Raw genomic sequence first — 72,089 nt, 5'->3', positions numbered from 1 at the left:
AGCCCCCACCCGTCCCAGCCGCTGAGCAAACCAGCCGCTCCGGCTGGTGAGTGCTGGTCGGCACTGATCCTCCGTGCGGGAATCTCTCTGCTTTGCCCTCCACACCCCTGTTGCTGCGCTCTCCTCTGTGGCTCCGAAACTCCCCCACTCCGCCACCCGCAGTCTCTGCCCACGAAAGGGCTTCCTTGTGTGTGGAAACCTTTCCTCCTTCACAGCTCCCTCCCACTGGTGCAGGTCCCATCCCTATTATTTTGTCTCTGTTTTTTCTTTTTTTTTTTGCCCTACCCAGGTACGTGGGGAGTTTCTTGCCTTTTGGGAGGTCTGAGGTCTTCTGCCAGCGTTCAGTAAGTGTTCTGTAGGAGTTGTTCCACATGTAGATGTATTTCTGATGTATTTGTAGGGAGGAAGGTGATCTCTGCATCTTACTCTTCTGCAATCTTGAAGCTCCTCCGGGGGTCCTAATTTGAATGTTTTGCTGCAAGGATTTTCTGCTCATTGCTTCATGATAACCTATCGGAAGTACCTGTTCAAAACAAATGTGTGCCCTAAGTAGAGTCCTTCAATCTCATTTTCTGCCCTTGTATCTACTATAATTTTGCTCTAGCAATGTCAAACCACCTGTTCTCCTAGATCATGATATTTTCCCTCTTGCTTCTCTACACCCAAAATTTCCTTCTTTGGGGACCCTTTTCTCTACTTGTACCCCTAGTAAAACTCTGCTGTTTCAGGAGTTGGTCCAAGTGTGACTTCTGGGAATCTTTCCCTGATTTCCCACCTAAGGATCTGCTTCCTCCTGTCTGCCACTAAAGCTCTCATCACCTGACACCATCCTACAGTATGATGCCCTGTGCCACATCCATGTCTCCACTGCACTGTCATTTCCTCAAGGAGAAAGCTCAGGATCTTCTCATGTTGCTGCCACAGTAACCAGTTCCATATAGCACCTTGTTCAAAGTAGATGGTCAAGTTATGATTACAGAAGAGAGGAAACACATAAAAGCAAAGGGAAGGAAAAGAAGAAGAAAAATGTAAAAAGAGAAAGAGAGACCGGTGATAGAAGAAAAATGGGAAGGAGGGAGGAAGGAATCTTGCACAGAAAAATTTATTTAGCTGCTGCCATTGTGCTGTGCATGAGTCACGTGAATGAACATTTCCAAATACTCCAGAGAGCGGTGGGGCTGTTTCTGATGTACAGGAAGGTGAAGAGAGAGATCCTAAATATAGCACATTGTCTGAAAGAATGATCCTGAATAACTAGGGACATCTTGATTGGAAGTGGTTGTATGATGGATTTATAAATGTCAAAAATGGGGGGTGGTGGCAGGGCATTGGAAAATGAGGCGGTAGTAGGGGATAACTCTCCTCCTCCACAGTGCCGTCAGGGCCTCCCAAAGTTGTAGAGAGTGTGATCCTCTATCCCTATATCCCTTAACGCTCTCTTCATTCCACATCTAACCTAAAGTGGAATGAGAATCATCAAATTCAGCAGCAGCATGGAGAGTGCGAGAGAGGAGAGAAATATCTACAATTGGTGAATGATCCATTGTTTTGATAGACACAACTGCAAAAATCAAGGATTTTAAGAACATGAGTCCTAGTTGAATGTTCCATTTTTTTCAGATTTGGGATGTCAGATAGATGTAGCTGCAGGAAACCTGGGCTGTTAGTAGAACCACAAACACTTCAGAGGTAACCTATGAGCATGTAAGCACAGAATATTGTCAGGAGCCACGAGGGAAGGACCCATCCCAAAGCACAGAAAGACACCCTTATATGAGTGCCTCTCCCAGCTTCCTTATACCTAGAATTACCACAAAATTAAATTAATCTTTTTTTAAAATTTCTTATTACACTGAGAGAGTAAAAAAGGCAGAGAACCCAGTGGGAAGGAACAAGGTGCCCAAGAGTCATCTCAGGTGGAATGATTGGATGTCACATACTTTCCTGAATCCAGAAGCTGAAGTGAGGGCCCTGTATTCCAGATATAGAAAGAGACATATGACTAAAGAAGGGATGCAATGAGAAACCAGAGGCAGGGAATGTCAAGGTTGAGCACCACAAACTCAGCAATTCTGCTGACCGTTCATTATGTCAGTCTGAAGAACTGGGATGAGACCACAAATATAGCATAGTAAAAGCTGGAAAGAGTTCCAGACCCAAAGCCCTTCTTGGTACAGTTAGGGAATTTGAGGCCAAGAGAAGAAATGGGGAATGGTTTGCCCTGGCTATACTTGATTGGTGACCCCTAAATCTAGATTTCTTGTCTTTGACTTCTAGTTCATTACTCTTTGCTCTAATCATGATTGCTTCCTTAAAAGTACTCATGATCTTAGATTGAACCTTGGGCGATGAAAATAAAAGTTCTGAAAAAATTTTTTATTACTGTTTTCCTCTTTTAAAAATTAAGTAAATTCCTGTATACTTCATGGGATTACAGTTTTGTTTTGTTTTGTTTTGTTTTTCAAGCAACTTTTAGCTCACAGCCCATAGGAAGGAGACAAATGAAAGAGAAAAATCCTATATGATCATCTGAAACGGAAGAAAAGTTTCCACTAGTCTTTTTGATTTTTTCTTGTTTCTTTTCACTTTTCCTGGTTTGGAAGTTTCCCTGCCTTCCTAGCACAGAACCTGGTTATTTATGTAAGTTAATCCTTTAAAAAATTCATTTTCTTTTTCCTTAAGAAGGTTGAATAGGTAAGAGACAGGAGGAGGGAGCTGAAAAGCATTACCTGTTCCTAGATGACCTACAAAGAATATCAGATTATCTTCATTCAACAAACTGCACTGGAAGACATATATTTGCATGTGGTAGTACCAACTGAAAAACCTAATCAGAATTCAATTCTACAAACAAGAGGAGACAATTTGTTTTTGTCTGACTTGATTATTTGGGAAAGAAAAGACAAAGTGTGGGAGTGGAGTGGGGATAATATATCAGTGCAGATTAATAGATTAAGACCAATGTCCCACTTGGGTCACATGATTTCCCTCTTCTTTACCCCTCAGATATAGAAAAATGAAGCATAAATTGAAAGAGTTCTCATTAAAAGTCTAAATCAGGCTTTTATCTAACATACAAATCAGAAGCCTGGTCAAGTGGCCCAAGCAATCTGGTAAATATCACAGATCCAGTTGAAACATAGCAATAGTATTGTCTCAATAAGCCAATCTGGATTCAAATCCCTAGAAAAAGGGCAACTTTTGGCCACTCCATGGATTTGCTGTGGAGCAAATGAGGTTTGATCTCCATGTTATAATTACTGGCTCCACTTTGTGTTGATACAAAGACAGGCTGTTTGTAAATGTCTCCAGCAATGCTGAAGGTTGGTATTTGGCACTTAGTTCATAAAATCTAGGTTCCCAACTTCTTATATTAATCACACAGTTCTAACAACATGATCTATTTTGTAAAGATTATCATGATCCTGCAGCAGCCAGTGCTATTTAAAATGTTTCCCAGGTCAGAAGAGCCCAAGAGTCAGAGGCAGTACCTCCAACTATAACAAGTATTTGTTATATTTAAAGAGGAGTAGAAATATCTTCTCTGTTACTAGTCAATGGGAAGGAGACATTGGCAGTGAAAAAATAATTCTGGGTGAGATGGGAAAATCTTGGCCATAAAGAAAAGAACAGTCATTGGCTCAAACAAACTGATGATTTCTAGGTTACAGATGGGATGGTAAATGGGGTATATTTGAAACTTTAGGGGTTCTTCCAATAACAATAATGCTTTCTTGCCCTTACTTTGGTTTCTCAATGGAACACAAAAGAAAAGATATTTCTTTGGTTTCTGCCAAACTAAATCATATGAAAAAAAGATTGTGGAAGTACTTTCTAAATGCTAAATTTTTAATCAAATATTTACTGTTACTTCATATTTCATAAGAAAGTAAAATCAGTGTATCATATAGAGATTTGGATTTGATATTAAAGAAGTCTAGAGGTGTAAAATCTCACATCTTCCAGGCACCATAGCCTATGGAAGGCCACCTGAGATTACATAACTTCACTGGGAGATTCATCACAACAGAGGACTGTTGTTGAATGTCTAATGCCATCAATTGTGTAAATATTACTGCAGTATTTATAGTGTATTAATTGGTTTGTAGGACATAAATACATGGCTTGTTAATGTAAATAATGCACAATATGGGAATGTATCTTCTGTTCACATATGCCCATTATAATTACCTCTCCCTGAAAACTACATCTGACTCTGATCATTTAATGAGAGTATAGCACCTCATGAGCTACAGCAGAGTTTAATAAGTCCTGTGGACACAAGCAAAACCATGTATTGAAAGGTCACTATATTTCAGTACTGTGAAAGTTGTTGTGGGGGAGAAAAACAAGAAAAAGTTCAGAGACTCTTCTCTAAGGAGTTATAGTCTGTACCGCAGGCAACTTAAGATAAAGTGAAATAATACCAATACCAGTTCTAATAAGATTCAGAGTTGATATGATAAGAAGTTATCCTGGAGATAGGAGACATAACATATGAGATATTAACTGGTCCTTGAAATATGGAGAGGCAGTTCACAGTTCTACCTGTGAGCTAGAGGAGGAGTCAAAGGAGGATACTTTAAGCAGAGGGAATATTGTGAGAAAAGCAAGGAGGACAAGAGGAGGAGGAGCCCAAAGCATTTGGACGAGAGTGAGTTAAGAAGGATGCTGGAATGGATAATAAATCTAAAGGGACCAGTCCACAAAACCCTTTGCATGCCATATGATTTTGCATGTTACAGCTCCTAGGTCAGATTCTCCAGGAAACAGACTCTGAGATAGAAACTTGTGTGCAGACAATGTATGTAGTTCTCTGACAGAATGAACAAAGCTGGACAAGTGATAGCTGGATGATAATGATGTTCTTTGTTATCAACCATTCAAACTTTAAGTGTGCTCATTGGCACATGGGATTCTGTATTTGTTTTTCATAACCTCCTCAAATGAATCAGTGTTATACCACACTCACACAACAATACCAAAATAAAAATAAATAAGGTAAAATTTTTATCAGGAGAATTTATTTCTGTTCCTATACATGAAACAGGAAAAAAATATTTTGTCCTTGTTAAAAATATCTCAAATTCTACTTTTCTTTAAATGTTCTTGCAGGGACAAGAACAAAAATAATGCATTTGCAAAGAGCTCAAATTAAAAAAAAAATTTAAAAACATCCTTCACTGCACCAAGTCATAACGAGGCATACAGCAAATGCTGCACAGTTAATGTTGCTCATGGACCCCCGTGGAGTGGAAGGATTTTACCAGAACTGTATGAAGTGCCTTGAAATTAATTTTCCTATAATAGAAACTACTTAAAAGAATTATCTTGCTGTGCAGCAAATCAGTTCATGTGGCAGATTTATGCTTTCATCTGGAATTTTCTTAAAGGGGGCAAAGGCAACAAAGAGATGGTTTGGATGAACTTAAAACCAGAGTCTGTCCAAGCCCTGAGCTTTGTTCTTGGGTTAAAAAGACTTCAGAAAATGTTAAGACATGAATAAATGCAAGACTGTTTTGGATAAGCATCAGGCAATCTTCTGAAGAAATTGCAAGCTAAAGAAACTTCTAACCCCACCCTTATCTTAGAGATGAAGATACTGAGGCTGTGGGAAGGGATCAAAGTGTAGGTCAGTGGTGTGTAAGCACACACATACACACACATAGACACACATCTATTCATCTATACATAGACAACATCTCATGTTTTAGAAACATTTCCCAGTTTCTAACCATTCATTTAAAATCTGTATTAGTGAGGCTGGGTTAGGCTTTGCTGTGATAACAAATCAACACAAACTTAACACAGTAAAAGCTTATTTCTCACTTACTTCATAGGTAAATGTTGGTTTAGAGGTCCTCCTGGGTGGTTTCTCCCCAAATATAGACTCTGAGAAGCAGCATGAGATGCTACTGTCTCAGAGTCCCATGTTTCCAGTATACTAATGAGGGAGAGAGACTCTACTAAACTGTCCTGTTCATGTTTCTTTTTTTTTTTTTGACAAGTATTTTCAGAATTCCACTTTGCCTGGTGAATGGAGAAGGAATTAACTATCAACAGCAAGTTCTGGGAAAGCTTCTAGACTAGTGCTCTCAGGTCTCCTGAATGGCAGGCACCATTGTCTCCTTCTCTAGAGCCAAGATGAGTTCTAGGAAGATTAACTTTTACAACACATATTTGGGAGATACCTGCAATGAGCCATGCTCTATATTTCCTGTTGGATGAAAATAATAACACTGTTAGAGAATTTGGAAAGGGTCTTAAAATAGTCATGGGAACGAAATCCAAGAAATGATTGTATCCAACCATGGAATACAGGAATCCAGAAAAGAGAAAAGTTGAAAGAATACATAGGAATAAATAATACATTAGTATTGGCAGAGCAATATAAGAAGAGAAAGACAGAGATTTAGGAAGAAATACCTTTGAGGTAATGAATAAAAATTATAGAAAACCATGTCTTTCAACCTTTCAGACTATGGTTTATGAGAATATATGAATAATAATGCTGATAAGCAACAGCTTATAAGCAAACAGACTATGAATCTGGGAATCTCAGGGGAGAGTCAAGGATTAACAGAAATTGTTCCTTCTTTGTCCCAACACATTAATAAAGACAGAATTTACTCAAGATCCCTGACTGCACTTATAAAGGAAATGATGTGTTTTTGTGTCAGTTACGAGGCATGATCTTCAGGTGTTGACAAAGCAGCATGTGTGAGAAGCAACTGGACAAACAGCTTCTTTCTTTGTTTTTTGTTTTTGTTTTTGTTTTTGTTTTCCAATTGAGCTTATTTATTTATTTATTTTTGAGAATTCACAAATCAAAATCTTAGACAACTTTCCCTGGTCAAGTACAAAGTTGAGCTGAAATTTCATAAGAAGTGGAGAAATCTATTACAATTCTGCTTAACAGGACCAGGAGAACAAATAAGCAACAGCAAAGGAACCAGAAGAGAAACATTCCTCAGATTTAAGCTCAGTGAGTATCAACCAACCCAGTTTATCATCTGTCATCATCCCCTCAACCACTTTATGGTTGAGAGGGAGCGCTGCTAGGAGTTTTGCTTTCTAGCTTATTCCTTCTTTAATGAATCAGTTCAAGGAAAGTTTTAAAAAGCAATGAAGTAATCAAAATATACAATAACGTTTCTGCTTTCTTTGTTTTAATTACAACCTTCACAATGTGAGAATATTCAGTATCAGATTGTCCTATATTAAGACTGACCATTAATTCTAAATTTTGCCTGTAACACACCTTGCCTTTGCTGAAAAAGTAGCCCTCGTTCTTATTCAGCCTTCTTCCAGGCAGACCCTCTCTATCTCTGGTTTATATAAGCAGGATATTTTAGCTTATTCTGGAAACCAACCCTGGAAAATTCATCTCACTCCCCTGATCAAGGGTAAAATATATCTTGCTAGTTCTGGTAACCAATTTCTTCTTGACTCTGTAGAAATATATGCTCCAAGGGGCTGAGTAACAAGCCTTTAACTCCTGTGTGCCTAAATTTCTAGCTATAATTCCTTTGCAGAGCCTCTGTTCCTAAAAACATGTTCTAAACCCTCCCTATTCTATATATATGCATTCTATTTGCAATTTCTATTTTTAAGCAAAAACATTTTAATATGGGTCATTCATGACTGACATAAAAGGCTGATAACTTTAGAGCAATTACTATGATATGTTAAGAAGGTTAAAAGGAGGTAGAGATTATATTTTCATGAAATTTTCCCCCTAAATGTAGGTGATATGCATATTCTACAGTTAGCAACCTAATGCTGGGCCCTTATAAATTCCAGTGAAGAACAATTATAAAATCTATTACTTAGTTTCTGTTCAAACCTCTATTCTCTAAGCTTATTGTATTTCTAGGCCACTAAAACCTTCTGCCTGATTTGAGGAGTTAGGTTGTGAAAATATTTACTGAACCTGATTCCCTGATGGGAAATAAAATCCACTAGAATCAAATGTATTTGTGAAACACAAACACATTTTCACTATCTGTAGCATATAATCAAAGCAAAGTTTCTTGCTTTGACAAACATGTTATTCACTTTGGAAATAGAAGTGAAGCACAGTTTTTGCATTTATTAATTGTGTATCCCTGCTGTAAACATTAACTAACCATTTGCTGTTGAATCTTAAGTAAATCTCTACACTAAAAGGCACTGCTGATCTTCCAAACTCTTAGGCTCCACATTCTGAGTAGGGAGGACTTTGTCAAAGGAGGAATTTGTAAAGTCACCATATTCACAGAGGTCCTGGAGAATGAATTTAGCTGATTTGTGTAAAGACCTCCAAAGGTGAAAAATGGGGCAGGATAGTCAGTGATGCCAGAGGGACTTTCTAGGAAGTTTTGGGGAATCCTCCGTGAATTAAACAGGAGCATTTCTTACATGACCAAGAGAGGAGGAGGCTTTCTAAGAGAATTACTTGGCATCATATGTGATGCCAAGCAGTTGTTCATATGAGATACTTCTGCAATAGCCCATATTTACTCATTTAAAATTTCAAAATATTTTAACATTAGAAGAAAATCAGAAACCTTGAAACAAACAAACTAAAATAATTAAAAGTCCCATTAGAAGATATTGCAAGCCTTTGAAAGATCTGTATATTGACTCAATTCTGGAGAGAGGAAAGGAATGTTAGAAGTCCTAAAGTAGATGACCCCAATTATAAGAAACGTTTTCAGACATAGAAACCTTGCTCTGTTACATGGATTACTTTGGAAAATTGGTATATATATATATATATATATATATATATATATATATATATATATATATATACACACACACACACACACACACATACTGGGAATTTTCAATGACTATGCTCAGTTATTAGTCAATAGGAAAACTCTAAGATTTGGTGTGGAAGTATTCATATTTTTAGCCTCATATATTGGCCGCATGATATATTCTAATTGAAAAAACTATGTCAATAAACCAGTAATTAATAAAAAAGTAAATAAATAAATATTGCCCAATTATTTTCCTTTGAGTATCAATTTGGGACTTCTGGTGCCTTCACCTATCAGAACTTCTTAGGTCTCTAAGCCCAGTAGGTTCCTCCTTCTGTGTAATGCAGTGGCTCTTTCTTTTGGCTTTGCCACAAATTCACCTCGGACCTTACCATCCCATTCAGTGCTACAGCGATAGTCTTGCATCTCCTTTCCTTCCATCTCTTCCTTATCAAATTAATTACATCTGCAGCAAGCTAAGTCTTTTGAGTATAACACTTTAATCCTGGTTGCAAAACTATCAATTTCTTTTTGTGTCCTAGAAGATAAACTCTATCACGTTATTCAGACCTTCTACAATCCAACGAACCCATCTTCCCTTTACTTGTCTTGTGCCCTTTGCAGCTAGAAAGCCAATCTAGATTTGGTTTCCCAACAATCACTGCATTATGTTACTGCCTTTCCTTTCTTCAAACTTACCTCTCTTGCCTAAATGCATTTGCTCTCATTTCAACTAATCCTTAAGGCCCAGGCAAATAACTCACTTCTTCTAAGCAGCTCTCTCAGTTCACTCTTGATAACTGTAATCTCTTCCACCAATGGAACTATATGAACCATTGTCCTTACCAATGGAACACACCTTGCCTTGTGGAATCATATACAGATATCTTCTATTATTATTTAATTAACCTTATGTTTATAATTTATCCCTCCAATAAAATTATGAGTAACTTAAAACTAAGAATGACTACTTCTCCTTTTCCTACTTTCCCTCCTCCTTCTTTATTCACAACTACAAACAAAGAACTTTGTACATAATGGACACTCGGGAAATAACTGACAATTGATTAAGAAGTGTTATGGGATCAAGTTCCCATCGTGATTTCATCTAGGCAATTTTCATATGAATTCGAAGGAGAATCGCAGTTTTTGAGTGATCCTGATTTGATCATTTGTTTGTGGCTGTGGTTGTTTTAATTTATGTGTACATTTTAAACTATGCCTTTGAAACTGGTAGTTCTCCCCTACTTATAATGAGAATGTGATTTTGAATAAAGCAAATTATCTAGGGTCATTTGAGCTCCAAAGAGAAAGCATAATGTAAATGCCATATTTGTACTGTTATTATGTATGCATATTCCATTGCTTATCAAGTCAAGGATTAGATTATGATGGTTGTAAACTCGCTTCTTGCTACAACAGTTATTTTACAACACGCCACCACAATTTAACAGATCTCACTAGATGACAGTTTCTAACTCGTTACATTTTATTTGGCTTAATTTTATTCAATTAAACCTCTCCGTACTATTTTTCTTTTTTGGTGTCTAATCCCTTCAACTGCCAATAGTAAAAGTTTGCAGGATCATGGTCCTACAAAATCTCACATGAAATTTCTGCATGTATCATGGCAACTTTACACTAAATCCATGGAACATCTTTTTAGTCTCAATGGGGGGACCAGTAGTTACATTTAGTTACATTTTCAGCTTATTGGTGCAATGCCAGTGAAATAAGTACCCTGAGAGAGATACGATGTTGCTGCAACAGAGTTCCTTCCAACCTTAATTTTACAGGTTGAAGATGTATAACTAGTAGACGTGCAACACCTCACTACATTGACCTAATAGTAAACAAGTATAATACAGCACATAAATGTTTGATATTCAGTCCTAAATGAAAAAAATATGTATTCTATAATGAATACTTAATTAGCACTGCAAACTGAATAAAAGGAATGGAGCCCCTACTGCTTCTGAGACAAAGTAGAGTAAAATGAATTACTATCATGCAGGGAATGATATTAATAGTGTCCAGCTTTATAAATGAATCCAATTTTAAGCCACTTTAGTTGTTATCATACTGAGAATGAGTGCAACATGTCTAACATATTTCTTTTCTGGCAAATGACAAGACTTAAGCAGAAAACAATTTTAACTTGCTGATGTTTGCCTGCATTAAATATTTCTAATTTTTGAACACTCACAGTCAGACAACATTCAGAAGACAAACGTCAGTGCTCTTTTCAGCATCAGCATGTTGAGAGGAACCATCTTTTTTCTCTCTCTTACAAAAGGAACAGAGTAGTTGAAGGATTGTTTGGGTGACTTTATAGCATCAGTAATTGTTGGTTCACTCCCTTGAGTCTATCCTGCAGAGAACATTTTACTATATGTGGTAGCTTAGATTTATGTGCTGTATTTGTTATACAGAATGTTTGCAGGTGGATGAAGTCACAAGGAAGTGATTTAGTAATCTCCAAGAAAGACACTGGCAGATTCCACAACAGAGCACCATTTCCAAGTACTAGGAGGAGAGGCTGTCATGCTGATTATTTTGGGAATGAGAATCATAATTATACCATATAAATTGGACCTAGGATAAAGAATCAGTGAGCTTTTCCAACTTTTAAAAATTTCTGATTTCAACATTTAATCTATTCACCTACCATTGAGTAAATCTCTATTGTACACTCAGTCTGTGCTAGCCATTGGATTAAACAGAAAATTAGGAAGAAGTAGTATTCCAACCTTGGGATTTACAGTTTCTGCCAGGCAGAGAAGACCACTATAGCTGAAGAGTATTGTTCCATTCAGAGTGGTATAGAAATCATAAATATTGTGATTTAGAACATTGTATAAAGAAAGAAGGACCAGGGTCATGTAAGATGTATCTGTCCCACTGCCAAGAGAGGGTGATACCTTATCTTCAGAAAGTCTCATTGTGGCAAACCAGAAAGGAGAGGGGACTCAAGGGTTTTGTTCACTTAGAGCCCCTCCAAGAAGTCTTATATGGTTATTTCTGGGCAACAGCCATATTGTCAAAGGCTTTGTTTGTCAAAGGGACAGTGGAGAGGAGACAGTGTCAAACTTTCTGAGACCTTTGCAGGAACCTTAGGGTAGTGTTCAAGGTGCTCTTTCTGAAACCTGGCATGGCTGGAGAAGAGATGCCCTTCTGTCCTGAACTACCCTTCAAACACTCTGATATCCACATGATTATATTCTTCCTGGGTGAAAGCAAGACCCATACAGGCTGTAATTATATTATGTATGTATAAAATTATACATTATATATATATAATGTATATATAGAACTTGTGTTTCATCTGACCTTTACTATATTATACATACATGTATATATATATATATATATATATATATATATATATATATATATATATTATAGTAAAGGTCAGATGAAACACAAGTTCAGGCCAGATGCCCACTCAGCACTTAGGCTGCTCATTCACAAGTTATACCTTTGGGAACAAGCCAGCCTTGCCTTTGCCCTTAAGCCTTGACCATGAGGAAGAAGCAAATCTATTATTAGGTCAACAAAACAGGAAGACCTAAAACACATTCAACTAAACTCCAAGACAATAAGACAATTGGTAGATGGATGGATAGCTATATGGATGGATGGATGGATGGATGGGAAAAAGGACTAAATGGATTAACTTCTTCATGGATTGTCTCTTTCAGAACTTCACTCTCTCTTCTCCAGTTAATATGGAAATGGGAGTCCTGAAGTACCTCTTGCTTAAAAAGCTCTTTAGTTACCTAAAGGATAATTCTTCAACTTTATGCCTTTACTGAAGAGATCTTAGACCAAGTCCTAAGGAAGAAATTATGATAATGACAACAATTACCATGTATTGATGACAATGCAAGTACCATGCTCTAGACTAGGGTTTCATTTGTATATATTCACTTATTCTTCCCAATAATTACACGAGGTAAGTAATATTTTCATTTAATCCCCATTTTTACAGTAAGGAAACTAAAGCAAAGAAGTGTTCAGTAACTTGCCTGAGTCACACACCCAAGTGGTTGATCAGGGATTTGAACCGAAAGAAGGATGACTTTTGAGGATTTGCTCTTAATTGCTACATTCCTTTGCACATAAAAACTAGGCCATTTGGGATACTAACTAGAAGCTGAAAGCGATGCACACAGGAGGCCCTTCTATATCCTCAGTGCTACCTCTCTTTCATTGTTTCCCAAAGCATGCCCCCTAAAACTTATCTCCACCAACTGCTGACTGACTCGGCCCCTCACTGCAGATGAGCTCTGGAGGGGGCAAGCCAGCCTGGATAAGATTATAATCGCACAGATATGTCTTGTTTGGGGAAAAGGCACAGTGTCAGGAGAGGAGAATGGATGCTCTCCGTCCATGGGTGACACCCCTTCCACTCCATGATATACGAACACCAAAGACACCGTACATCATGGTGACATGCACTTAAACTTAAAGCTGGTCCAAGCACTTCTGTGTTCCCTGGGGGAGCTGCCATAAGCTGTGATCTATGGAGAGGGCCCAGGGCTGCTCTCTGCTTGGATCTGTCCTGTTTAGAGTAATCCTCCAAATACAACTATTGCCTTCACTGCAAAGAGGCATTTCTTGGAAAAAAAGTAAGTGATATGCATCAAAAGAGCATGAGATAGACAAAAAAAAAAAAAAAAAAAAAAGAAAGCTGGTGTTTGTAGAAGTCATTTTCTAAAATAAAGCAACATATTTTAATAGAAGAGTGTTAGACTGGGAATCAAAATACATGACTTCTAGCACTGGCTTTTCCTAAAACAACCTCTGTGACCCTGAGCAAGTCATTTCACACTCTGGATCTCTGCTCTTCCATATGTAAAGTAAGGTAATAAAATTTGACATGTTTTTAAGGTCCTTAAAGTTGTTTAGGGATAGAAATTCACTGTTCCTAAAATTTACAGTCCATAACTTCTCCACTTTGATGTCTTCCCTATCTAGTATAAGCCAGACAGAGAGGTGTTCAAGAAATTTTTGTTGAATTAGTGGACGAGGAAGTTTCATAGAAAATAAGAGCCATAGTATCCTGACCCTCAGTCTGAAATACACATTTGATGAATCTGTCTCAATTTTTCATTAGATTTGCTGGAGTTATTTTTATGAAAAGCTGACAAGCAAACAAAACCTCCTACATTGTGTTTAAACATAGTTATAAAAGTGAGGTTCTTGCCATTCCCCAGTAACGGCCTGGAGCCATTGTTATATTCATCAGGGATTGATCATTATTGCTCTGCCCAAGATATTCCTGCAAAAAGCAAAAACATCACTTTTCACTAGTCAGACCAATAAAAATGCTAGAGCTATGCCTTTAATATATATATATATATATATATATATATATATATATATATATATATATATATATATATATATATTTAAGTCCTGGATTTCACTGGAGCAGAATGCAATTAAAATAGCTGTTCATCTTACCAGTTCTATTTTATAAAGTAAAAATAAAGATGCAATTTAAAATATAATTTTAACTTCTATTATAAAAAAAGAGTGTTTCAATTCTCCAAGGCAAGCACACTTATTTCTTTATAAAATTTAAAATTTCACCCTATATGTAAAAGTGTCCCACATCATACTATATCTCATGACGAAGTGGTTTTTTGAAATGGCTCTTTTAGTAGTTTTGCATAGTTTTTCTTTACTACTAAACTACCCTTATTCTTCAAGACCCCAGCTCTGTCTGCAAGGGTTTTAAAGCAGCTAGTGATTTGAGGTCACATCTCTGACCTTTGTATCTCACTTGTAATAAGAAGGTCATTTTTACTATTGGAGCTTTGAAGGTCATAGTTGGGACGTTTTAGATCAGCTCTGCTCAATAGTAATATAAAGTCAGCCCTATATGTAATTTCACATTTTCTCATAGCCACATTTAAAAAGTAACAAAAGGTAAAATTAATTTTAATATATCTTATTCAGTTCGGTATATATAAAATATTTTAATGTCAATGTGTAATTAGTAAAAAAAAAAAATCAGTGAAAGATATTACATTTTTTTTAATGCAAAGTCTTCAAAATCAAGTGTTCTTTTACACTTATACTTACAGCAAGGTCATCTGGGACCTTCTTCATTCCATGTGATCCACAGCCTCTTGGGGACCATTGCTACTCTACTGGACAGTACAGTTTCAGATGATAGCTTCTAATGGAAGAAAGGCTGGAGTCTGATTTGTTTGCTTATTTGTTGTATTTTTTTTTTTTTTTAATTTGCTTTGTTTAACTTACTTGTTTTACATATTGGGCCTATTCTGAGGTTTCATCAGCACATCACTGGTTTCAGTCATTTTTCCTTTAGTGTGCATATCTCTGTAACTGTCCCTTTTATATTCTTTCCCATCCCCACTTTAACCAAGGATTGGAACAATAGCAGATACCAAATGTTTCCAGAATAGAAGAAAAGCAAATGAAAATGTATCTTCTACTATATTGAACAATAAACCTCTCTCTGTCACACATGTGCACACACACACGCACACACACACCTCAGATTTTCCCATGAATGGCAGAGAGGTTTAAAAGTATTACCAAATCCTTAGAGATCTTTCAGTTCATGAGGCATCAACAAATGTTTTTTGAATGTGCAGACAGGAAGCAATTGCAAGAAGGGAAGCTACGTAGATGCTTTTAGATAGTCCACTGAGAGACAGAATTTTTTGCGGGATCCTTGGTGAGAAAATAGTACCATTCAGTGCTTGCTTATGAATCTGAACACAGGAGCTGTATATTCATTGGGAATTGGGGAATTTCAGGCAGCTAAGAGGGATGATCAAATACTTTGTAATCATACATACTTTCAGCTTTGTGTGGTGCTACCAATTAAATGAGCAGCTGGATACTGCTAACATTCCTTTTATATAAACATGGTGGGACCCAGTACACCTATTGACAAATAAGGAAACTTGAGTTCAAGGAAGTTTAGCAACTTACTCAAGGGAGTAAATGGGACTAGAAGGTCCCTGGGGACATTGTTTCCAGCCTTCCGATTTTTTTATACTGCATCTTTGTAACCATATTTGAAATATTTGTGGATTGGGGAAAGACATAGAAATTTAATAGGATTTAATTAGTCAATAGATTGAAGAAAACCACAATTTGTTTCATCTGCCCTGTCTCTTAACTTGCCCATCGAAAGTGTCCCTTCCCTCGGCAGGCCTTTCCATGAACCTCTTCCCCATTAGAGAGGCTCTAATGAAATTTTTCCCAGACACTCATGCATGTAGACTTCCCACATGTCAGGGAACAATGGCCTTCCTTCTCCTCCACTTGTTGTACAGGAAGTGCTGAGAACAAGACTCTTTTCTCCACAGCGATGCTCACAGTGCTCCTCACACAGGAAAGTTCAATCCTGGTGTGGTTTGACTGACACTGATTAGGAGTCTAGGGAAATGAGACTTCCACTTTCCAGTGACCTTCCAGTGGACTCAGTATGAACTCCCCTGGTCACTGTCAGTCCCTTCACCACCCCAATGTGCTTGTATTCGGTTCCTAGAGGGGCGTTTCAGGGAGCTTCCTGCCTCTCTTATTCTCGATGCTACAGAAACATGTACATTATGCTTGGTTTCAGCTTCATATCCTCCCATGCCTCTCCAACTTCCCTGTCATTTTGCCTTTGCCATGAAAATCCTATTCTAGCCTAAAATACTGCCCTGTAATGGACATAGATACTAGATAGGTATATCAAAAGGGGGATACTTTAAACACACAGTACCTGGATTTTAACTCAGTATTTGGCTAGACTTCTTAGATTATTTTGTATAAATGTGAACTGGCTTGTAGCCAGCTAAATGACCACACACAAGGGCAGCTAATCAACATATCAGCATTAACCTGAAGGTAGATCTCTAGTGGCCTGACAATGAGTTCTGCCCTTGGCCTTGACCTGTTCAACATCCTCACCACTTTATAATTTGCAGATTGAATTGTTATTTGAAGTGTGTTTCAAAAAGGTCATAGCCCGGAGTGCCAATGTTGCTGGGAGTTATATAGTAGCAGTTAGGAGTAGAAATAGTACCAGAAGCACATTTTCTGAATCAGGGAATGGACATTTCAATGATTACTAACTGAATGAGACTGTCCCTCATGTCTGAGTATATATCATCTCAGACATAAGAAAGTAAACAGACTGCCCAACAGGCAGATGAACTTGAATATTCTTCAGGTGGACACTACCAAACCCTTTCATACATGTGCCCTGGAGCTGGCTTCCTCTTCAGCTTTCCATATCTCAGTCACTGGCATTATCTTTCATATAGCTCCCCAATCAGACACCTGAGTGTCACCCTCATTTCTCTCTCTCCCTTTTACCTATGTTCCCCTGACCACCTGTCCTGGTGATCAGACCTTCTCAATGTCTTACAAATCTATTATCTACCACAAAAAAGGGGAAATGACAGAATCAGGGTAAAAAATAAAGTTTGAGGAAGCTCCACATATGTTTCTAATAACATACCCACCCTGGTCAGCTGGGTTCAGATTCACAACATTATAGAATGTTGTCTCTACAAGGACCATTCTTGCTTGGGTGAGTCAGCCTTGATAAACACATTAGACTTCTGAAATAATACAAGAAAAACAGAGACTTGAAGATCAATTAAAAATTGAACATGCATTTCTGTTGCCTCAGAGATTTGTAAAAACGTCTGTAAACAGGAAATTATATAAGGGATTTTGAACCCTCAACCCAATTAAAGGTTAGTGTGAGCCCCTTGCATCTCAGAGGTGATGGAGTTTGGGAGTTCATATCACAATAAGAAACACCAAGTGGAGCTTTTTTTTTCTCTCTGGTTATTATTTGCTTGCTGAGTTCCAATGTAGCACTTGAGGTTGAGGAGAATGCAAAACAACACAGGTAGCCCGTGAGACAAACAACAGTTGAACTGTATAGACTGCAAATCTCAGATATTCAAAGAATGGAAAAAGAGAATGGCTGAAAGAGGTGATGTTAGAACACTTGAGCTCAGGGCTGAGGGATGCTAGCAGAGACTAGGAAGAGGCTCTGATGCTGTATTTGCAAACACTCACCCCAGGCTTAAGCCTTACCTTGGACCTGCTCTTCTGGCTGCTGAAAGACAGGTGATCTTGACACATAGCCAGTTTCCCTCCACAAACGTAGTTTTAGTTATACAATGAGATGAGAGTCCACAGTCCATGGAAGAATCTATCACCAGGAGGGAGCAGAAGTCCCTGTCTCTAGAGGTCAGCACAGTCAAGCAATGACAAGACACCATTTTACTTCTGAGAAAGGCCCCTTAATAATCAGAATTACAGCTGATTCTTTGGATGCCTTGTATAACCCAGCTCACAATACGGCCACCAGGGTTTTTCCAACACAAGGATTCATCAGCTTCACTGGGACAGAAGCAAAGTCCCCTACACCTTGCACCGCATGACCTCATGCAGCAGCTTCCATGGAAAAGCTGTCCAGCGGACCCCAAACCAGGAAGGCCCATGTCAAGTCTCAACATTCATCCTCTGGCAGTCTGTGACCTCTTCTCAAAATAATGCCTCAAAATACCTGAAATAAATGTATAGAATCACCAAGTAAATCTGTTATTTTTGAAATTTAGTTCTATCCGTGAACACCTTGGGAGCTTCAGAATTACTGGGAGCTCCATGGCAATGAAGTGTTGCAATGGCTGAGGTCTTTAGTGTATGAAGTAGAAAACTTACATATATGGTTAGACATACCTTAGGACTCACCTCTACCTGAGTTGACCATAGATGACCCTGTCAGTTGTGGGTAAAGGAAGGAATTTATTCAGCTACTCATATTCTCTGTGTTCTAATGCCACCAAGAGTTGGGGTAGGAAGACAATTGTATCTCTATTTAGCCAGTCTAGTCCTTTTATGGGTAGAATCTCAAGCTGTAAGAGGTCAAGCTAACCACTGGGGGACCACTGAGCTGACTACGAGGAGGGAAGAGGAGGAGGGACAACCAGATCTTACCTTTAATGCAGTGGCCTACCGCATCTAAGACAGAAATAAGAAAAAGAGGAGTTTTGGCAGCTTTGGGAAAGTAATATTCCATAGCTGATCCTGAGTATCAAGCAAATGTTTATTTAGAACAAGTCAAGAGCCAGTAGGTCCAGCTCACCACTCAACTTTCTTATCCCTATGTGGGTGAATGGACCCACATGCAGGAACCAGTAACCAATAACATCACCCATCTTGAGATTTGTACAGAGGACCATGCTAAATTGTTGATATTGTATATTACTCTCTGAAAATTGCATCCTTGGTTTCCAATTGCTTGGGACCTATGATCTTCCTATTGTTTGTAAAACCATAAATTCCTCTTCAAATGAAAAAAAAAAAACACACACACAAAAAACCTGATGACCCTTTTTATTTTGTTTGACTGTTTGTTTAATTTCCTGATGTAGTTTTAAAGTCACTCAGAGCAAATAGAAATCATAAAATCTTCCTTTACCTTAGCAGCAGTAACTTCATTTCCCTAAAATAAAAGTCAATCCCTTTACAGTAGAGCCCAGCATACACATATTCCTGAATTCGGGCTTTGTTGTGTGTTGGAATGCTCTAAGGGAGCAGTCATCTACAAAGCCATAAACAAACTCGCTCTGAACACTGAAGATAAGCTTTTTGTTATTCTCCTTTTTTTCTATGGGTTTGGCTATTGAATTGCAATGACCACTGTTTCTTTTTTAATGCACTTTATGCTGCTTCCCATTACTGCTCGTTTTTATCATCTCTTTTCACTGATGGAAGTTTCTAAAGTCACTGCTTCAGCCCTTCCCTCAATTATCTCTCCCACAGTGAAGTGTGGTGATTTCTCACAGTACCTGGTCAGAGACTTAGAATAAGGAGCTATTATAGCTTCAATTGGAAACTGTGGAAAAATCAGAAGTCATTCTCAGATAGTTAACGGCATTTGGTCTGAGATTAAACGGCATGAAATGGAGCAATTGGGTCATTGGATAGACATGGCAAATAGCAAAATATAATAAACAGACTCCAGTCTTCACATCCAAGGCCCTCCAAACAAAAGAAATGCTTTTTTGCATGGCTGCTGCAGACACTCAGATAAGATTTTTATTTCTAAATATCCTGATTCCAGGGCTTAGGGATGCCCCAAAACATCACTGCCCAGTGAACTTCTGTAAACTGGCATCTTCTTTAGGGGCAATATAATCTATTCATCGTAGATTCATTTACCCTTAACCCATCAAATTGTTGTTTGGTGGGAGTTGTTTAGGGCTCCTGAAGCCCTGAGCTATTTTAATGAGCCATTTCAAGCTTCTGTTTTTCTGTGCAAACAAAAGAATGTATTTGACTATAGGATATGCTCTTAACTGCCAACTAATCTGGGTCATGTTTTGGATGCAGACAGCACATAAATCAAGTCATAGGCATACTCTTTCCTTGTTTTTCTATATTACTCCATACCTGAAAAAAAGCAATAAGACACCACTTCCATACACTGTACCAAGTAGTAGAGGGCAACACAAGCTTTGCTTTCAGGACCCAGCCCCAATTATATCTATACTCTAGATTGACCCCCTCAGTGTGGGAGTTTGAGTGCCCAGGACTCTCTGGTACTCAACTTCTACATCCCTTCCTATCCCTGTGAGGTCAGAGATTTCCTTTGATGCAATGCCTCCCCCTTCTCTCTCTCTAACAATCAGTTATGAAGGATTCTTTTTGCTCCATCAGGAAATTTTTTAGGATGACCTCCAAGTCCTTGCTGATACCTCCTTCTGTAAACTTATCAAGCCCATAGAAAACCTAGGAGTTCTTTCACCACTACCAACAAAATAATTGGCACTTAATATAAATCTTGAGGCCAAGTTCTGGTGTGCTTGACCAGGAGCTGTGTCCTCTCAAGAAATACCAGCTGCACAGCTGCACCAGGACCAGGGACAGGTCTGTGGCTCTTGCCCAAGTCCAGCCTGGGAGACACCAGCCTCCACCCTGCAGGACCCCCACCTCCACCTCATTCTGCAGTGAAGGAGAAAATAAGCCATGCAGAGATGAGGAGAGAAAATGCTATGAAAATGAACTTCATTAACTATTTTTTCCCAAAATTATTTTTTAGCTATTTTTCTAAAATTTCTGAGGGCAGGGCTTCCCTGGTGGCACAGTGGTTGAGAATCTACCTGCCAATGCAGGGGACACGGGTTCGAGCCCTGGTCTGGGAAGATCCCACATGCTGCGGAGCAACTAGGCCCATGAGCCACAATTGCTGAGCCTGCGCGTCTGGAGCCTGTGTTCCGCAACAAGAGAGGCCATGATAATGAGGCCCACGCACCGTGATGAAGAGTGGCCCCCGCTCACCGCAATTAGAGAAAGCCCTCGCACAGAAACGAAGACCCAACACAGCCATAAATAAATAAATAAATAAATAAATAAATAAATAAATTTCTGAGGGCAAATCAACTATACCCATTTGGCTGCATTCTAATCTCTTTGTGGCTCCTGAGGTATGAAGTTACTGATACTTTGATACATAGCCAGTGCCATCTTGCTTGACAGAAAAGTTGCTTGCACAGCGTAGAACACTCTCCAAGCTGGTAAGGCTCTGAGGTCGTCACCATGACCCAAATCTAAAAGCGAAAACAGGGGGAAGAAAAAGTGCAGTTTCCCACTGATGAACACCTGTTGTCTCCTGTGGGCAGAACAAAGAGCTGCAGAGAGAATCCTGAGTATTTAAGGAGATGAAAGGTAATATGTGCAAGAGACAGCTATAGGTGAGATGTATCTTCTGGAGATTCTGCTGGACCTGCTAAGGCTGTGTTGGAATAAAACCAACCAGATGGGAGAAACCATGTTTGGTATCCCCATCTCTTCCATTTCTGGACTTGGAACTGCCCAGAGTCTTTCATCTGAGCTCCACTTCCTGGCTATGGCCTCTCTTCAGCCTCTGCTTTCACAGTTGGCCCATGTTGAGCAGGATAAGAGTGCCCACTATACTATGCCCACGGAATGAACTCTTGGTTATACCAACATAGGCATTTAAGTGAGTAAAACGTCAGGACAGAGCCCTTGCTCCATCACACTCCAGCTATGACACTGGGAAGTTACTGAACCACAAGAAGAAAATTCCCATTTCCTTATCTGTAAAATAGGATGATAGTAATACCTACCTCGTTCGGCTATTGTAAGGATTAAAGGAGATAATACTAATGCATACTAATGCTTAGTAGAGTTTCTTGCACATCTTAAGCCCTCAATAAAAGTTAGCTATCATTATTATTTTTATTAAATGATACTGGTGTAAAATGTGGCATCGTTCAAGGGAAGTTAAAAGGATTTCAGTTCTTGGACCCCCAAATACTGGATTTTAATAGTGGAATTCCGAAAACCTTAAAAAGCTTGGGTGGGACTGGAGATTGAGAGTTTTGATTTTGTTTTTTGAGTTTTTCTTTTTCTGGGGGGAGGGGTCACCAAATTATAACACGTTCTGTTGGTATTTAAGTTTACTAATGGATCCAGTATCTAAGATTGATTTATTTTTAATCTCTACTTGAAAGTAGTTTTAAGTTTTCATTGTGATTTGAGAATGTGGTTGTTCAGAAAGCATAGCCTCGCCCCAGCTTTGAGCAGCGTTAGACTATAAAAAAGGCATATTACAGAAGGCAGGCTCTACATCTAAGGATGGGGGCACTAATTCATTCTTATGCAAGGAAGCCTTTTTCCCATTATTAATTAATATTTTTAATCCTGAGAATATCGCTCAGATTTAGTCACACATGACTGCACCCATTTTGTTTCAAAATTTAAAGAAACGATTTTGACTGAGGTTAATCCTGGCTTTTTAATTTTTTTTCTGGAACAAAGAAAGTATAGTGTTCTTAACAGAGGCAACTATCAAACTATGCACCATATATCTTAAAAATTACCACAGATAAATTCCAGTGTCCTGGCTTTAGTCCCTACGTCTACAAGGATCCCCTACCATGTTTTCAGTAGTGCATTCATTCCTTCCTTTATTAATTCATTCATTCTCAGCACATATTTGGTCTGGTAACAGCTACTAAAAGAGGTAAACACTACACAGTAGAAAAGTAAAGTCTCACAAAAATACTTAACAATTTAAATAATTCCAAATTTTAATAGAAAGAAGGTCATTATAAAAGTAATATCCAGATGGATTAAAACTCTTTGACCGTGAAAGTGAACCCAAAACTATAAGGAAGAAGAATAACACATTGCAGGTAGAGAAGATGGCAGAAGAGTCAGACGCGGAGATCACCTTCTTTCCCACAGATACATTAGAAATACAACTACACTTGGAACTTCTCCTACAGAACACCCACTGAGCGCTGGCAGAAAACGTTAGACCTCCCAAAAGGCAAGTAACTCCCCACGTACGTGGGTAGGGCAAAAGAAAAAAGAAATAACAAAGACAAAAGAATAGGGATGGGACCTGCACCAGTGGGAGGGAGCCGTGAAGGAGGAAAGGTTTCCACGCACTAAGAAGCCCCTTCGCGGGTGGAGACTGCGGGTAGCAGAGGGGGCAAGCTTCGGAGCCACGGAGGAGAGCGGAGCCACGGAGGAGAGCACAGCCACAGGGGTGCGGAGGGCAAAGCAGAGAGACTCCCGCACAGAGGCTCGGCGCTGAGCAGCACTCACCAGCCTGAGAGCCTTGTCTGCTCACCCACCAGGGCAGGTGGGGCTGGGAGCTGAGTCTCAGGCTTCGGTCGGATCGCAGGGAGAGGACTGGGGTTGGAGGCTTGAACACAGCCTGAAGGGGTTAGTGCACCACAGCTAGCCGGGAAGGAGTCTGGGAAAAAGTCTGCAGCTGCCGAAGAGGCAAGAGACGTTTTCTTCCCTCTTTGTTTCCTGGTGCGCAAGGAGAGGGGATTCAGAGCGCCGCCTAAACAAGCTCCAGAGACGGGCGCAAGCCGCAGCGATCAGCGCAGATCCCACAGCAACAGGGGCGCAGAGGGAAAAACGGAGAGATTCCCGCACAGAGGCTCGGTGCCGAGCAGCACTCACCAGCCCGAGAGGCTTGTCTGCTCACCCGCCGGGGTGGGCAGGGGCTGGGAGCTGAGGCTCGGGCTTCAGTCGGATTGCAGGGAGAGGACTGGGGTTGCGCACCACAGCTAGCTGGGAGGGAGTCCGGGAAAAAGTCGGTAGCTGCCGAAGAGGAAAGAGACTTTTTCTTGCCTCTTTGTTTCGCGGCGCACAAGGAGAGGGGATTCAGAGCGCCCCCTAAACGAACTCCAGAGATGGGCGTAAGCCACGGTGATCAGTGCGGGCCCCAGAGGTGGGCATGATATGCTAAGGCTGCTGCTGCCGCCACCAAAAAGCCTGTGTGCGAGCACAGGTCACTCTCCACACCGCCCCTCCCGGGAGCCGGTGCAGCCGGCCACTGCCACGGTCCCATGATCCGGGGACAACTTTCCTGGGAGAACGCATGGCGCGCCTCAGGCTGATGCAACGTCACACTGGCCTCTGCCGCCGCAGGCTCGCCCCGCCCCCTCCGTACCCTCCCTCTCCCCGACCTGAGTGAGACAGAGCCCCCGAAGCAGCTGCTCCTTTAGCCCCGTCCTGTCTGGGCGGGGAACAGACTCCCTCAGGCGACCTACACGCAGAGGCGGGTCCAAATCCAAAGCTGAACCCCAGGAGCTGTGCGAACAGAGACGAGGAGGGGAAATCTCTCCCAGCAGCCTCAGAAGCAACGGATAAAAACTCCACAAACAACTTGATGTGCCTGCATCTGTTGAATAACTGAATAGACAACGAATCATCCCAAATTCAGGAGGTGGACTTTGGGAGCAGGTTATATTAATTTTTCCCCTTTTCCTTTTTTTGTGAGTGTATATGTATATGCTTCTGGGTGAGATTTTGTCTGTATAGCTTTGCTTTATAATAGCTTTATTTTACTTCACTATATTATATCCTCTTTCTTTCTTTCTTTCTATTTTTTAACCATTTACTCTGAGCTGTGTGGATGAAAGGCTCCTGGTGCTCCAGCCAGGCATCAGGGCTGTGCCTCTGAGGTGGGAGAGCCAACTTCAGGACACTGGTCCACAAGAGACCTCCCAGCTCCACGTAATACCAAATGGCGAAAATCTCTCAGAGATCTCCATCTCAACATCAAGACCCAGCTTCACTCAACGACCAGCAAGCTACAGTGCTGGACACCCTATGCCAAACAATTAGCAAGACAGGAACACAGCCCCATCCATTAGCAGAGAGGCTGCCTAAAATCATAATAAGGCCACAGACACCCCAAAATACACCACCAGATGTGGACGTGCCCAACAGAAAGACAAGATCCAGCCTCATCCACCAGAACTCAGGCACTAGTTCCCTCCACCAGGAAGCCTACACAACCCACTGAACCAACCATAGCCACTGGGGACAGATACCAAAAACAATGGGAACTACGAACCTGCAGCCTGTGAGAAGGAGACCCCAAACACAGTAAGATAAGCAAAATGAGATGACAGAAAAACACACAGCAGATGAAGGAGCAGGGTCAAAACACACCAGACCTAACAAATAAAGAGGAAATAGGCAGTCTACCTGAAAAAGGATTCAGAATAATGATAGTAAGGATGATCCAAAATCTTGGAAATAGAATAGACAAAATGCAAGAAACACTTAACAAGGACGTAGAAGAACTAAAGAGGAAACAAGCAATGATGAAAAACACAATAAATGAAATTAAAAATACTCTAGATGGGTTCAATAGCAGAATAACTGAGGCAGAAGAAAGGATAAGTGACCTGGAAGATAAAATGGTGGAAATAACTACTGCAGAGCAGGATAAAGAAAAAAGAATGAAAAGAACAGAGGACAGTCTCAGAGACCTCTGGGACAACATTAAATGCACCAACATTCGAATTATAGGGGTCCCAGAAGAAGAAGAGAAAAAGAAAGGGACTGAGAAAATATTTGAAGAGATTATAGTTGAAAACTTCCCTAATATGGGAAAGGAAATACTTAATCAAGTCCTGGAAGCACAGAGAGTCCCATACAGGATAAACCCAAGGAGAAACATGCCAAGACACATATTAATCAAACTGTCAAAAATTAAATATAAGGAAAACATATTAAAGGCAGCAAGGGAAAAACAACCAATAACACACAAGGGAATCCCCATAAGGTTAACATCTGATCTTTCAGCAGAAACTCTGCAAGCCAGAAGGGAGTGGCAGGATATACTTAAAGTGATGAAGGAGAAAAACCTACAACCAAGATTACTCACCCAGCAAGGATCTCATTCAGATGTGATGGAGAAATTAAAACCTTTACAGAGAAGCAAAAGCTGAGAGAGTTCAGCACCACCAAACCAGCTTTACAACAAATGCTAAAGGAACTTCTCTAGGCAAGAAACACAAGAGAAGGAAAACAGCTACAATAACAAACCCAAAACATTTAAGACAATGGGAATAGGAACATACATATCGATAATTACCTTGAATGTAAATGGATTAAATGCTCCCACCAAAAGACACAGGCTGGCTGAATGGATACAAAAACAAGACCCATATATATGCTGTCTACAAGAGACCCACTTCAGACCTAGAGACACATACAGACTGAAAGTGAGGGGATGGAAAAAGATATTCCATGCAAATGGAAATCAAAAGGAAGCCTGAGTAGCAATTCTCATATCAGACAAAATAGACTTTAAAATAAAGACTATTACAAGAGACAAAGAAGGACAGTATATAATGATCAAGGGATCGATCCAAGAGGAAGGTATAACAATTGTAAATATTTATGCACCCAACATAGGAGCACCTCAATTAATAAGGCAAATACTAACAGCCATAAAAGGGGAAATTGACAGCAACACAATCATAGTAGGGGACTTTAACACCCCACTTTCACCAATGGACAGATCTTCCAAAATGAAAATAAATAAGGAAACACAAGCTTTAAATGATACATTAAACAAGATGGACTTAATTGATATTTATAGGACATTCCACCCAAAAACAACAGAATAAACATTTTTCTCAAGTGGTCATGGAGCATTCTCCAGGATAGATCATATCTTGGATCACAAATCAAGCCTTGGTAAATTTAAGAAAATTGAAATCATATCAAGTATCTTTTCCGACCACAACGCTATGAGACTAGATATCAATTACAGGAAAAGATGTGTAAAAAATACAAACACATGGAGGCTACACAATACACGACTTAATAACGAAGTGATCACAGAAGAAATGAAAGGGGAAATCAAAAAATACCTAGAAGCAAATGACAATGGAGATACGACGACCCAAAATCTATGGGACACAGTAAAAGCAGTGCTAAGAGGGAAGTTTATAGCAATACAAGCCTACCTCAAGAAACAGGAAATATCTCGAATAAACAACCTAACCTTGCACCTGAAGAAATTAGAGAAAGAAGAGCAAAGAAACCCCAAAGCTAGCAGAAGGAAAGAAATCATAAAGATCAGATCAGAAATAAATGAAAAAGAAATGAAGGAAACAATAGCAAAAATCAATGAAACTAAAAGCTGGTTCTTTGAGAAGATAAACAAAATTGATAAACCATTAGCCAGACTCATCAAGAGAAAAAGGGAGAAGACTCAAATCAATAGAATTAGAAATGAAAAAAGAGAAATAACCACTGACACTGCAGAAATACAAAGGATCATGAGAGATTACTACAAGCAACTCTAGGCCAATAAATTGGACAACCTGGAAGAAATGGACAGATTCTTAGAAATGCACAACCTGCCAAAACTGAACCAGGAAGAAATAGAAAATATGAACAGACCAATCACAAGCACTGAAATTGAAACTGTGATTAAAAACCTTCCAACAAACAAAAGCCCAGGACCAGATGGCTTCACAGGTGAATTCTATCAAACATTTAGAGAAGAGCTAACACCTATCCTTCTCAAACTCTTCCAAAATATTGCAGAGGGAGGAACACTCCCCAACTCATTCTACGAGGCCATCATCACCCTGATATCAAAACCAGACAAAGATGTCACAAAGAAAGAAAACTACAAGCCAATATCACTGATGAACATAGATCCAAAAATCCTCAACAAAATACTAGCAAACAGAATCCAACAGCACATTAAAAGTATCATGCACCATGATCAAGTGGGGTTTATCCCAGGAATGCAAGGATTCTTCAATATACGCAAATCAATCAACGTGATACACCATATTAACAAATTTAAGGAGAAAAACCATATGATCATCTCAATAGTTGAAGAGAAAGCTTTTGACACAATTCAACACCCATTTATGATAAAAGCCCTGCAGAAAGTAGGCATAGAGGGAACTTTCCTCAACATAATAAAGGTCATATATGACAAACCCACAGCCAACATTGTCCTCAATGGAGAAAAACTGAAACCATTTCCACTAAGATCAGGAACAAGACAAGGTTGCCCACTCTCACCACTATTATTCAACATAGTTTTGGAAGTGTTAGCCACAGCAATCAGAGAAGAAAAAGAAAGAAAAGGAATCCAAATCCGAAAAGAAGAAGTAAAGCTGTCACTGTTTGCAGATGACATGATACTATACATAGAGAATCCTAAAGATGCTACCAGAAAACTCCTAGAGCTAATCAATGAATTTGGTAAAGTAGCAGTATACAAAATTAATGCACAGAAATCTCTTGCATTTCTATACACTAATGACGAAAAATCTGAAAGTGAAATTAAGAAAACACTCCCGTTTACCATTGCAACAAAAATAATAAAATATCTAGGAATAAACCTACCTAAGGAGACAAAAGACCTGTATGCAGAAAATTATAAGACACTGATGAAAGAAATTAAAGATGATACAAATAGATGGAGAGATATGCCATGTTCTTGGATTGGAGGAACCAACATTGTGAAAATGACTCTACTACCCAAAGCAATCTACAGATTCAATGCAATCCCTATCAAACTACCACTGGCATTTTTCACAGAACTAGAACAAAAAATTTCACAATTTGTATGGAGACACAAAAGACCCCGAATAGCCAAAGCAATCTTGAGAACAAAAAATGGAGCTGTGGGAATCAGGCTCCCTGACTTCAGACTATATTACAAAGCTACAGTAATCAAGACAGTTTGGTACTGGCACAAAAACAGAAGTATAGATCAATGTAACAGGATAGAAAGCCCAGAGCTAAACCCACGCACATATGGTCACCTTATCTTTGATAAAGGAGGCAAGCATATACAGTGGAGAAAAGACAGCCTCTTCAGTAAGTGGTGCTGGGAAAATTGGACAGATACATGTAAAAGTATGAAATTAGAACACTCCCTGACACCATGCACAAAAATAAACTCAAAATGGATTAAAGACCTAAGTGTAAGGCCAGACACTATCAAACTCTTAGAGGAAAACATAGGCAGAACACTCTATGACATACATCACAGCAAGATTCTTTTTGACCCAGCTCCCAGAGAAATGGAAATAAGAACACAAATAAACAAATGGGACCTAATGAAACTTAAAAGCTTTTGCACAGCAAAGGAAACCATAAACAAGACCAAAAGACAACCATCAGAATGGGAGAAAATATTTGCAAATGAAGCAACTGATATAGGATTAATCTCCAAGATTTACAAGCAGCTCATGCAGCTCAATAACAAAAAAACAAACAACCCAATGCAAAAATGGGCAGAAGACCTAAATAGACGTTTCTCCAAAGAAGATATACAGATTGTCAACAAACACATGAAAGAATGCTCAACATCATTGATCATTAGAGAAATGCAAATCAAAACTACAATGAGATATCATCTCACACCGGTCAGAATGGCCATCATCAAAAAAATCTAGAAACAATAAGTGCTGGAGAGGGTGTGGAGAAAAGGGAACACTCTTGCACTGTTGGTGGGAATGTAAATTGATACAGCCACTATGGAGAACAGTATGGAGGTTCCTTACAAAACTAAAAATAGAACTACCATACGACCCAGCAATCCCACTACTGGGCATATACTCTGAGAAAACCATAGTTCAAAAAGAATCATGTACCAAAATGTTCATTGCAGCTCTATTTACAATAGCCAGGACATGGAAGCAACCTTAGTGTCCATCATCGGATGAATGGATAAAGAAGATGTGGCACATATATACAATGGAATATTACTCAGCCATAAAAAGAAATGAAATGGAGGTATTTGTAATGAGGTGGATGGAGTTAGAGTCTGTCATACAGAGTGAATTAAATCAGAAAGAGAAAAACAAATACAGTATGCTAACACATATATATGGAATCTAAGGAAAGAAAAAAAAAAAAAAGGCCATGAAGAACCTAGTGGCAAGACGGGAATAAAGATACAGACCTATTAGAGAATGGACTTGAGGATATGGGGAGGGGGAGGGGTGAGATGTGACAGGGTGAGATAGTGTCATGGACATATATACACTACCAAATGTAAAATAGATAGCTAGTGGGAAGCAGCCGCATAGCACAGGGAGATCAGCTCGGTGCTTTGTGACCACCTAGAGGGGTGGGATGGGGAGGGTGGGAGGGGGGAAATGCAAGAGGGAAGAGATATGGGAACATATGTATATGTATAACTGGTTCACTTTGTTATAAAGCAGAAACTAACACATCATTGTAAAGCAATTTTACTTCAATAAAGATGTTTAAAAAAGAAAATAAATAAATAAATAAATAAATAAATAAATAAATTAATTAATTAAAAAAAGGAATAACACATTGGACTAAATAACAACTAAAATTTTTGTATATTCCAATATACCATAAATTACAGCAAAATACAAATATCAGTTTAGGAAAAACACAGATGACAAACAGGTTAATATGCTAAATATTCATGGAGCACCTATAAATCTATGAGAAAGAAAAAAAGAATCTCTATTCAAAGGACTGCCCTAATGTTGTTTTCAAAATATTTGCACCCACATGATAAGATGCTTCTGTCATTTGTAGCCATTGGCCAGGATGCTTGCAATGACAAAGTTTGTGTGGGGTGAGATGAGGGGGAGAAAACATGATCTGCCTAAGGGCTTCAGAGCCCATATCTGTTGATTTGTTTTCAAAATGGCTGGTTTCTCCATTTTAAGAAATATATTTCTGGATTCTTCAACATCCACCAAATCAGGAATTCCATCCACTGGGACTGTTCATCATTTTTTACATGCACATTGTAACATCATCCCTCCAGCACATGGAGGGAAATAGGTGCCTGCCTTCATGATGTCAAATACACTCCCTCATGGGAACATTTCCTTCTTCCTAAAAGTATACATTTCACTCCTTCTGCCTGCATGAAATGTGAATTAGAGATGTATTTGTTTTACTAGGCTGACTTTTAAATCATTAACCTTTGTAGGCTGACACAGGGCATCCATTAGTCACTGTAATCATACTGGGAATTCACCTGATCACCTGTTTGTTAAATACCAGGGAAGCAATTAATGCATTGCTGGTGGAATCAGGAAAGAGACTTTACTTTGAAGACTTCGACACTTCTGGTTGCCACCCAGGTATGCCAGGGTGAAGTCCATGGACATAGCCTTCCTGCAGGCCAACAGAACTTAGCATCAAAGAACTGAAGGGTGGGGGAGAAAAATGTTGGCTTATAAGAGGAGAATTAAAAATGAGATAAAGGAGAGGCAAAAGAAATTGCATCACTTTGGTCTGCCCTGTAAGACTTGCCCTTCCCAAATCTGATGACTTACCCCCATTAGAAAGTTCTAATAGCTCTCTGAGGAATGGTGACTTATGGCCAAGGAGAAAATAACTGTCAATGCCATCTGAGTTTTGGTAAACATAAAAATTCTCTTTGTATTTGTGTAGTCATCATTTTCCAATTTCCTCTGATCCAAGTTATTTATGAGCTTTTTAGTGTGGCCGGCACGGAGCTGAGAACAGCCCCTAGAACAATGTGATTATAGACCTTGATGCTTGCTGGTTAAAAATACATGGGACTCTTATCAATACACAGACACTGCCTCTGGTCACTCACAGGGCTATTATCTAGACATGTCCCTGCCTTACCTTGAGGATATTGTTCTCAGATTACAGACTTTACTGTTCTTTCTCTAACTGCATAGGAAATATAAGAAAAAGCCATAAGGAAATAAAAAGTAGGAGACCTGCCATTAGCCTCACACAGCTTACGACAGGCAAAGGAAGAATCACATTCATGAGGAGTAGGAGGTGGGGTCAAGAGGGGCAAGGTGGGGGAGGAGTCAGAAGCAGAAGAGGAGACAATGAAGGTGAATGGGTAGCTCTGGCTATACTTATGAAAATATAAGAGGATTTGGGGACAGGGGAGAGCGAACCAGTCTCAGTAAAGGTGACTACATGTGAAACACTGCCACTTCCCTCCTTACTTTTTGAAATATATTTGAATTGTTTTTTCTTTCCCATTTTACACTCACATTCAATTTGAAAAGTCAATTTCAAGGTGAATTAATGAAAAACTGATTTTCTTCAGGATTGTGGAGATTAAGGTTTTAGCATTTATAGGAAGTGGCAGTCCCAGGTCTGGGAGTTGTATACATGGAGCTGGGATTCTAGGACACTGGCTTTTACCCAGCACGGCCAGGAGCATGGCACAGCCCCACTTAGGCAATGCTTGCTTCTGTTGAAAAGGGTGATTTTTCAAGGGAGTAAATATTACTTGTGGAAGAAGGAAGCACCAGAAGTTCTTAATTAAGTGCTTACTGTATTCTAGATCTTGTTTCAGACACTGAAGATTAACAACAAGCAGACACAGACTTGCTCTCTTGTGTTGTGTCTGCTAGTGGGAGACCGTTGACAGTAAGTGCTACAAAGAAACCACAGCAGGGTGAGCAGATAAGAACTGGTGAGGGTGGTCAGAGATGCCTCCTCAGAGGAAGCGACATTTGTGCAAAGAGCTGAATAAAATGGGGGCACAAATTTCTGGTATTCAAGAGAGCCTAGCATACACGAATTTTCACCCCATCCAAATTCAGAACCAGTTAAGAGATGTGAAGTTATATGTGTCATTATCCTGGCAGGAAGAACATGACACCCTTAAAAGTGTACTGAAAGCTGGTTTAATGAAGACACTGTTAACAAATGTGTAGAATAGATTAAGGACAGCCAACAAGGCATTGACTATCACATGATAGGTAACAACAGAAGCCACACCACCCTCAGATCTGCACGGTCTAGGAAGGGGAGCAATTATTAAAACTGGGAAAGAAGGGGTACTGCTGTTTAAGGGGTCATGACCTTCAGTACAGGGATGGAACTATTGCCAACTAGTAGTACAGCAAGAAGCGAGCCAGGGAACAAACAGACATCCCATCCTCTTTTTTTTTATGCTCTGATCTTTTGCTGGTGCCTCCCACTGGTCTAACCCACTAGAAACCAGTAGGCAAGGGAGCCCTAGACAGAGAAAAGTGAAAGAGAGTAGATAAGGATAAATGGAAAATATCCAGTGCAAATAAGGAGTAAAGCATGTAGCATTCAAAACACTACCTCTGATACTTACAATGCAGATGTTATCCTGTGTTTAATAGGAGGGATGTGGATTCTCATGAAGAGGAGGAAAGAGAATCTATGATCACTGGGAAGAAGGGAGGTAGGGGCTGAAAGGCGGCATTGAGGAATACGAAAGAATGGAAAGAGAAACCAAAAGCAAACATAATTTTCTCTGCTCACAATGTTTTCTAGAGCTGGCTGACGCGAGGCCAGGGGAAAGTGGATAGAGACCGTGACACTATAAGCTGTGTTATTCCAGCTGCCTCTGAAGCCTTGGGTTTTATCTCCGATCGGCAGCTTGCTGTCATGTTCTGCAATTGTAATAATAGCAGCAGAGATAAGCACTTTTGAAAGAGATCGCTGTGGAGATGCATAGATCGGATGGTTTCATAGCACCTTTCCCAGTTACAATTTTCATGTTAACTGTTTTTTCTCATGCAAAATTTGTTTTATTTAAAATACATTGAGATATTAAAAATAAGAGAAAATTGTTCTTAGCTGGCCTTTGATTAAAGTAATGAGTACTTTTCATCTATTTCCACTGGCTAAGACAGTTAAATTTAAAAAAGAAACTTAGTTACCCTGAATTCGATGACTATCTCTAATTGAAGCATATGGACACCGTTCAAGTTAGACCCATAACAATGACCTCAAAGAGCACTTTTAATCCTTTCTGCTATTGACTCACAGAAAAACGTTATCAACTAAAAGGTAACATAACTGGACCTAACCTAGGAAGTTCATGTGTTTTAGTGTATGAAGAGAGATCCATATGAGTCAGGCAGGCCCCACACTCTCACTTTGCCATATGGGATAGTAACTCAATCCTAGACATTTATCAAATGCATACTGTGTATCAGAAGAAGAAAGTAGAGCTCGAGGAGTTTAACCTAAACTGACTCAATTAATAGAAACTTGGGACAAGAACTTGGAGACTATGCTTAGACTCTTTGTACTGAACCGCCTTCAGATTTCACAGTTCACTTCCATTCCTAACAGGTTACTGGAGTACAAACCTCAGCCAACAGGGCCAGCCAAGTGATGTAAATGTGCTTCTCAAAATATAAAAGGCAGGGGATAGAGTGAAGAGTGGGAACCTCACATTTTAGTACACACAGTCCATTAGAAACACAAAAACAAATCAAAATGACACTTTGTTGGCTGTGGGCCAGATTTGCCCTGGGATCTGACAGTGTGCACACCTTGGAATTCAGTCCTCTTAAGAAATAGTTCTCTTCCGATAGTTGGGCGTGGTCCTGACTGAAAGCTTCCTTTGTTTCCTCCCTCTCTTCTCCTATTCTCTCTCCCTTTTCATTGAAATGATTTTGTGTTTCTCATCACAGAAATTCTTGTTGATATTAGCATCTTTTCAGGATAATTCATTACCAAAATGTATATGACCATGTACAGACAGAAAAAGTAGAATTGATTACAAGTTTTGTTATGGGGTTCCCATGTTCCTAAAGCTTACAGTAAATTTGAGTCTGTAGAAGGGTTCAGCCCAGGGGAATATGTACTATTTAGTGCCCCTCCTGAAGCATAAAATTCAGCAAAAATACAATTGTGCTGTCAAGAGCCAAATACACAAGTTGCTCTGTGAAATAGGAAGTAGTAAAAACTTCAGGAAAAAAACCAAGCCAAGCCTTCTGGCCATCCTGAGATATAAACCCTCATGATTTTGCACCTCTGTGCTTAGCCTGTCTGCAGAGTGTTATGTCTGAGAAATACAGCTAAAGTATGTTCCAACTAGATTGAAGTTTTTGAAATAATCAAACCTGTATACAACCACTACAGCCTAACTTTCCTGAAAGTTGTGGCCACTTTATACATGAAATGGAGTGATTGACAAAGTACAGAAAGAATCAAATGTTCCTTAGACATTTCCTATCACAAGGATAAATTGAAGAAATGAGCAACTTAGGCATACAGATGGTATCTAAGGGACTAGTCTTCAAGTCATACATAAACACACACACATACATACACACTACTATTCCTCAATTCCTCTGGAAATATTTAATTTTTAATTTATACCAACTTTAAATTGAAGTAGGGAATTAAAAAAAAAAAAAAAAAACTAGCAATGTATGAAATTCCATCCTTGAACATTTTAGGCAAAGTTTTTCAATAAAAATTCCTGGAAAGTCTCAGAACAACATCCATATTTTCATATCTTGATGAATTCATGCACATACTGTAGCTCAGGAAAGAAGACTTGAACATAATAAAATAACTAAATTTATCATTAAATGAACAGTATGAAAAATAAGTTCTTTTTGTACTCCAAGATACCAAGAGCCTTGGGAACTAGGTTTTTCTTCATCTATTTGAGGAGAATGTGTCACAATTTCATGCTCCAGGCAGTGTGTTAGGCACTGTAGTGGTAACAATAAAAAAAGGTGCAGTGCAAGTCTTCAAGAATGAAGGTGGATGTGTATACTGGGTCTTGAAAGATGGGTATCACTTGGTTAACTGATAAGAGGATGAGGAGGGCTTTCCAGGTGAACAGAACCAAGGAAGCAGGTCACACATGTGGAAATCAATCAGTGAGATAGACTTGGAGAATTGCCTGGCTGGAGAATTCATGGCTGAGGTGAGCAAGAGGTACATTTATAAGAGGTCAGAGTCATATTGTAGAAGATCTTCATAGATTTGGTGCTTTTCCCATTGAAATCCTGCATTTATCTTATTAGAATCTTCTCTGAAGTCGACTTTGTGCTCACTTTGCCTTTACCTCAGTGATCTGAAGTGACATAATGATGATATTATTAATAATAATTGTCGATAATGATACATGTAGCACCTTTACTCTCTCAAAGTGTTTTCAGTGCATTGTCTCATCTTGTCATCTGAATAAATCTTGGGAAAGTAACTAGCTTATTTGGATGGTGGGAGGGGAGAGAAAAAAAAAGTCACCTTTGTTTACACAGACTTGGAACCAAGTACAGATGGCCAAACTTGGAAACTAATACTCCAGTTAGAGTATTAGATTAGAGAGGAAAGCAAAAATCACATGGTAAGGTAATACTCTAGACAGTCAGATTATTACCCCCATCTTAACAACAGCACTGTTCTAGCCCAGAAACAGGCATGACTGCATAGTTCGTTCTGAAAATCTCCACATAATCCCACCATCCACATAATTAGTTGATAGCTGTGTCTCACAGGGTTGACACAGCATGTGTGCATAGAGGGAAGAGAAGGTTACCAATCAGAAAACTCCCTTGGTCCCTATTCTACTTCTATCTGGCCTAAAATCTAATACAACATTTTTCAAAATAATCCAACTAAGATGGTGAAGGTGGAAATGGGAGGTAGGTTCCATAAAATGACAGTAACTAGCCCTGTCCAAACTCTGTTACAGGATTGAGGTAAGTATTACAATATAATTATATGTGTGAAATTACATTATAAATTTCAATGTAGAAAGAATAATAGCATGAACTGGGAATCCGTACTCCTAGCTCTCTTCAAGGAAATGAGAGGATTTTGGTTTCTAAATAATATAAGGTAATCAAAGTGGCATCACCACTCATAGAGGGAAAATAAAACTAGCTTTAAAGACACAAAGAGTCAAATTCTCCATATGATGGAGTTCTTTATTTCCCTTATCTTTCTTAATTTATTGAAAGGGGCAATAGAAAATTATGTTAATAGGTGACTATATTTAAATCAAATATAATATATTCTGAGGAAAAAAAGCAATGTTTACATCTTGAGTAAATTAAATAACCCATTGATTTTTCTTATGTAGAGACAAAACTGACATTGTAACACCTACACCCCTCTCTTGCATAAGAATCTCCAGGATACAGAGCCTAATTCCACCATCTTCCAAATTGCTCCATTAGTTTTTTGCAAAAATTTGAGACCAAGTTTTTAAGATACAGAGAGGTACCTAAAGACTAGCTCCCTCCTCCCCTGTGAGAAGGTATGAAATTTCTCAGGAGGAGATTGGGTTGATTCAGAAAAAATGTTCATGTGAAAAAGAAAGAGAAATTGAAAGAGGGAAAGAGAAAGAGACAGACAGACAGACAGGCAGATAAAATAAAGAAGATAAACCCATGTGGATTTCTGCAGTATGAGATAACTGCTTAACATAAGGCAGCCTGAGGAGGGTTTGATTTCCAGATTCCATCAGCAATCCCTCCCCAAGCTACCAAGGAGTTCCCTCTGAGACAGGAGAGGAAGGCCCTACCTCAATGAACCCACATACTTAAATATAAGTTATTATTTCTATTTTTATTAACAATACTAAAGGTGAGGTTGTAATTTGAGAGTAGCACTAAGAGATTTGGTTGAAAACTGAGTCACTCTTTTTCAGTGGTCATGACTCGATAGGCCTGTATTCATGCTCCATATTCAAGAGATCCAAATCTGGATACATCCAGAGACTATCAATTTATTAGGAACAGACTATCACAAACTATTTTCACTGAAGCACAAAATGGAAAAGAGAATTCTGAATTATATACTTTCAATAAAATTTGTAAGTCTAATAGAATCAGTAAATACGTTTATACATCTATTCATTCTCTTCTCAAAAGAAAGATAAAGGATTGATATACTGAAAGTCAGAGACTCTTGCTAAATAAAGTCAGAATAAAGAGATTCAAGTACACGAAATCACTACCAGATTAGACTTACCAAGGGTGATAGGAATAGTAGTGAGTACTGAGTGTGCTAGACACTGCTCTAAGGTCTTTCCGTGAACTAACTCACTTATCTTTCATAAACAGCCCACTTGGGGGCTCAATCGTTATCCCCATTTTACACATGAGTAAATGAGGTATAAAGAGATTAGCTCGCTTGTGGAATGAGATACATCTAATAGGTGGGTGAGCCTGGATTTAAACGTAGATAGTCTGGCTACCTAAACATTCTACATGAACACTCATCTTTCTACCAACTAAGAAACTGAGCCTCTATTGACAAATGAAACCTGGCACTCCACATCTTCTCATATTTCCCAGGTTGAGATATTTCTTACAGATCCAACACAATGATGTGTGTATCAGTGTCCACTGGTCATGTGCCCACTCACCATTGCTGTCTTGTCAAACAAGTAGCCTGTTTCTTGTGTCTGTCTTTGTCCATCACCTAGCACTAGTAGGCCTTCAGGAAATATTTGTAGTTTCTGGAGTAGATGAATCAGTAATGCCACTGATTGAATCAGATCTTTAGGTAGCTGAGTGTATGTGAAACAATTCCCTGAAGTAGTGACAGAAAAGGAGTTTGGACAATCCTTAATCACGCATATAATTTCCTGTGAAATATCATAAAGAAAGCTAACTTTCCATATTCTTTTCTCTTTATTTTTCCTAATTTTATTCTAAGTGTTCTGGAATGATCTTATTGTCAACTATTGTTCAGCACAAGAAAGCCTCAGAGCTCCTAAGATTGTTTTGTTTTGTTGTTTTTCTTTAGACTATAGTGTGCTTATTGACTTGTAGACTAGCTAGATTTCCATAGGTAATCTTTTGCAAGAGTTTCATTTGCATGTCATCCACATAGGGATCTATTTAGAATCATCATGAACCTATTTGCTAGAGCTCATGTTTTTTTCAGGCTTCGGAATTATATCCTAGGAAAACAGAGAACACATTCTCTCCTGCTGTACGAAATATGCAGGAGACAACTTTAGGTTACAATACTCTTTTGCATTAGCACAGATGCTGAAAAGCAAATTCTCAGCTGGGCGGTTTCATTCAGAAGGTGTGCTACACTAATAACTGTGTATAGGGTAGCAGTGCCGACTCACAATATAACAAGTTAAACTGCGTGTTGTATTAGCATTATTCTTAATGCTAATGTAATGTCTATCCACGAAGGCAACATTGTTAGACTGTTAGTACTGTAGATTGTAATGACAAAAGGAATTAGATGGGTTTTCTATGTTAAATCAATCATTAAGCAGTGCTATAATTATTTGTTGTTGGGAACACTCTTTTTTCTATTGTAAAATTGACACAGTCTATGAACGTAAATGCTGTGTTTTCATCCTAGGGCCCTTTAAGATTAGAGTCTGGGAGGAAGATGTGGCACTTCTAATCCTTCTGACATTTCAGAGGGACTATCCTGGCAGGAATAATATCACATCACCGTGTAATTAATCAGTGAATTTTCCTGTGGTCTGTGAAGCTCGTGTTTCTCTCTGCATTTGAGAGACAGAAAGGTGGCATGTAAGAACCTTCTGTGGCTTTAATTACAATGTGATGGTGGGTCCAATTATATTCTTGGGCAATTTGACCTTTTCAGGTTGCATATTCAGACCATTTCACTGATTCCAGGGTGGAAAATTTTAGGCATCGATGTATGTGGGTTTGAGATCATTGGTTACCTGTTTCCCTCATTTTGCTGTGAATAAGAAAGTGTTACAGAGTATAAGCTGGTAACGATGACACTAAATTAAAAAAGAAAAACCTTTATTAGCTGAAATGGCATCCCTTCATTTTACAGATGATAAGGCCAGCACAGCAGGAAACTTTGTTAAGGTATAATCTCTCTCTCTCTCCTCTTTCTTTCTCTCTTTCTCTCTCTCTGTTTCTTTGTGTCTGCCTCTCTCTCTATATATATATACATATATACATACATGTATCATTATACATACATCTATATCTTTTTCTATCTCTGTCTCTCTCTGAAATAAATGTAAAGAACTTATGAACCTATGTTTGGAAGTAAAAGAAAATGATCTGTGTTTGCTCTATGGACAATCTACCTAAATGACTCATTCAGCGATATCATAGGATTAATTAAGCACCTGAGACAGGTGCACAGAACTAGGTGTGGTTTCAGATTTCCATGAAATTATCATTAATACTAACATCAATAAAAATGGGAGAGGAATTTTTTTTGGCAGAGAAATAGAGTAGGTGCTGTCGAGATGCATGAGAGAAAGACACAAACGATCTTCTTCCCCTCTAGCTCCCCAAGAAAACTACATAGGAAGACACAGCTAGAGTAAAGAAGAAAGTGTGATAGCATCACAGGAGTTGTACAAATATGAATTCAGAGTAGAACAAAATAATATGTGTGCAGGGTATTCGAGATGATTTCATGGAAGGACAAGGACTGAGATCTCTGTCTGAACCTTATGCTATAGAAAATAGGAAGTAATGGAAGTTTTTTCAACAGAGGCGTACTATGTTAGAAGTGGAGATTCAGTGAGAGTAACGTGGAGTTGTTGAGTTTCAGTTTCCAGGGGTAGAAGGGAGATTACGGTGACTTCTGGGAGGCTACCTTCTTAGTAGTACAGGGCTATGTGATGTCCTTTTGGATCATGGAACTAGCTGAGTCTGAAATCATAAAACTTAGTACTGACTGAGAACTGATAGTGAGCACCCCAAAGAGATGCAAGAGGCACTCTGAGTATCTGTCATTAGAGGAATCTTCAAAACATCACATGAATGGTATATGTAAGCACTGTGTGTGCAAGTGTGTGGTTCAGATATTGAGAGAACGTTCATGTATTTTATTTTACTCTTGAAACGCTGTGACCTGGTTAATATTAACTCCATTTTTCAGAAGTGGATAAGGCAATCCAGTTGTTCAAGTTAAAGAAACAAAACCAAACCAGAGTTGCAGGGATGGCCCTGAAATCCAGGCCTTCTGATTTCATGAATCATATTCTTCCCACTCACAAATTCTTATTTCCACATCAGGAAAGGTATATTTTTAAGTCTTTATATGCAAATGTGAAACTTTTTCTTGTTATTTTCTGAATCTGTGCTAATGAGATCAATTGGGAAGCAAAAATAGGGGCTTAATTGCAGTGAGCAGGATGAAAATGGGCTGTGACGGCAAAGGAGCTTTTTTTTTGTGACGTGCTGCTTAATGACTCATCATCCATTGAGGCAAGGCCATGGAAAAATACAATAAGGTTGCGATTTTCAAGAATCATAATTCAATTTTTCAAGGAAACAATAGTGTGGAGACTATGAGAAATTCAGAAAATATTTATGACTTTTTATTTTGTTGACTTTTATTTATTTGGTTGTTTTTCACTATGCTGTCCCCTCCCTTAACCTTCTCATAGTAATGGATGTTCAGTGTATATATATTCATATGCCCACCAGAGGAGGACCAACTTGCCTTCCCAAGAGCTGGTCTCTGATACCCCTGCATTGTGTGATTTTCTGTTTGTTTTTAGCTTTCTTTTCTTTAATGCCCCTGCTTTCCCCAGCTCCATTGCCCACCTCATTGCTAACCCTAACAATCTTCTCACCTGCAGTCTCAATCCATGGAGAGTAAGAGTCAGGAGCCTCAGGGGACCCTGTTAGGTAATCTTCAAGATGGAGCCATTATCACTGTAAGGTAAACCTGGAAATTAGTAGACAAAGACCTAACCTATGAACACCCATATTATTCCTCAGGCCCAGTTAAACCTTACCCTACAGTGTCCTGGATTTGAGAATAGAATTCCTGATCCTAAGGGCCCAAGTCAGATGCCTTCTGTGGTCTTCATGCTTGGATTGACCTTCTGCTTCATTTTATGTCTAGGGATCTTATTTTGATAAAAGGTTGTGCTCTTTATTTTTTTCAAATCCTTTTCCTGGGAAGTGGAACATTTCTCATAAAACTCCTCATTGGCACAATGAATGAGACATTGCATATTCATGTGAATTTCAATCAAAGGATTGCAGAAGGAAGAGATATTGATCCAGAGACTCTTTCTGGTTTTGCCAAGAAGGCCACCAAATGAAAAACTGAAGGAATGAATATCTAAATATTCCACAATACATTTTCCATGATTTAAAATTTCATGAAATGAAGCACCAGTCCACAATTATACAAGAACAATTACAAACAAAACAATGCCCATTAACTGCAATGGAATTGCTGCATTTCACCTCTGGTGAGGGTACAAAGAGGAGTGAGAATGGGTAATGGTGGTAAAAGTCAATCAAGACATACCTCTTGTGGCCCAATGATTATAATGTTTCGTTTTGTGAGTAGTATGACAGAGTGTACCCTCTGGCATCTGAAACAGCAAAAGGAAAAAAAAAAAAAAAAAGGTTGTTGGTGGTTTATTATTGTATTTTCTTCTAAATTTCAATTTACTTTTCAATTCTAATTCACCATTTAAAGCATGTAAATTCATTCTGCAAATATAATCAAGGGATGTTCATATTGCATTAGTAGATTGCTTTAGTTTTGTACTTCTCACAACTTAATTATTTACAGCCCAATTCCCTTATTCAACATTAGCATACTAAGGCAAAATCTAATTTGCAGTAAGCAGCTTGAGGCCACAGAACCACAGAAAAGAGTAAATGTAGGCAAGTGAATATGTTGAATTTTTTTATCTCATCAATGCATACAGTAGTTGATGAATATATTCATCACTTGCATCTTTTAGTATTTTAGTTCAGTAAAATAATGTGGATATTTTGGTAGTTTTCCTTGTATTTTAAGAATCTTTATTGGTTTCTCTTTTGAATAGGAGCCACATCTGTCATTGGGCTAAAATTAAGTAAGACAAGGAAAGGTAAAAAGGAGTCAGGAAATCAGACAAGTGGGCAAACTTTTGTTCTACAGAAGTGACTGGTAAGTGTTTAATCATTTCCACTTCTAGGCCATTGGTTATCTAGCAGTATTGAACGTGTCCAACCCACCCATCACACCCTCCCTTCCCAAACTGCTGTATTGTCTGCCTCAGAATGTATTCCAAGAAAAGAATGAGGACTGTTGAATTAAGTAGGAATTAAATTAATACAAATGAGAAAATATTTCTGCAAAACACCTATTGTGGGCCAGGTCATTTGCCAGGATATTGTTGGTAATAACTGTAAGGGAATTGCCTTTTGGTCCCTCCCCTCAGTGCTCTTGGGGTTTAGATAAGCACTAGCATCCACACCTTAAACAGTCATACAACCACGTGTCAGTATAGAGCCAATAACTGCCTTGTGTTTTTACACAAAATTCTGGAATTGCTAGGGTGCTTTGAGGGAGAAGACGTCAGGAAGGCAATGTTGAGTGAAAGTCTGTTCTCAGCTATTAAGTAGAAAACATGGAACAGTAGAAAGCGAGGCATTTGGATCTGGAGGTAAGAGTATGGAGGAGACATCAGCTTGAAACTCTCACACGCTTTATGAAGCCATATGAGTTTGGCCATTAAAAAGATAACACCTACATACAGTGATTGTTTCCTCTTCAAATGAAATCTGAGCTCTGGTTTGAAGTTCCAGTGATGGGTGATTTAGTGGAAGCTGCCTTCAGCAATTTGCGAAGAACTATCTGAATACAGCATTGCTGTTCCCTAATGGTAATATTTGTCTTTAAGGAGAAGAAATGAGTCATGGTCAAATTTCACAAGTTCATGCATTAGATTGACTGAATCATCCACTATGTCTAGTTTTCTAGCCTCTCTAACTCAGTTTAATTGACAAAGACATCCAGATTTCGAGTGACCCTAAAACAGAACATTAATGGGCAGGCTGGGAGAGAGACTTGAAAGCAGCCTTTATATTCCTATTACAAGAAAGTTTACAGTCAGCAAGTACTATGTTTAGATAAGCCTATTACATGTTTTGAAAAGTGGCTGCGGTGGCTCCAGCAAACAGCTGAATGATTTTGTGAAGCACATCTATCAAGGCATCTATCGAAGCCTCTATTGAGGCTTCAAAAGTATATGCTTTTCCACAGTCTTCCCTGTGGAACACCGGAAATAGTAATAACTTTGGAGACGGACAGCCATGGCTTTAAATATCTACTCTCTTCCTTGTCATTTTTTATCTGTGTAACCTTGGACATATCTATTCAGTTATTTGAGTTTCAATATACTTATCTGGTATAAGGTTGCTATGTTTTTTAAATGCAGTAGTATACTTAACTCTTCAGCACAGCGTCTTGAATAGAGTAGCAACTCAAAGAATGTTATTTACTATTAGCATTACTATTGTTGTCGTTACTTTTATTAGACACTGTTGTCGTTACACTTTCTTCCTTGAAGTCAAAACCCCACTTTCCTGGAGAGTTCAACCCTCCTCAGTGTGACTCAGATAAATCCTGATAATTTAAGCAATTTGTGGTGATGCCAGTGACTTTATCAGAGACTAGTATAGCATTTGCCTCTGGCCAATAAAGGAGTAAGGGGAGGTCTTACCGGAGAGCTTCTTTGAAATGTTCTTTTACTCCTACAAAGGGATATGAGGAAGATATAGTCCCTCTTCTTTTGCATGCTGTATTCCTATACATGACACCAGGGAGTGAGATGATCACATGTGATAATGAAGTACATAGGACAAAGACAAGGGCAACATATAGAGAAAGAAACATGTAAAAACACAAACATGTAAAAGACAGAAGCAACATGATTCGTATGTCAACATGGAGTCACTGAATTAACAGGAGCTGAGTACTTACGGTTATTGAGAAACTTAATTTTCTTTATTTTAAATTTTAATTTAAAGCATATTTTCTGCTCCCTGAACCCTCAAGCATCCTAAATGGTACATTATTAAACAATTTTTTTTTTCCTTATCCTATCCCTTCCACCTATAAACACAGACACACACACATATGTGTATATATATATATATATATATATATATATATATATATATATATATACACACACACACATACATACATACATAACTACACAAATATACGAAAAACAAGGGTGACATACAGGAAGGACATTCCCATGTCTGAACCTATTGAATGGTCAGTCTATTGAACAGAAATTCAATTTTATTTTATTTGGGTGTGATGGACTTAGAACCTATTATGATAAATGATCATAGATTGTACAAAGATGAATAAGACAGTCTTTTGTCTCAACTGACTTATGATCAGGCACAGAGAATAAATGCATAAACAACTATCATTCAAGGTTTGGTGTAGCATGCATCTTAGAAGAGGTATAAGGTTGAAAAAGAAGAGAACACAAGAGGTAGGTCATGAATCTCTGGCAGTGGAAGGATCCATTTGTATTATAAATAATGTGCATCGATGTTCCATTTATTTGGCGTTATAATTAGTAGCTTTAGTCTAATAGAAATGTTGCCTCTTCTTGGGGACAGTTACCAACATCTAGTTCTTATTTCCCCTCTGATGTTCATTTTTCTTCCAGCTCATTTAATATTTATCAAGTCCAGAACAGATGTAAAAGTCAAAACATTTCTTCCTACATCTATTGTTTATGGTGTAGATTGAGTTTTGAGATTCAAAAACCTCTTTTTTCCACGCTGAGTTTAAAAAATCTTTTTTTTTTAAGTTAGAAGCTGAGAATTTACCTTTTTGTCCTCCGTTTTTCTCCAGTGACCTCCCATCCCTGAGGCAGAAAACCTAAGTAGTCCTGGTTACTGCCAGAAATGGAAGAGGTGTGAGAGTGGATTATGAGCAAAAAGGAAATTTTGTGAGATAAAAAAAAAAAAAAAAAAAAAAAAAAAATAGGATGATGCAAAATACCATGTCTCTACTCATGAAAAGGCACTAGAGAGTATGAACTAGCAACAGAGGGACGTGTCCTGGAGGAATGGTGTTGAGTAAATTCCTGAATGGAGACTGTTAGAAAAGAAGACAGAGTATATTCTCGGAAGAATGGGTAAAAACAAGACAAGGGTGAATTTCCTATGACAATCTCAGAAGAGTCAGTGATGTACAGGCTCATTTGGAACAACTTTTTCAAAAATAGTTGCTGAGTGAAATATAAACTTGCTGGGCCTTAATTTTATGCAACAATATATTCAGGTAAAAATACTGGGGAGTCAACATGGCAGGGACTGTGCTAGATTCTACTACACAAACAAAGTCAGGTGAGACCATCACAAAGCCCTAAGCAGAATGTCTTAATTGAATCAAGTTGAGAGGATGGGTGTGAGCGATAGGATTGGAATGATATAGAGAACAGCTAAGAGGGTAGGTCAAGGTGGAGATACATTGAACCAATAAGTGATCTGTGAACTAAAGTACTTACATGTATGCAGTCTTTCTCAGATACATCTCATCTGTTGTCTAAGACAATCTTTTCAAGGATTTTGAATGCAGTTGTTTTTTCCCTCAGCCTTCTTCACTTCGAGATAGAGACTGTATAAGAAGTTCCAGTTCTCTCTCCCAGGCTGCCACAGCTCTTTAAGCAGACATTTGAAGAACTGTCAGAATCAAGGGACAGAGAGCAAAAAAGGCAGACAGGGGAAGCAGAAGGCAGTGCAAAAATATGGGAAATACTGCGGTAGCTGACCATTGTGCCAATTTCATGCTTTCACACCTTTGAATGAGTGTTCAAAGTGTTTCATTTTGGGAGCCTCAGACAGTGGAGCACTGATTGCGATGGCTTCAGGCATTTCAGGGCACAGCTGGCCACTCGGCCACCCCTGTGTCCATAGCAGTTTTCTAAAAATAAGGGAAATAAAATATAGGTTATTTTCAGCTCTGATGGGTGAACAGCACTGTGAGCAACTGTAGGATCTGGGTTGGGTTTTTTTTTTCCTTTCCTTTCTTTCATTTTCTTTTTTCAAACGCCTCCCAAGCCACATCACCTTTGAGGAACAGGATTCTTCTTTCACATAGTATGGAAAAAACAGAGAGAGAGATGCCATTTAAGATAAATAACAAATTCTGAGCTTTTGTTATCCCAGTGGTCTAGCCAGTCCCAAATTATGTCTTAAAGAAATAAAGAAAAAAAAAAAAAGCTGGGGGAGGGGCAAACACTATAAAAATAGCTGTTGATATGGTACACTTACTAAAAACAAACAAAAAACATAATCACTTTTAAACGAGAGGTTTTATATGAAATTATTATTTATTAAATTTAACTAAATTTTTATTAAATCTATTTACATTTTTAGTCAACTACCTTTTAGAATAATGAATATAGTAAATAATGTCCCCCAAACCATCTCTTCTTCCATATTCTCCATTTGAGAGCTAGATATCAGAAGACCTGAATTCTAGATATAGTTCTGTTGCTTACTCATTTGTGTTGCACTTGAAAAGTCACTTAATTTCTATAGGTGCTCACTTTTTTCATCAGCAAAGTGAGAATTAAAATATATGTTTTTTAATAACATAAAGTCATAGAATTAGTTAATACTTGAAGAATTTTAGAGGTAATTATTTAATGTATTTCATTTTACAGATGAGAAAGTTACCGGGTCACACAGTTGGTTGGTGGAATATTTTTAATGAACACCCAGCTGTGCTAATGACTGACATGTGTATTTTACACATTATTACCATCATCATTTTTGTTTCATATAAATCTTCCATTCCTATAAATCTAGTCCACGCATCCCTACTCCAAACACCAATGTCACAACACTTCTAATATATTTCCCCATGACTGGCCACCATTTGGGAACTCACGTATACATCTCAATAACATCTACCTAGTTTCATGAGAAAACTAAGGGCATCTTCATCCCTGTAGCCTTCCCTGACCACCGTTGCAAACATAGTATCTTCTCCTTTGGGACTGCATAGCACCTAACAGCTCCATCACTTCAGCCATCCATTTACAAAATCAATGAATAATACAAGCAATCTAGGCCAGCCTGCCTCACAACTACTTCTTTTTGTCCTCAGCAGCTAGAACTGGGTATTCACGTAATTTTCTTATATGTAAAAGGGGAATAATAGTAACACATATTTCATAAGGCTTTTGTGAAGATTAAATTTTATACATACATATCAACTTAGACCAGCATTCGATGTATAGTGAGATCTATATTAATCTCGGTAATTATTATATTATTATTTGTTGTTGATGAGGATATGATAATGATGATGCTTTGGGGAGGCGAAACACCACTTCTAATAGGGACATGCTAGAAAGTAAAGAAATAATTAAGTTCTTCTTCATCCTTCTTTAAAGAGAATTCCATTTCTTAATTCCCTGGATACTTGAGATTGCCTGCATTTCTTAGAGCTAAATTGAAAATACAATAGGATGCATATTTCTAGAGCAATTGAGATTTCACGGCGTTGCCTTAGGGTTCCAGTTTCTTATTCCTTTGTTTTGAAGGTAATGAAACTTGAAGAACAGTGACATTTCTAGATCTTTTTAAAAGTATTTGATCCCCATAAATTTTAAAGACTTCTACATGCATAGATATGGCAGGGAGGGGTCGGGGGAGGATACAGGTTTTCTTTTTCATGTGTCCTTCATCAGACAATGGTAACAATAGATGTTAAATCAGCAGCCACAAGTCATGTATCTTGCTGCTTTGGGGGCACCCACTAATGGCAGTATAAAAGGCAGTATAAAAAGTACTCTCAACTGGGACTTGGTATTAGAGTTTTGTCATACTCTACTTCTGAGTATGTGACAGAAAAATCATTTCTTCTTTCTGAGCTGAAGTTTCTTCATCTGCAGTCTTCTGGAGTGCAATTTGACTTAGTTTCTTTTAAGTTTAAAATTCTGAAAAAATATTATCTTTGAGTAGAATTTAACAGACCGTTTTCTAACCCAATGTGGGCCAACTTTGTACTTAGTACCATAGGTGCTTCCAGTAATGGATCAATGTTTTTGTATCATCAACACCATGTTTAGGATTATAAGTTCCATGATATCAGATTTTACACAAAAACAAGGAGGAAGGATATATTATCCTTCTGGCTTAATTCTATATCACAAGAACATGACAAAGCAATCTTTTGTGCCTAGCCCAGTTAAACAACTAATTCATCAACACAATGTGACTGAGCATATGCAGGGAGCTGACAAATTGTTGATAGTGCATAAGGGTGACAAGAGAAGAAGCAAGTCTTTTCCTGTAGGGTGTCTTGTTTGACATACAAGCCTTTAAGATATGAACATATACACAGTACAGAACTCTCTTCTCTTTTGCTATACTGCAAGTAGATCTTGTAGCCATAAGTTAAGTCAGTTTAAGGCATTGATGTAGAATAGTCTAATGTGTTTGTATTATGTTATGGGGGATTATTTGATGAACTAGTCTACTAGTACATGATTAACATATTTTTGTACTCTTTGGAAACAGTCATGGATCTCTTTATAGACACTGTATTTACTCTGAATACCTATAGCATTTTATCCATAACCCTCTTGAGAAAACGAATGTATAACTTTATAGCTATGAGTTTATATATACCACCTTTCCAATATACTACATGATATTTAAAGATAAGAAATAGTTTCTCTTCTATAAGTATCTTCTCTAAGTTTACTATAATATCTGATACATAAGGTGACCATATGTCCCAATTAGCATAAGATAGCTCTGGTTTATTCCCATGGTCCTAGCATAATTATACCTAGCACTCCCTTTCAAACATAAAATATCGATAGCTCTCATTAGATGATAAATTATTTGGTCAACCTACTTATACATATATGTTTCCTATAAATATTTGTAAATGATGAATCCCCAGAATGAGACCCTCTCCATTGATTGGGTTCTGTATCAATACTCATTTTTACTGTGGAACTCCAGGGAGCAGAGGACATTTGATGAGAACAACCAGGAGAATTACTTCAGGAATTATAAAGATGTATAGCTTAATGTGAATTTGGAAGCCATTTAATCTTCATTCAAAGAAAGGATTTTTCTACAGAATCCCCCAAAGATGGCCATATATCCTTGGTTACTTTATGAATGTGATACATGTATATGTGCCTGCCAGGTTTTGTCCTAAGTGCTGATTTGTAGCACTGACTAGAACAGATGTGTTGCTTGCATTCATGAAATGTAGAACTTAGTGGAGGAGACAGTACACAAAGATATCAAACACATAAATATATAATAGAATTATGATACTTGCTAGGAAAGTATAAAGGTGCAATGAGATCAAATATCAAGGTTCTAATGTAGATAGAAGTTACAAGTATTCAGTGCAGGCCTCTCGGGAAATATCATTAATGTTTGGACTTGAATGATTAACAGGACAAGGTTTGCAAAGAGGGTGGAGGAAGAGTATTGCTGGATGAAGCACAGCATAGAGTGAAGCTCTGAAGTGAAAAAAAGCTTAGAGATTTTAAGAAACTGAAGGATGGCTAACAAAGCCTAGTGGAAGATAGAGATGAGATGAGGGTTCCTGCACAGTGATACTGGAGTGGTAGGACAGGCCAAATCATGTATATCAGGACCTCCAACTGATTCTCGTACCAGCCCATTCTCTAATGTTGCTTCAATCATGGTCAAGTTAACAGGCCCAGAAACTATGCTGGAGGAACAATACCCATATTTACAGCTCACAGCCTTGCTTCATCTTTAGTGTTTTCTTAATATTGAATATTTATTCATTTAAGGGGGTGATGGCAGGGACATTGGGGCTAGAGTTAAGAGAAAAACCAAATACTTTATTTCAAAGAAAACCACTCCAATCACTGGGACTGTCTACTCATCCCTTGCTTTTCTCCACCACCCCTTTTTTTAATTAAAAAGGGCATTTACATGCTAATTGTATCTTTATTCCTTGAGAGTCCCTCTGCTCTTATAAAGTCTTCCTCTTCTGGAGCATTTAATCCCCAGCTTGAAACATCACTGTTGATTGCAGTGAAGACAGTGATGTCACAAATGGAGGATTATGACTTCACGGGAGAAATAAGAGAGCAAGACAGACAGTTTCAAGAGACCAAGATCTTTTATTTATGAGAATGTCTCTATTAATCAAAAGGGGAGTGAAATACCAGACATATAGAAAATGACAGCAGAATCGTAGCTAAATAAAATGTTCTTCAAAATTATCCTGGCAATGTCACTTTCTTTTTAGAGGATTCCTGAGAAATGCTATTGCAGAGGATAGGTTTGAGATTCCAAATCTCCCTACACTCAGCACTTGAGAAATACTTACCCCTGGGGTAATTGAAAGTATAATCAGGCCAGGAGCAAGCTCTTCCACATTTTGCCTACAATGTAAGTTTAACATTGCTCAGGGCCTCTTCCTGACCTTCTTCAGTTGGGTCCTTGGAAAAACTCTCCTCCATTCCATTTTGCCAGTGAAATCATTTTGTTCTAAGGTATATATATATATATATATATATATATATATATATAATGATTTTAACTACAAACTCAATTTCTTTAATAGATAGAAGGCATTCAAGTGATATTTTTCTCTTTGAGTGAGTTTGGATAGTTGGGACTTTCAATGAAGTGGTCCATGTCATCGAAATTGTTGAATTTATGAACATATAATTATTCATAATATTCTCTTACTATCCTTTAATGCCTGTAGGATCAGACGTGATGTTTCTGCTTTCATCTCTGATATTAGCAAAATGTTTCTCTATTTTTTTTCTTACTTATACTAGCTAAAGATTAATCAATTTTATTGTTTTCAAATGAATGGCTCTTTTTCTTTATTGATTTTCTCTTTTGTTTTTCTGTTCACAGTTTCAGTTATTTCTACCCTATCATAGTATTCCATTCATTTTGCTTGCTTTAGGCTTAATTTGCTATTCCTTCTTTAGTTTCTTAATGTGGTAGCTTAGATTAGCTTACTGATTTTATACCTTTCTTCTTTTCTAGCTTATGCACTTAAGGCCATAAGTTTGCTGCTAAGTTAATTTTGATGATCTGTATTTTAGTTTACATTTAATTCAAAAAAAATTTACAAATTTTCCTTTGATATTTCCTCTTTGTGCTATGGTTATTTAGTACTATGTTGTTTAATTTACAAATATTTGGAGATTTTATAGATATATCTGTTACCGATTTCTAATTTAATTATGCTATGATCTGAGAAGATACTTTGCATTATTTCTGTTTTTAAAATTTTGTTAGTTCCATCTTGATGGATACTCCATGTTCACTTAAGAAGAATGTATATTCTTTTGTTGCTTGAGTGTTCTATATGTACAACTAGGTCAAATCGGTTGATTACATATATATACTTTCTGATTTTTCTGCCTATTTGTTCTATTAATTTTGGAGAAAGAAATGTTGAAACCTTCATCTATAATTGTGAATTTGTCTATTTCTCACTTCAGGTCTATCTGTTTTTGCCACATGTGCTTTGGAACTCTGTTGTTTGTTTCATGGACATTTAGGATTATTATGCCTTCTTGAAGAATGTATCCCATTATATAAATCTTTCACTATCTGTGATATTCTTTCTTGTCCTGAAGTCTAATTTGTCATAATAAATACTCCCACTATATTTTTGTTTTGTTCTCAGAATAAGAAAAATAAAAGTTTTAATTTTACCTTCATTTCTTTCTTTGATGTATTTCCTTACTTTGTATAGATCTGAATTTCTGAGCTATACTACTTTTATTCTCTCTAATATACTTCTTTGAATATTTCTTGCAATGCAGGTCTACTGGCAACAAATTCCCTCGATTGTTGTTTCCTCTAGAGTCTATTTCTCTTTCACTTTTGAAGGATAATTTTACATCAAACAGAAATCTATGCTGATGGTGTTTTTCTCTCAACATTAAATATTTCATTCCACTTTCTTCTCACGTACATGTTCTCTAAGACATTGGATGTAATTCTTTGTTCCTCAGTAGGTAAGATAAACATCTTTCCTCTGGCTTCTTTCTGGATTTTTTTTTTTTCCTTTATCTTCAATTTCCTTTGTCTTTGTATCTTGAAAATGATATTCCTAGGTATAGTTTTTGTTTATTTATTTGTTTTGTCATTCATCCTGCTTGGTGTTCTATGAGCTTTCTGTATGGGTGGTTTAGTGTCTGACTTTAATTTGGGGAAATTTTCAGTCATTATTGGGTTGAATATTTCTTTGTTTCTTTCTCTCTTTCTTCTCCTTTTGATATTTCCATTACATATATGTTACATTTTTTGCTGTTGTCCCACAGTTGTTGGATATTCTATCTGTTCTTTTCAGGCTTTGTTCTCCTTGCTTTTTGGTTTTCGAGGATTCTATTGATATATCCTCTAGCTCAGAGATTCTTTCCTCAGCTGTGTCCAGTCTATTAATAAGTCCATCAAAGTCATTCTTTATTTTTGTTATAGTGTTTTTATCATTTTAACATTTCTTTTTCTTTTTTCTTTGGTTTTCCATCTCTGTTTACTCTACCCATATGTTCTTGCATGCTGTCTACTTTATCCATTAGTGCCCTGAACATATTAATCATAGTTGTGCTAAATTCCCAGTCTGATCATTCCAACATATCTGCCATGTCTGGTTCTGATTCTTGCTTTGTCTTTTCAAATTGTGTTTTTTTTGCATTTTGGTGTACCTCATAATTTTTTCTTGCTAGTCAGACATAATGTATCAGATAAAATAATTGCTGTAAATAGGCCTTTAGTAATGTATTGGTGATGTGTAAGAGGGAGAGAAGCATTCTACAGTCCTATGATTAAGTCCTAGTGTTTTAGTGACCCTATGCCTCCAGGCTGTGAATTTCACAAGTGTTTCTCAGTTTTCTCTTTATTAAGTGGTGCAAGATGGCTAGAGTGGGCTGAGATTGGATATTTCCATTTTCCCATGTGGGAAGCTATTGTTGATTGGCATTGGATATTTCCTTTCCCCCAGAACAGTTAGGATCTGATAATACCCCAGCAGGTCAGGCTCTGGTTAATTAGTTTTCCCCTGATGGTAGACCTTGTTAAGAAGAAAGAAGTGCTCTGGTATATTTTGAAATAGTTCTTTTTCCCCTGCTGGAAGCACGAGGGAATTTTTCTCCAGTGTTCACTGTAGGAACCTGGCCAAGCTCTTGAAGACAAATTTCACAATATTGTGGGTGTCTCCTATGACTGGGTCCCCTGAGATTTTAAACTCTCAGACTCATCCACACTGAGCCTCCAGAAATTCTTCAATTACAGTTAAGGTTTTCCTAACCTGGCACTAGTTCCTCTGATGGTTTTGGCTCCTAAGTTTCTGCCCTGGCAAACAGTGATTCCTGTATTCAGCTGTCTATCTCTCCATTTTGAAGGCAAGGGTTTGCTCTGTGTCCTTCCCTTTCTTAAAGAATCAAGAAAAGTTGTTGATTTTTCAGTCTGTTCACCTTTTTACTTGTCATTAAGAAGAAGCATTAAATCAGTCTAAGAGGTTGGAGAAACTAGTTATTGGAAGCTAGTTATATTATATATATATATATATATATATATATATATATATATGTTGCATTATATTATATATAAAATATAATGCATTATATATATAATTATTATAATATATATAATGCATTATATATTATATAACAATATATATGTTATATATTATAGTATTATATAATATAATGCATTATATATTATATATATATGTTATATATATATATATACACATATATATATGTTGATATATAGTTGGAAGCTAGTTATATTATGTTGATAATTTTCCTTTTCACAGAATTTTTTTCTTCATTATAAAGCTAGGGTTGCCAAGTTGAATTACCAAAGAGAATTTATAAGAAAAATTACAAAATCTCAAAGAATAAGTGAATTATCCATATATATATATATTAAAAAAAAAAGAAGAAGAAGAGATGACTGCCAAGCTCCTTATATGTGGAACTGGAAACCATACTCGTTCCACTATCTTTTGATTAGTGTTTCTGTGGCATATCTTTCTTCATCCTTTTACTTCTATGTTAGCTATTTTTTTGTGTTAAGGGTGGTTTTTTGTAGAAATAGATTTTTTCAGCTTTGAATATTGGGAGTTTTTCAAGCATCCCTTTGATATATTCTCACCACCCCCTTTTTTTGGGCACTTCCTCATTTTCTGGTATTACAATATGCTCCAGGTATATCTTGCATATTTCCTACCCAAGTCCTAGAATCAGACTTTTTGTCAAGGAATTCTGGTTCCTTTTATTAAGGAATGATTTTGGAAACTATGATCTGGATGCTAAGTGTACACATTGCTACTGGAATGTCTTTGCTCCTAAGCCCTCTTACCTAATACAGCAAGGAAATATATGCATGTGCATATATATATATATATATATATATATATATATATATATAGACATCTGTACCTCTAGTAAGTGAAACATTAGTTCATACTGATGTCTATAACTCCAATCCATTACCAGATGGGTCGTTCTAGCATTCTTCCCTTGCTTATCTGTAACTTTCCATTCTATCAGTAAGAAACCTAGATCCTACCATCTGTCATCCATTTATTTAATTGCTCCATTCCAGTATACATGTATAGTGGTTTTAGAATTGGTAATTTCTACCTCTGAGGAACACAAATTTATCAACTAGAATATTGAGGTTATGAACAGTTTCTTTTGCCGTTACTCCTACAGACCCCATTCATTTCCAAAGTTACTTAGGTCAGCACCCTTTTCTCCTGCTAGCTTAAGTGACATTGTTTCATAATTTTGTAAGTTATTTTAAAAGATAACATTTACTCTTTATCAAAATGAAAAAGTTTCCCTGTATTACTATTTTGCTGAGAGTTTGCTTTCATTCCTCTCCATCACTTCTATTGGGCCCCACTAGTGTTTACAGGCTACACATTTTGATACCCCCCACCCCCATGCAGATTAAGGCTTTTGTTCCTTAGGGAAGAAAAAGGAAATAGAGTGTAAAGACTTTCATGCTGGCCTCCATTCCCCTTCCCCAGCTGCTGTAAGGTTCCACATGTTCTCTCTGGCTACTTTGGATGCCAGTCTCTTTCCAGATGATTTTATTCTAGAGGAAAGAAAAGTGAGATGGGTCTTGGCAGAGTTTGATTGTAGTTGCTCTTCCTTTTCACTACTGGCATTGTGAGGGAGCTTTCTCAGGATTCTCTCTCTCCTTTTTTTTAACTGAATTATAGTTGCTATACAATATTATATGAGTTACAGGTGTATAACATAGTGATTCACAATTTTTAAAGGTTTTACTCCATTTATAGTCATTATAAATATTGGCTATATTCCCTGTGTTGTACAGTAGATCCTTGTAGCTTATTTTATACCTAATAGTTTGTACCTCTTTATCACCTACCCTTATCTTGCCCTTCCCCTCTTCCCTCTTCCTACTGGTAACCACTAGTTTATTCTCTGTATTAATGAGTCTGCTTTTTTTGTTTGTTTGTTTGTTATATTCACTAGTTTGTTGTATTTTTTAGATTCCACATATAAGTGATATCATATAGTATTACTTGTCTTTCTCTGTCTGACTTATTTCACTTAGCATAATACACTCCAAGTCCATTATGTTGCTGCAAATGGCAAAATTTCTGTATTTTTTATGGCTGAGTAGTATGCCATTGTGTATATATATACCTCATCTTCTTCAGCCACATCTCAGGATTCTCTTAAAACTTTCCTTTAGGTACCTGGTTGGGTTCTTGGAGGAAAACCCTGCAAGAATATGTGAAACCCCCTATGTCTGAGGCCTTTCAGAAGCTCCACAATCTCACAATAGCTCACATGCTACTTTCAGCTAATTTTTCAAAATATCTATTTAAATTGATTTATAGGCTTGTATCTTGCTAGATGCAATCTGATCCAAGTAAATGAATGCTCAGGTGTTCCTGCTTCCCTCAGGTGCCTGTTTATCTCTATATTTTATTAGTTGTTTGCCCTACAACCTCAATTCTCTGACAGTTTTCATAAAGTTAGTAATTTGCTGTTCTTCCAGTTTTTTCCTTTATTGTAAAGGTGAGAATGGTGTTATTCACAGCTCTTTATATCTTTATGCTGAAACCAGAAGCCCCCAAGACTGTGATTTTACTTTATTTAATTGAATGGAAATTCCTGCTGTTCACCACCAGAAACATTACTTAAAGGTATATGCATATGTGACTATATGCTGAATGTTGATTTTTGAAATAACAGGTTTGACTGTTTTATCATTCTCTTCAGGTCAGTTTTTATAGACTTGCTTTTTTCAAATCCATTGCAGTAGTATGAGCTCTTGGCTTTGATGAACTTTGACAGATGGACAAATTAGTAGGGCAAAGAAAATAAAAGTCTAAAATTGTCCTCATTTTATGAGAACTCATGAGCATTTGAAAAATAGTTTCAACAGGGATATTTATCACTCAAGCATTCCCATTTCCCCAAAAAAGGCCATTCAACACAAAAACCACTTACAATACAAAGAGCTAATAGAAAGATATGCAAAAATGTTTAGCAAAATGTGAGACAAATTCTAAAATCAGGAACCAATTTAGAATTGGGTCAATTAAAAATGTTGATCAATTACAATCCCAGAATAATGAGATTTTAAATGCCACTAATTAGACAACAATAGAAAAGCAGCAGCAACAATAACTACAGCAACAACAAAAATGTTATTTGGTCTCTAGCCCAAACTTACTGGTTTATCCCAATTCAGATATAAACTCTTTCATGAAGGCTTCCCTAATCTTAATCAGAAAGAAATAATTACTTTCATATCTGAAACACTTATCTTCCTTTACTGAGCCTAATTCTGATCTGAATCTAACTATATTGTGAATCTAACTACATTGTGTATCAGAGGTATGTACATAAATAAAGATCAATCAAATGAGAACAAGCAAAGTCTACTTAGAGCTATAGCAAGGGAGTCTGGCACCATGACTTGTGTTTAGTAAAGGTTTAAATGCAAAAAGATGAGTGGGGAAATTTTCTTGTAGAACAAAGGGGAGGTTTCAGGTGATGACCTGACTGGAGGCTGTTGACATGGTGTAGCTGCAGGTGAGCTAACTAGAAGTGGGACATTCTAGATGATTGGTCAGGCAGGGGTGCATATTTGCTTTATCTGGTTGGTCTGTTTGGTCCCCAGCTGGAGGTAAGGACAAAAATTATGGAAGCTGTCAGTTATTAATCAAGGCCTGGTCATTCTGGGACAATTGGATAGGGGTTATTTTTTAGCTTCCTGGATTGTTACTGGAGTTAGTGAGTGGTCTGACTTCCTGCAAGTCTGACTTATAGATAGATAACAGGCTGGTTTCTAGGGCTGGTTACTGTAGATTATGAGTTGGTTTCCTGGGCTTGTTGCTGCAGGTTGTGGGTCAGAGGTCTATTTTTGCATTTGGTCTGGTGATTGTATATTCAGTGTCTCAGTGGCAAAGAAATAAGTGCCCCAAAAGTCTAGACCTGACCTATTCAAAATCACCTATCCCTGGACTTCTTCCCAAGCAAGACATAGTCTCAGGTCTTAAAATTAAGGTTGAACTGAAGTCATCCTCATTAGGCCCCTTCATCTTTGCTACGGGAATGGTGTGCAGGGAAAAGTTTCAGGAAGCCCTAGGGAAGTAAGAGGATCTACATAGCCATGTTAATAACAATGTTGTGTTAAGAAAGCCCTTCAGCTCTTTGGTTATAGAATATATTACTTAAATAAGGTATCTTGTTTTTAAACCTGAATTTTTAAATTTGTAAATGAATTTGGAAAAAATCCGTAGTTTTGCATTTAAACTCTATAAAAACTGTGGAAAACCCATTAGTCATTTTTAATATTTCACATAACTTAACAGAAATAAATATTGCAAGAAGACTGCACAAGCTAATAAAAATATTATATACCATCATTTTTCTTAATGCATTAATATTAATTATACATGATAATATCAGTCTTTGAATATTAGTAGGTTAGGTAGCTAATTCTTCATAATAAATATGGAATATGCAAACTCTATCAAATAAGAGGTCTCTAGAGTGTATAAAGGATACACTTGTCACCTTACAGTAAAATAGTGAAAAAAACAAACAAAAAACTCTTGACAAATGAATTTTAAGGTCTCTTCTGATTTCTATAATTTTATGCTCATAGCAGATTTGTTACTCCATTATTTTAAAAAAAATATGACGTAAAGAGACCATCTTTAGTGGGATTTATTTAACACAAGTAGAAAATGCAGTTATAACTCTAAAAATGTAATCAAGCCAACATATACATTCCAGGTTGAAATTATAAAATTTGAATTTGTAATGAATATAAATTCAAAATATGTTTCTTAAAGGAAAAGAGACTAGGGGTAGCAAAAGAGCAAAGGTTAATTTTTTCATATAACTTTCATTTAGGAAGCTAATGAAAATTTAAGATTAGTCATTATTTTTTTGAGTAATAAAATGGTTGCTTTGGAGAGCCTATAAATTGTCACTCCCTGATACCTAAATATTTTTCTTAGATTGAATTTGTATTATTGATTTGTTCATTATAGCTTTTGTATTAGAACACTAAAATGTAAACTTTCCAAATCATTGTGATTTCCTAATAATGGAGTCTGGAAGGATAATACTCAAAATGCATTTATTTGTTAGCACAGTGCGCATATTTCCCATTTACTATGATATATTTATTGGGTTAAAATGTTGAGGAATAATCTATGCCTCTCCCTCCACTTCATTCAACACTTGGAAATAACATCCTTGTTTCAGGAGGACCATTTAGGGGTTGGCCATGGTCAAAGGAGATTTGCTTTGCTCCCCTAGATCACAGAAAAGAAAGAACTTTAGAGAAATCCTTAACAGGAAGATTGTTTAAGCTTTATTTCATCATCTTCTATGATGGTCCCAAATTTTAGTGACAGAAATGCACTGAATGCTAGCTTTTACAAATAGGGAGAATGAAGAATACAACTTGTAAATTCCCACTGCCCATCATTTTAATAAAAAGTTACACACAACTTTTGAAACCATAATCAGGAAGAATTCATGGCCTGAGAGAGTTGATTTTGCAAAGATGAGTTTCTTTTTACTCTTTAAGATCCAATAAAACACCTTCACAGAATAAAATGACACATTTCCAGACACCAATAATATCAAATTGTGTGTTTTATTTGCTCTCCACAAAAATGGTACCAATATATTAACAAAAATAAAAACCCTCAAGAAACAAAATTCCCAAATAAGATGAATAAAGGTACTACACAGTGATTACCTTGATTCTGTTAGCTCTGAAGATGTTCTTAATGAAACCCATAATCTGGTGCCTGAACTATAGTTCTAGGCTACTTTGAACATATGATTTCAAAATACAGTAATTCAAGGTGATCTTGCCATTGATTCATTATAGGAAACAAGGAGTTGTTAAGTGATATAACTTGCTGGTGTGTATTTTACTCTGTTCATATAAACCAGTGAAGCAAGATCAATTTGTTTCTTGGTTGAATTATTTTTCTTGTGGGCACCTCAAGCATACAGTCAAGAACAGCTTCCAAAAAACAAATTTATTTTCCTGAAATGATGGTCTTTATTGGCAACATCTAGTTCTTTTAATTTTACAGTTGGTTTCCCAGTTATGATCTCTGTTTACATGAAGCATGAGAAAAATCCTAAACAGTTACCATATAGTTTATGAATTAGTTGCTTCTTCAGATTGGTAAAAGCCATAGACTAAAACTGCACTCTCAGTAACTCAGTCTCTTTCTTTTCCTGACTCTCCCTCCTCCTGAGAAATAAAATTATTTGTTCTGCATGCATCACAGCTTGGTCATGGCGGGTATTAAATTATCTATCTATATAATGTCAAATATCTATCTATCTGCGTAGTGTGTGTATATGTGTATATATATACATATATATATATAAAGAGAGAGAGAAAGAGAGACAGAGACAGAGACAGAGAGAGAGAGAGAAGGAAATGAAGTGTTGGAAAATCCTACTTCAGCAGCCATTCATTCATCGTATATCTTACAGATATCACATAAATCCCAGGAGTCTTGTGTGTCCAATCTGTAACAACAACAACAAAATTCAAGCAAGCTATTTTGGAATTATCTACTCCCAAAGGTATTATAACATATAGGGAACTCAGAGATAGTAATATACTTTGTTGTTTTTTTTTTAATTTTTAATTTTTTCATTGAAGGATAGTTGAATTACAATGTTGTGTTAGTTTCAGGTGAACAGCAAAGTGATTCAGTTATACATACATATATATCTATTTTTTTCAGATTCTTTTCCCTTACAGGGTATTACAAAATATTGAGTGTAGTTCCCTGTGTTATACAGTAGGTCCTTGTTTGTTATCTATTTTATATATAGGAGTAGAAATATACTTTGGAAAGGTAAAGTATTCATTGCACATTTCAGGGAATATTAATTGTCTTTCTGATACTACATCATCAGACAGCTCTGATGAAGCTAAGACTAGCCTGTGTGTTGTATTTGATGCTCCTAACAACAATATAAAATCTCTTTTTGGTGCCTTTCTGCTTCATTTAAAGAATGGGAGGAATACAGGTGCATTTTAAATGACTCTTCCAGCTCTGCCCAGAAGAGCTTGCTCAGCCCAGGAGGGACTGCCATTAGTAAGTGAGAAGTGACATGTTCTGTCTCTCAAAGGTTTCTTCGTGTCCAATTTGGTAGCTCTCATTCCATTGCTTGAATCCATTAAGACAGAAACAAGGTTACCCCATGAAATGTTTTTGTCACTAAAGAGGACATGCCGCTCTTTAATCAGTGACAGAACATCTTCTCTGACAAGACTGAGTGATACAGTGAGCTCTGGTCCCACCTTTGCTGCCGAGAGGGAATATCCCTTACAAGGACAGACAATATTCTTATTAAATTGTCACTGGTTGATTTATCAATGCTCCAGCGAAAATAATTATTCTGAGTATGTTTAATGTAAATATCTATGTTAAATGAAACCTCTGGGAGTGGCAGGTCTCTGAGATAAGACCTGGTTACTAGACCTTGGTACTTTCCTGTTGGTATTCTGCCGGCCTGTTTTTGCTGCTGTTACTGAAACTCAGGTCCAGCTGCTCACCACTTAAAAGCCAATACTCGAGAGGCAAGGTTGGTGGAGAGGAAAGTTTGCCTTATTCCAGAGGCCAGCAGCTAGGGGGAGAAGAGGGACACATGTCCAAAGGCCAACTCCCCCACAGACAATCTGAGGGGAAGAGCTTTTAAAGGGGAGTTTCAGGGGTGTATAGGCAGAGGTATAGGGGCTACATGCAGAAACAGTACAGTCAACTCTGACAGTCATCTTGATATTGGTCATGTGGTGGTCTGATCAGTGTCATCTTGGTTGTTTTAAGTACAGTTAATCTTCAGTTACAGGATTGGTTTGTTACCATTTTTTGAGGCCAGTTATTGGAATTGTGGTAGCTTATGTCATGGCTACAGTCTGGTCATCATGTAGTTAACTTCTTCCACCTGGTGGGGATTTCAGTATCTATAAAACAGCTCAAAGGATGTGGCTCAGAATATTATCTATAGCCCTTGAAGAAGAACTAAAAGTCCTTGACTTTGTTTAATGACTAAACTATTATTATTTGGCCTTATTTGACTGTTTTCCTTTGTTTCTACATTTTCTCACTTCTCTGATTAAATTTATACTTTGACTAAAATTTTTCTACAGACAAAAGGCAGGCTGAGGACATGGGGGTGGGTTCTTGTTCTGGGAAGGCCCCATAGGGTCCTGCTTCATTTCACTTCTGCTGCTACACCCAGCCTAGGACTCTCTCAGTGCATCTCAAAGCTGAGAAACCCTCAGGAGCTTCATCACCTCCTACCACCATTTCCATATCAGACAGATTGCCATCTCCCAGCCCAGAGGCTGGACAAGGGGCAGATACTATTACATCCCCTCCAATTACAATTCTCTACTCACTTCTTTCAGCCAATAGGCAAAATTCGACATGTAAATATGTCATGTAAATAGAAATCTAAATAGGTCAGTCACTCCTGCAGAGAGAAAGGTTCTGAATTTCAGTCACGGCTTGGATAGAGCTCCCTGAGACTGACACCTTCTGCTTGCCATCACGTGTCACACAGTGCCTTCAAGTAATCCTCTCCCTGTCAAGTATCCTCACTACTCAGTTACATACTACTCAGTTCTTCTTTCTTCCTCATCTGAGCATGAGCAAACAGTACATCTGAAAGTCTTTTCAACAAATGGCATTGGGAAAACTAGATATTCACATGCAAAAGAAAAAAAAAAATAAATGGATCTTTATCTTATACTATAAGTAAAAAAATCAATTCAAAAAACCACAAGACCTGAAATTATAAAACTCTTAGAAGAAAACATAATGGAAAAGCTTCATGACATTGGTTTTGGTAGTGATTTCATGGATATGACACCAAAAGCCCAAACAACAAAAACAAGTGGGACTATTTCAAGCTAAAAACTTCTACACAGCAAAGAAAATAATCAACAGAGTGAAGAGGCAACCAATGGAATGGGAGAAAATATTTGCAATTCATATATCTGATAAGGGGTTAATCTCCAAAATATATAAGGAACTCCTATAATTCAATAACAAAACAAATAGACAAAATACTAATAAATTAAAAATGAACTAAGGATTTGAATGGATATTTCTCCAGAGAAGGCGTACAAATGACCAAGAGGTTCACAAAAAATGTTCAATGTCACTAATCATCAGGAAAATACAAATCCAAATCACAATGAGTTATCACTTCACACTCGTCAGGATGGCTATTATCAAAAAACAATGACAACAAGTGTTGGCAAGGATATGGAAGAAGTGGAACACTTGCACATTGTTGGTAAGAATGAAAAATGGTGCAGCCTCTATGGAAAACAGTATAGAGGTTCCTCAAAAAAATTAAAAATAGAACTACCATGTGACCCAGCAATCTCATTTCTGAGTATATACCCAAAGAAATTGAAATCAGGATCTCCAAGAGATATCTGTACTCCCATGTTCATCTGTATGCTCTCTACAGATAAAAACTGTTTTTCTCTCATAGAACCAATTTATTTAGGTTTGTATTCTGAATGAGGATTAAAGGGGAGCATCATCTGCCCAGTATATTTTTACCTGTGAACAAAAAGGAGGCTCATACCAAGGACAAGGGCAATCCCACCTATCCCTGTGTTCTCCATTCTTAGTCTTGAGCCTAGTAGTGCTGGTGGATGGACCAGAAAATGCTGGCATGCCCCAAGTTACTAACCAACCTTCACTGTTCACTTACAGACACCAGGAATTTTTTTTCACTTAGTAATGTTTATACTATTTTTTTCTGATTAGGCATAGTAATTTTTGGCTTCAGAGAAAGGAGACTTGATTGGTACAAGAGAGGGAAAGGTCCAAGGGTGAATGTATTTCTGAATAGGTTCACTTATGTCACTATCTCAACTCATTTTTTGGTCCCAGGCCAGGAACTTTCACTTGAAATTAACTCCACACCACACTACTACTATTTAAATTTCTTCCTCCCAATATGCACTTCAATTTATTTTGTTTTTATTGCATATCAACTCTTCAAAAATGACACCCATAAAATACAGTGCTGCTTTCTCAAAATTGTGGTATCTTTGAACGTACAAAGCCATAAATAAGCTGGGTGGTTAAACTTCTGTGTCTCACACTTTAACCTCTTTGTCTCAGTCACTACGAAAGGCCTAATGAGTCTGTCTTATCTTGTGCCTATGATAAAATGCTTATATGATAGCAATTAGTCTTGCATCCTTCCTTCCTTACCCTTTATTTATTTTTAATAACCCCATTTCAGAAAACCTACTTTGAGAATTGTGATATGCCCACCTATGGTGTATTTCTATGGCCTCTGGGTATCAGAGTTAAAGAAGCACAGTGCTAAGGTCACTTCCCAGGCTTGCCTCATGCTTGCCCAATTTATCAGTGGACCCCTGTAATCCCTCATGTTTCTAATATACCTGCTTAGAGGATGAATACAGTTGCTCCCCACCTCTTTATCTTGACACCTTTTGATAAATCCAGTGAATGTCTCAACTAGTTTAATCTACCTTAATCTCCATCATTTCCATTACTTCTTGATTTTGCTTATTTCTTCTACTTGATCAACAAACATATGTACATTCATCTCTTACAAACTCTTGTGACCACAAAGTCTCTGTCACTTTGTATATTTATTTTCAATTTCCCCTTTGCTTTGTTTTAACACATTAGTCAGTGTCTAATATTGCAAGAGCAAATGAAAAATAGATGAAATACTTTAACCTTTACCTTTCAATACTCAATAAGTAAAGTATTAATATAAGGCCTGTTTTCCTATAAACAGCCAAGTCATTATTTTTCAATCCTGCATTTTTTTTTTTAATAAAAGAAAAAGAGAAACCAACTAGAGACAGCTACCTTACATCTTCTAAACCATGGGAAGGCAAAGTATTCTTGGAGTATTATAAGAACTGAAGTCAATTCCAGTTTTTAAAATGAGAACTTTCTTCAGTAATATTTCTAATCATCACATTGTTTTACACCACATCATAACAATTATCCAAATATGAAAGTAGGTAAGATTCTGTAACTCAGAAAACAAGGTTTCAAATGTCTACTGACACTATGAAAACAAAGCTAGGCTTTCTCTTTCTTTTATGAAAACCTTGCATATTCTATAAAAAACAGAGTAGGAGAACAAAATGATTTTGCTCAATTTCGTGAATATATAAATACAATACACAAGTAGATAGAAGATTGGACTGAGTGGCTGGTTGATTGACTTATTTCATGGAGGTTTCATAGAAAGTATTAAGGCTTACAAGTTCTATTTTCTTCAAGACACTGCTGTCTCACCTCCCTTCCTCATCCAAATTGTCCATACTTTTGAAATTTTAAAATATTGACTGATCAAGTCAATAAGAAATTTTACTTATGAACATTCTTCATAAGTTTCCAAGGAAGAGAACATTATGTATTGACTTCTTGGGAGATTTTCAAACCAATAGGCTAAGTGTTGTCTTCATAATAATCTCCATTACAGAGCACAATTCACCAGTTATGTTATACTGTTTCCCCCCCCCCCCATCCAGGTGCTTCAAATTACAAAAATAATTTTCTCGACAAAGTGTGTAGCCTCTCAAAAGCTCTAACTGTATTGTCTCCTTCTCTTAGTTTCCCAAACTGCTGGTGTATATATATATATATATATATATATATATATATATATATATACACACACACACATATATACACACACACACACACACACACATATATATATATACACACACATACATATATATATATATATATATATTTAGAAAATTCCAATTTAAACCTTAAAAGAACTTTCAAACTTTTCTGTTATTCAGAGCAATTGGAACCGTATTTGTCAATGGTCAGAGTAGAAAATAGTACAATTACTTTGGAATAAAGTTTGGCAGATTTTACTTATGTACCCTAAGACCCACCAAGTCTACTCCTAGTTATATAAAACAAAGATAAATGAAAACATATGTCCATACAAAGAATTGTGTTAACATGTTCTTAGCAGATTTATTCATAATATCACTAAATTGCAAACAACCCATACGTCTGTAAGAGAAAAATATATAAATAAATAAACATATGAAGTAGTGTTTGATACTTCTTGAGTATAAAAAAATGAACTACTAATACACACATAGATAGATATCAAAACAAGTTAAACGTTAAAAAGCGAACAGTATATGTTTTCATTCATATAAAGTTATAGAATAGGTACACCTAATTGATACTGATAGAAATCAGAATAGTTCTCACTTCAGGGTGAAGTTGTGGTGTGAGTATTGATTGAGAAGGGGCAGAAGGGAATTTTCTAGGGTGATGTAAGTGTTCTTTATCTTCATAGGGGTGTTGGTTTCACAGATTTATTTATTTGTCAAATCTCATCTAACTGTACACAGAAACCACCTGTATTTCACTGTGCGTAAAGTATACCTACTTATTTAAGTCATCTGCTTATCATATAAAGAATATAGAATCTGTGGGGAAAAAATCAAAAAATAAAAAGCATTATTCATCAGGGAAATTTAACTACTATTATTTATGTAATTAAACAGAGAATACAAAGTAATTTAAACATGCTAAAACTAAATAGTTAATAGAAGCAAAATTGAGGTATTTTAATTCTCTTTCAAAGTAACAAAAAACAATAGTGTTACATAAGTTTTAGATGAATTTGCTTCTATAATGGTTCATTCACTTGGCTGTTTGTGGGAGGCCTTGGTTCCTTACTGCATGAACCTGTCCACTGTGCTGCTTGAGTGTCCTCATGACAAGGTGTTGGTTTTCCTGTGAGCAGGTTATCCAGGAGAAAGCAAGGACGAAGCTACATGCCTTCTGAGGCTTTGGGTCATAAATCACACATGGTTACTCCTGCCCCATTAGAAGCTAGTCACTAAGTATAACCCACACTCTGAGAGAGAGATACTAGATTCCATTTATTGAAGAGAAACGTGTCAGAGAATATTTGGACATATTTTAAAACCAACACACAGTGAATGACCTCACCTTCCCCATGTTTCTGACCCTTGCAAAGAGAAAAAGGGGTTTACCCTGTAGAATTTCCAAAAATAAAGTACTGCTGTCAACAATGAAGCACTGCCGTTTGGGGAGTGACCTGCAGGCTGTAAAGAGAAAGAATAGTCATTCCCAGGACCGATACTACGGTGAGGCAAGTGAGGTACCAGAGGTTAATGAGACACTTGCCTCAGATACAGACTAAGGGGGTGTAAATTAATGCAGAATGGTTGTTTTGCATTAATTTTCATTTTTAATAAATATTGTATTATAACATTATGTATGTTGATTACTGAATTTTTTTTTACTCCCCTTAAAGTTTGCACCCAAAGCTAATGTCTCACTCACTTTTTCTGCTTAACCCTTGTCCCATTCTCTTATACTTTCCCCTCTTCCTACTTTATATATATTAGTGGCTTAAGGCCAGTATATAGTAGTCTGAAATTCGTAGATTCTCAAAATGCTGAAAACAGACTAGGGGTAGCACAGAACAGTGGAAAACAGCTAGGCTTGATATCAGTGTCAACATGGGTACCAGTGAAGTCCTGCTCTAATTAGCCACAGGACCTTAAGAAAGTCATTTCATCTCTCAGTTTGTCAGTTTCTTGGTGACAAACTTGAAAGGACTGAATTAGATATTTTCTAATGCCCAGTGAAGGATTAACATTTTGACACCAGAAAATCTTAGTCTTGGATGATGATTTTCTTTCCCTGAATCCATCATCTGTAGCTAGACATATGAAATCCATTACTCTTCAGGGAAAAGCTAATGCCTTTCCTATGTGATTGTTGTTTTAATTTTAATTTGGAATCATTTTTTGCACTCATTTGGCAGGTTTGTCCAATCTCGCTCTGAGGTAGTAATCAGGGCATGATGTACTATTGGTATCAGTTTGTATTTTCATTAAGGTGCCCTGAGGACTTCCAGCACTAGATGCCAACAAATTTAAATTATTAATTTTATTACAACAAGAATTCTATAATGGCAGAGTTACTGAAATGCTTTTTAAATTGGTTTTTAACTAGAAAAATAAAGAGATCAAATTTAAACACTTGGGAAATAATGAAAAAGTGAGACAGAGCTGCTATTGATTTAAAGTCACGTAAGGGAATAGTTTTTTAGAGTTCAATATTCACAAATCATTGGCCTTAGATGAGATACTAACCAGAATACTCAACAACCTCATAGGTATGTAATAATGAAGAAGAAAACAACTAATAATGAACAAAAACTGTGGTGTGGCACTAACAAGTAAGAAAGAAAAACTGATATCACTGATTAATATTATTTTAATTGATTCCACTTTTACTAAAAAAATACTACATTTCAACATGCTTATTTAAAAATCTACTGTAAGTAGGAGATATATAATCAGAAACAAGTGATGGACTCACAGCTGCATTTCTGAATGATCTTGGGTAAATCACAAAAACCAATTTGAAACTGTCTTCACCTGAAAAATGGGGACATTAAAATCCTCACAGAGGGAGTTTTGTGTGGTTCAAATGAGTTACTGTGCATGAATGCAATTTGTAAACTGTGAAATACTCTGCATGTATAAAGAATTTATAAATTTGTAGATATTTCTCATTTCCAATTAATATTATTGGGAGTCATGTGAAGGGGATAGAGATGAAAGAATAGTGGAATTCTAATGTGACTTTATCCATCAGATGACTCAAAGTTTACCTTGAAACATACAAGTGCATAGATTTCACTTTCATTCAGAGGGATGTGATGAGCTCTGTAATAAATGATAGTAGTGCAGAACTTTTGAAAAATCCTTGTCATTATTTGTGTTTATTAGGTGCTTAAATAAGAAGAACCTTTGCTGGCAGACACAGCAACAAATCAGTCAGCAAATCTCATCAGGGTTGCCCTGTGTCTGATTTGCCACAATCAGCCACCCTCACGTCCCCTTCCTAGTTCTGTTTTATCAACACACCAGCCCCAATTGTGGATCACTCTGGGGTGGAAAAATGTTCTTCTGTCTGGCAGGTCTAGGTTAGGGCTAGAGCCATACCATTGGTGTAGGTCCAAGGAATCTAGATTGGCTTTGTGCATAAAGGAAGAAAACATTATATCTATGGGGAAGCCAGAAGCTTAATGGCTCATCTAAAAAGAGTGTGACTGGTGTAGGAGGTTGTAGAGGCATAATCTGAAATTTAAACCAGGCTACACGTTTAGTGAAAACATTTAAGGGTGATTGATGAGGTAAAGACCATAACGACTCCAAGACTAGAATATGGGATGGAGAGTGAGCAGCTTAACACTGGCAAAGTAGGAAGGGCAAACCCAGAAACACCACTCCTCACATTCCCTGTCATCACAAGAACAGCCTGAGTCAAAAGAACTTAGTGAGAATCAGAACCATACCTTGGAAACAAGGAAAGCCCATTCAGTGTTGAAGTGGTGTTCTGGTGGTGTGTTTAGATTTTTGCTTGTTTGTTTGTTGATGTTGATTCAACCCTCAGCTAGAGCAGAAGGACACAAAGACATCCTATTCATTGTTCCTACAGGGCAAATCCAGGGGCTGCTAATAAGAAAATTATTTTCCCTAATATGACAATGTGTGGAGAGTATTAGAGGAAAATTAATGTTTGGGTGATGATTGTTTAACAGGCCATCCTATAAGAAAAACATTGGGTCCATATATCTATTTGTGAACTAAAATCTGAGAAGCCGTTTTCATATTGACCTTCCTTTTCTCCTAGAATCTAGCTAGGCAGCAATGAATGTCAGGGAACTGTTTGGAATAATATAATAGCTACAATTTATTGAGGGCTAATTATGTGTCAAGTTCTGGGCTGTTTTCCATTTATGAGCTCATTTAAGCCTCACTTCAACCTTATGTAGGAAATAGTATTATCTCTGTTTTACCCATGAGGAAACTGAGGTCTCTAGCCAGCAAATAGTAGTGAGACCTGAACACAGTTTCAGTACAAAATCCCACTTTATAGCACCATATTCTACTATTTTGTTCTGGGACTTGTGAAGGAAACCGGATGAAGATGTGCTCCTGTAGAATGTGTGAAGTTTTTCTGATGGTGACAGGTTGGGGGGAGGGGGGAGTGTCTTCTGGCAGAGGTGCTGGCTGGTCAGATGGTTCGTATAAACTGGTCTGTAAATTAAGGGAAGGATAACCAAATTAGGAGTGAAGGGAGCACAGAAAACTCACCCACTTTCTGAAAGGCTAAAACTTAAAATAACTTCCTTGAGGGTTACTAAGGAAAAGTCTAAGCTAATTAGATTTTCAACCTCTGTTTTTATGCTGTCATTCTCTCTGGGAGTACTGTGAGTCTTTGGGAAAGACGGGTCTTACATTCTGATAGAAGCAAAGGAGACAACTTAGGCAAATGAGCATTGGGTTGGTCTGGTCCAGTTTTCAGGAAAGAAGGTAACGCTAAGTTCCTGGTAGACCTCTAGAGTGTACCCCAGGAGGTCTTCTACAACCACGGAAAAATCCAAAACTTCGGAATACAGGAGATGTCCCATAGCAAAATAAAATAAAACCAAGCTTCTAGGTTCGTTAAGGGCCCCCCTTGGTAGGGTTCTGAACACAGAAGTTACACTCCAAGAGCCCAAGAGGTTACTCTGAGCAGTTTGCTGCTGGTTTTCTCCTGACTTTTGAGTATCCATCTTTTGTTTGAAAAGGAGAAAGGGGCAATAGCAGCTGACTACTTCATTTATTTCCTTTCATAGCTTTAGCTTCAGATTCATTTTTTCTGATGACCGCTGAAAGATCTTTCCATGCTTTCTACCCAGGGGAATGCCCATCTGTCTGCACTCCATCACTTCCAGCTGGATTTGACACAGTTTGTCTCTAATAGCGAGTTTCTTTTCCTTACTTTCCCCAATCCCAAACTGAACATCTGCCTTGTACATTGGCATGATTAATATATCCCACTTGAGCAAATGCAATATGGTCTCTTGGTGTCACTCTCAGAGACAGTACTTGGCTTTCCAATTGTGATAATTGTACCATATTACACCAAGGAAATATGTATTTTTCATACTGGTCAGGGTAACCAGTGTGCATTGTCATCTCAGTGTCGAAGGCAGTGTCAGGGACCTTATAGGCCCTCAATGGATATTGGTTGAATGCATAAATGAACTTTGTCAAAGAATTCTTAAATTTAAAAATATTATGATTATTGACACTTTCTCACACATCTCATTTGCACACATATTTTCCTTCTCAAAGAACTTAGAATATCACTTGATATATCATTAGAGAAGTCATGCTATCAGGTACAAAAATGTAAGACTTACTCTACAAACGTATAGATATTGTCAAACTACCTAAAACTGGACAATATCCCCTAAAGTAAAGTTCATGCAATCAGTATTGTGATGTCATAGAATCAGTATTGTGATAAGGATCCTGAAGGTATTTTTAAAATACAGGTAAATTGATTTCCCTACACCTTTGAATTCCTCACAACTTCCATTATATGGAGTAAAGAATTTTAACCTAGAACTGATTCGTAAACATTTTATGTTCAAAGCCTCTGCCCCAGATAATTTTGCTATGACAGTCTCCTCCCTATGGAAATCTTAAGGTTCTCTAACCTCAAAATTCTAGAATTATGGAAAGTTAAATTGAATTTTGAAATTCAGGCTATAGAAATAGAAGCAATCTTTTGGATGCTGATCTAAAATATGACCATTTCCCAAAGCTCCTGATTGCATCTGTTTTAGAAAGAGACTACTCCTGGGAGAAACACAAGTTACATGCTGTTTCTCTTCACACATAACCCCCCTTTATCACCCACGTAACCTGAATTCCAACAGCTGGCTAACCTTATCACTAGTAATCAACCAACACCCCAAGAAGTGAACATAATCAAAAGCTAAATCAAATAAATATGTCTTACTCTCTGTTCTGACATCGGCCAAGTTCCATTTCTGGTGAGAGGCCAAGGGAA

The sequence above is a fragment of the Balaenoptera ricei genome, chromosome 14 (genome assembly GCF_028023285.1).
Source record: "Balaenoptera ricei isolate mBalRic1 chromosome 14, mBalRic1.hap2, whole genome shotgun sequence".
Lineage (NCBI taxonomy): Eukaryota > Metazoa > Chordata > Mammalia > Artiodactyla > Balaenopteridae > Balaenoptera > Balaenoptera ricei.
Note: the sequence above shows the minus strand (reverse complement) of the source record.